General features: G+C 39.3%; 1 protein-coding gene across 10 annotated transcripts; it reads left to right on the forward strand.

Annotated features, from left to right (window-relative positions):
- Positions 1–321: 321 nt before the first annotated feature.
- CD47 (CD47 molecule) lies at positions 322–51,584 on the forward strand. Of its 10 annotated transcripts, XR_015240327.1 has the most exons (13): positions 331–434; positions 542–644; positions 16,944–17,291; positions 24,838–24,927; positions 37,572–37,679; positions 39,072–39,164; positions 40,198–40,290; positions 41,111–41,203; positions 44,250–44,296; positions 47,369–47,400; positions 48,789–48,813; positions 49,425–49,457; positions 51,341–51,441. XR_015240327.1 is itself a non-coding variant. In XM_086675518.1 (12 exons), exons 1-12 carry the CDS (start codon positions 432–434, stop codon positions 51,343–51,345), a joined length of 1,026 nt encoding a protein of 341 aa, XP_086531644.1. In that variant the 5' UTR covers positions 330–431; the 3' UTR covers positions 51,346–51,584. The 10 variants fall into 10 exon arrangements, 6 of the variants coding, with proteins under 6 accessions (XP_086531649.1, XP_086531643.1, XP_086531644.1 ...); XM_086675518.1 differs by lacking the exon at positions 44,250–44,296 and having other exon boundaries at positions 330–434; positions 51,341–51,584; XR_015240329.1 differs by lacking the exon at positions 49,425–49,457 and having other exon boundaries at positions 51,341–51,584.
- The last annotated feature ends 20,505 nt before the right edge of the window (positions 51,585–72,089 follow it).

Here is a 72,089-nt window from a genome sequence, read left to right on the forward strand (position 1 = left end):
TTTCTTCACATACACAATGGATATGAACAACGCTTCCCTTACTGAGCTGTTACAAAGATAAAGGGAATAAATATGAAAAGAACCTAACTGTGGTACACACAATAATGCCTCCCAAAGATTGCCAAACTCTAATTCCTGGGAATTTGTGAATATGTTGCCTTACATAGCAAAAGAGAGTTTGTGGATGTGATTAAGGTTACAGACCTTAAAATAGGGAGATTATCCTGGATTACTGAGGGGTCCAATCTAATCACTTGAGCACTTATAAAAGTAGAAGAGGAAGGCAGAAAAGTCAGTCATAGAAATGTGGCAGAGGAAGGGGAGGCAGAAGAAACGTGATAACATAAGAAGGATTTAATGTACCACTGCTAGCTCTGAGATGTTCAGAGACCACATGCAACTACACACAATGACCCCAAAGAGGCCTCTAGATGGTAAGCAGCCCCCCTAACCCCAGATGGCAGCCGGCAAGAAAATGGGGACCTCAGACACTGAACTCTGCCAACCACCCAAATAAACCTGGAAATGGATTCTCCCCTAGAGCCTCCAGAAGGGAAAGCAGCCCAGGCAACGCCTTGATTTTAGCCGTGAGACCGGAAGCCAAGAAACCAGCGGAGTCCAGTGGACTTCTGACCTACAGAACTGTAAGATAATAAATGAGTGTCGTTTTAAGCCCCTAAATTTGTGGTAGTTTGTTCTGCCAGCAATAGAAAATAAATGCATTAGCACAGTGAGGTCTTGGTGCATAGTATGTACCCACTACATGTATGTTATCTGCCATCAAAGGGAAGAGTTAGGCAAGATACAGAGGGGCCTTCCCAGGACCCCAAACATTACATGCTCTCAAAGAAATAAGCCTGCTGTGATTTTACAACCTAACCCAGAAGCTGGCTTTCTCTCGTGCTTTCCAGCTGTCATGTGTGGGCCCCCTACATGGGTAGCCTCCAGCAGCAGCAGCAGCAGCAGCAGCAGCAGCAGCAGCAAGAACAGGAGGAGGAGGAGGAGGAGGAGGAGGAAATGCTGTTTCCCCTGACTTAAGTAAAACACACCTGTGCACATCTGACATCCAGAAGGAAAGTTACACCAGAGCCAACTGTCAGCACTCTGGTAGCATACTTCTCACCTGGAACCATTAAGTCCTGCCATCCTCGTATATGGAGGCAGTTTCTGTTCCTAATATTTGCTCCTAATTGAAGCACAAGCAAGGATGAAGAGCATTTCCTGCTGCTAAAGCCTTCCTTCTGTCCCCCTAAGCCAAATCCATCTCTCCAACCACATGTCAATATCTCCCAGCTGCCTAACCATCCAAACCTAGTCCTTAACCAGAGAGCACAGACTCTCCTTGCTACATCGCTTTATTTGATGACTGGAGCTCCTATGCTTTAATAACTAGGTCAAGTTGAAATAACATCCTAGGACACTGGGCCCTGAGCCAGGTGTCAGAGATGTGGGCCACTCGGCATTCAATCACTAACAAAGTGTTCAGAAAAGCAAGAGGATTAAGGGCTACCCACTGGGCACAGACATGTGCCTCTAGCTTGAATCAAATGTAGACATTTTGCCAAGTCCCAGTACTTCTTCAAGGCTCCAGACCAGCAACTGGTGATCCTTTTGATAATAATTTTCATTTCTATTCTAGGAGAACCATCTCACTATAAGGAGACTATAATATTAAGAGCTAGTATTGTGTGCTTACTGTACACCAGGCACTGTTTAATAGAAGTGTAAAGTGTTCACTTATTACACTGTTAAGGCAATTTGAAGATTTAATTTCTATTATCTTTATCATATAGCTTTACAAATGAAGAAACTAGGGCTCAGAAAGTTTAAGTAACTTGTCTAAGGTTACCTGGTAGTACATGGCTGGAGCTGTAACTCAAAGCTAGACTAAAGTTTTCTATATACTACATACCACACTGATTTCTTTAGGTCTCAACCAGGCACTGTGCCAGGCCCTGGAGATGCAAATATACCCAGGAAAAAATTCATTTTCTCCTAGCTGACATGATAGAAGAGGAGACAGATATGTAGAAAGATGTATTGATATATTTTATTAGCAGCATGAACAAAGTATGATGGAAGAGGTAATTAAATCCTTTAAGTGGTGGAGAATTATAGGAAAGAGGAAAAGTAGCATTTGGGAAAGGCTTCTTGGAAGAGATAGAAAAAGGACAAGGGAGGGCGCCTGGGTGGCGCAGTCGGTTAAGCGTCCGACTTCAGCCAGGTCACGATCTCACGGTCCGTGAGTTCGAGCCCCGCGTCAGGCTCTGGGCTGATGGCTCGGAGCCTGGAGCCTGTTTCCGATTCTGTGTCTCCCTCTCTCTCTGCCCCTCCCCCGTTCATGCTCTGTCTCTGTCTGTCCCATAAATAAATAAAAACGTTGAAAAAAAAATTTAAAAAAAAAAAAAGAAAAAGGACAAGGGAGATAGACATAAATGAGAGACAGAGAGGAATTATCACATATAAGTGTGGACAAAATGCTCATTATCTCTCTCTACCCTTGTTTCTTCATTGCTAAAATGGAGATCATAATATCTGTTCCAAAGCTGTTATGAAGACTAATTTAGGTTGATAAATCTAATGTGTATTACCTCTGTTTAAAACATTCTAATGTGTATTACTCCCTTGCCTTCCACCCTCCCCTCCACGACCCCCCCCCCCAAAAAAAAAATCCCTTATGTAAAGATAAGATGAGCTCAAAATCCAAATAAAAAGGTTTGGGAGCACTAAAAGGGAAACATAAATGTAAAGCGGTTAGATACTGGAGAGAAGAGCCCAAGGTTATCTAAGAGAGATTTGAATTCTATCTCTGGAAAAGGCCTCCTCTTGCTTCACCATCAAAACACATTCCCAAGAGTAGAAATAGTCACCCAGGTGGCCGCTCATTCACCTGACATGAGCCTACTGCATTTTCTGCACACAGCTACACTAAGCTCATAGCCTCGGCAGCTCCTAGTATGAAACAGAGTATCCCTCAATCTCTACCTCTGAAGATTGGGGACAGTCCTTCCCAGTCACTCTTCAGCTTTAGGGGGGTCGGTTGGTCTCAGGGACAGCTGACAGCCTTATTTAGCCAACCAGCTGCTCTGTGATACACAATGTCCCGAATGCTCAAAGTCTGGTGGATGATTCTTTTGTATCCATATAAGCAGCAGTTGGAGGAGAATCCATCAGTCCCTTTGGTAGCCTCAGGGTGTCAAGGCTGCCATTCAAATCATTACCACCATAATTATTAACCATTATTTTAGTGAGATATCTGCTAGGCAACTGTTTTTCTTTTTTTTTCTAATCATTAAAAAACAAATTTCACTGGAAGAATGCTTGCCTCAAGTCACATCAACACATTTATTAAACCCCTTCTGTTTTCACAGTTCGATAGGAAGTCTTGGAGGAAATACTTAAAATATTCTCTGAAAGAATCGATAATGCTGTGCACAAGAGGTCCAGACCAAAAAAATAATAATAATTATTATAGAAAAAAGTTACACACGTATACAATATACTGCTACAGTGTCGGGGGGCGGGGGTGGCAATTGTTATTTCCTGGATTTTATTACGACAGGGATGGGGTGCAATGGAAGAGACATCACGGGTAGAGGATTTGGAGAAGCAGGATACTGTGGTGAGAAACTGCTTTCCTTTCCAGCGGATAAGAGAAAAACAACCAAGGGGAGCAGACATATATGCACCCCATTAAGGTAGCCACCGGAGCCGGACTCTTTAAGGAGTTAGTTCACCATTTAGGGTTAAGTGTTACCTGTAGTTGTAAAAGGACTTTCGCTTCAGGACGAAGGATGATGATTCAATGACACAGTCAAAGGCCTTGTCCACATTTTGAACCCATTTTTCAAGCACGCTAACCCCGAACGGTGTAGCGGGCTGCAGGAGTTGGGGTCACTCACCAGGCTCAATTGAGGATCCTGGGAAGGGACGTCTTGAGTGTGTCAGCCAACGTTTACAACCGTGCCTGACTGAACCTGGGGGCTTGGCGTCAACCACACCTAAAGATGTTTACCACCACGAAGGAAGGTGCTGGAGGAACCCTGTTCAGAGGAGAAACACACTAAAGAACAAGGCGAGAAAGCGCGAGGGGAGCCCACAACCCCACCGGAAATAAAAGCTTGTGGGGCAGGTGGACCGAAGCGGCGCCCAAGAGAGCGAGCGGGACCTCGCCGCAGACAGGCCCGCCCCCTCGCCCAACACTCAGAGAGGCGCCCCGGGCTCCCAGACTGTCGGGAAGCGTAGCGACGCCCCTACGCGAGTGCGCTCGCGTTGAGAGGTGGGGGGGCCGAGGCGGCAATTAGGGGGCGCAGGCACAGGTTCGGGCGAGGACGCGGCAGGAGGGGCTCTTGTGGGCGGAGACGCCCAGGTCGGGGGAGCGCAGCGCCAGGCGGCGCTCCTGAAGCGTGACGGTGGGCGTGAGAGCGGAAGAGGACCGTTGCAGGGAGGGCACGGGGCCCTGGGTGGTGTGAGAGGCACGAGAGAACCGCGGAGAGGGCGGGGGCGAGGAGGTCCCGGGTAAACGTAGGAACACACGCTCAGCCTCCTGTGGCGGCTGGCGAATACACCGTGGGGGTGGGGAGTGGAGGGTGGCGGGACGAGACCCGCAAGTCCGGCGCGTGCCATTGCGGGGGAGCGGGATCCAGACCTCGTCGGAGCAGACCGGAGCGCGGACTCGAGCCCGCAAAGCCGAAGGGCTTCGCGTCAACAGCCCCGGCGGCGGGGCGAGGGCGAGTGCGCGTGCGCGTATCGCGCGGCGGGAGAGCGGGAGGGTGGGAGGGGAGCGAGCGGGAGCGGGGGGGGGGGGGTGGCAGGAGCGCGCGTGCGCACGGCCAGGCAGCCTGGGCGGCGGGTCCTGCCAGTGACGGACGGCGGCCGGTCCTGCTTGTGACGGCGGTGGCGGCAGATCCTGCCTGTGACTGCTTCGGTGGCTGCTCCAGACACCTGCGGCGGCGCCGGCGGCGACCCCACGGCGGCCGCGATGTGGCCCCTGGTGGTGCTGCTGCTGCTGGGCTCGGCTTGCTGCGGTGAGTGGACCCTTTTTCCTGGGTCGGCGACTCGTGTCTCGGCGCCCCCGCGGCGCCCCCGCGGGTGTGTGGGCTGCGCCCCGGCTGGCTCGGCGTCGCCCTGGAAAGGGTGGTCCGAGCGCGGGACGCTCGGGCCCTGCACGCTCCCGGTGCGAGCGTAGGAGGGCCCTCGGGTAATCCTGCGCCCCCTTCCTTCCTTTCCCTCCTCTTCCTTTTCCCCCCTCGGTGGGAGAAGAGTTCTTCTCCTCCCCCCCCCCCCCCCCCGTACTCCACCTCCAGATGCACACCGAAGAAGGTTCTCAGCCGTGCACCTCGCGCAGAAATTAACTGTGGAGAGAAAGGGCGCGATCGGAGGCGAGGGGTGGCAACTGTTGGGAGCCCCCCTCTTTTGCACCCCGCTTCCTCCTCTGTGTTTAAACGCATTTGGGGATGAAGGAGGGAGAGTGGGAGGGCCCGGGCCTCTTGCGTTAGAAGTGCGCATTTTGGCGAAGTCTGCAAGATGGGATTTCTCCTGTTTGCCCTCCCACTTGAACATAGGAGTTAAGGAAACATAAAGGACACAATTAAATTGCATTTCCAACCCAGCATTTAATAGGAAGAATATTTTGAGTGCTTTTTTTTTTTTTTTTTTTTTAACTCTAGAAATAAGCTACCTGGAAACTCTCGCTACCCACCCCCACGCCCTATTGCCCGTTCCAAGTTTTTCTACTTTATTTGGGCGAACCGTCTTAATAGTAATACAGATTTCGCTTGAAATATGAAGACCGTAACCTCTCTAGAGTCCAAACATATTTGCAGCAGAGTGGGATTTGGTGTCTTTCAACGCCAAAGGCGTTTGGTCCCCCCAGGCTTTTGGAATCCATTATGCTTTTTTTTTTTTTTTTTAAACGTGTGCTTCCTCTGTAAAAAGTGAAGAATAGGAATTTTTGTGGTTCTCAGGTGCCTGTCATACTTCACATCTGTACAGTCTTCTGTGAACTTTTTGTAAGATTCAGAACTGAATTTGAGTAAAAGTAGGAAGCAATTGTTAAATTGAATTCTAGAATGCTGAATTAATTAGATTTTAAATCGATTATTAGCCTCCTTGTGTCATTTATAAAGGTTTGTGACTTCAAGCCACTTCCATTATGCCTTTAAATCCTTGGTTACCACTTTCCTCAATCTCTGAAACATCCTGGGTTGTTGGAGCTGTTAATGATATCTTTATTATCTAAAGAGTTATTAGATAAGGTAGTATTTTCTTGTTATCATTAGTGGCTTATTGCCATTACTATTACTATACCTAAAATAATACTGCTTTCAGAAACCTGTTGTAGGATGAGAAAGCCTTCATGTTGAACCAAATTACAAATTTGTAATAAAATATCAATAACTCAGACCATTGGCATCAAAGCTAGTCTGAAGAATAAGAAGTGTAAGTCATATAGTATTTTAAAAACAGAGGTCCTGTTTTCAAGCAGATCGGAAAGAACTGTTATAATGGTACTTTTGGAGATAGGATTTTTGTTAGGCCATATTTAATAATAGTTAAGATCACATGTAATTGGTACTCATTTACATACAATATAAATATGCTCAAGTCCCCACAGTCACAGAATTCACAATTTATAGTATTTTATTGTAGTTAGTTAATAACCCGGAAAAAAGATAGAGGCATTATACTTTTGAGTTTTGTTGACTATAAAACAAGAAGTGATCGTGTTTGTCATAAGATATAATAGATTTTGTGTGTGTTTAATATGTGGTTTTAAAAAGGACATGTATGAAGATATGTTAACAGTCTCAGAACACGAATAATTACCAACCAGGGTATTTAAGAGACTGAGTTTAGAATCCAAAATGAGTAAGAAAGTCACGTATTTATAGGTTTATTTGTACTGAAGTTTGATTTTGCTTTCAGTTTCATTTATAGATGACTGTTAATCGAAGGCATTTTTTTTGAAGACACTACAGTTTCAGTTGACCTTTGTGGTAAAAGAAGTTATCTAAAATGCTCCTTTCATCTGCTTTCAGGCAAACTGCCACCCCCCTGTTGGTTTACAAGATGCAGAATGAATTACTAGGCTCCTTTCCTCCCCCCTCCCCTATAAGCCCAATTATACTTTTTTTTTTTTTTTTTTAAAGCACATCAGCAGTTTCAGTAGTTTTCAGCAACTGGCAAATAAAACTTTACTCAAATAATGGCAGGGACATTGACTGTCTTTTCAGCGGTTGAATGATTTTTCTTTGTTCAAAGTGAGTTTTTAAAATCAACGGTACACTGATTAAAAAACATTTTTATTATCTACGTCTGGTAGTAACGTGTCTTGCTTAAATGAAAATGTTTTCTTTTCTCTTAAAGAATGTATTACTTTTAAACACAAGTTGCCATTTTAAGGAAGTAAATGCCTATTTAAAAGTACTTATTTATGGGGCCTCCCCAGCAGTCTAGAGGCAGTGTGTTAAAGCATTACACTAAATGCCTACCATTAGGACACTTGCTCATGCTGTCATCTGTATTTTGGCAGATGTTTTATCTTTGCCACTGAGCTGTTAATGGAGATTTGAAAGACCAGGTTCTAAAGAAGAAAAATAGGTGTTTTTCCCAAGTTTGATAAATATTCTAAGTCCACAGTAATCACTCATATTATTAAAACCAAGTTTGTATTCCTGAATGTTAGTTCATCTATAGCTATATAGGCATTGTTTTTAATACTTTAATGTTCTTTTTGTGATATAATTTTCCTATAACCATTTCAGCCATATTATAGGTTTTTGCTGTTACCTTTTTATATAAGATAAAAATCTCTATATTTTTATATCTTGTGTCTCACTCAGACTAATATAGTGCACTCTTGGGTTGTCATAAAGCTACTTTTACTTTGTGTCCTGGTGCAGATAGTAGTTCCATGACAAAAGAGCAAAAATAATAGTGTAGGATTGATTTTGTTAAACTCATGTAGTACTAAAGTACATAGAGCACCCAAGAAATTTGATCCTGATATACCTAGACTAAGGACTTTTCCTTGTAGTTACATAGAGTTGAAATGGGAATTATGAGTTCTAAACTCTGAATATTACATTTGCTATCTGTGGAACAGTTATATAAGACTCAGAATCTGGTCAACCCCAGAGTTTGAGATTAAGAGAATAAAAGCGCATATTTGAATACATGTCACACTTACAGTTAAAAGGTAAGGTAAGGCATTTGGCAACTGCAAGGTCTGTCAAAACTCCTTTTTCCATTTTGAGCAAATATGAGCCCATGCTATGCTCTAAGCACTTTGTAAGGCCCTCTTGTGTATAACAGATAAATTTCAGATCTTTTGCTTCTCAGTAACTTAAAATGTAGTATATAAAGGATAGGAAATTTTGTTTGCTTTTATTTCCTGGTGACATTTAATATATTTTAAGTGCTTGAGAAGCCCATAATTCTGGATGTTACTAACTTGAAACTTTCTCTCCCTTGCAATTCTAGGTTGACCACTTCTGTCCTTATAAGACCACTTTAAATCTAGTGGGGGATTACTGAACACCTTGTGGACACCCCTACTTTCCTCCAGGCCTTTTTTGGTCTCTGTTGGGGAGAGAGCTGTCTAGATCCTCCTTTTTGACCCTAATTCTAACCCGATTCAGTTTGAGACTCCAGGTCTTCATACGAAGGGCTTGATCTAATGGCAAAAACTGGTAGGATTCACTTTGAGCTGTTGTCTTTACTCATGAGCTTTGCTTCATTTACCTTAGTGACTATTAGGCTTCTTACCCCATTCCTGAACATCCATTTCAAGCAGATAATTAACTTCCTACTCTACTGCAAAAAATAGTGATGTGTGGTGTGGACTCGCTCAGCTTCCCTCCCACCATTACTAAACTTATCTGCAATATCTTAAGCGGCCTTCATCTCATTCTCCTCCCTCCCCCAGTTTCAGAAGTATACCCATTCACCTTTCCAAGGAAAGGTTCACCTGTCTACAGCTCTTTCACTTCCACCATCTTGGAGACTTGCCCAGACAGCTTAATTCTTTCATCTTAGATCTCTACCTTTCCATTGGCTTCTTCCACACATGCTCAAGTTTTACCCCTTTTGGTCTTAGATCTTTCATCTTAGATCTCTCCTTCTCCATTGGCTTCTTACACACATGCTTAAGTTTTACCCCCTATTACAAACAAAGAAGAAAAACCAAAAAACCTTGCCCTCGTCCCCTTCTCCAGACTTTTTCTGTTGCTTTCTCTGTCTGCTTTCTTACACTGCCAAATCTATTGAAAAAAATAACTGCTTCTTCCTTCTTCCCACCCATGCATTTCCCAGTGCATGATGTTTGCTCCCACTAGTCTGCTGATATTGGTGTAGATAAAGAAGCTAATAATGTAGTTTTTAATCTAGAGGCTGTCTTTACTCATACCATTTAAGAACTGTTTTGTTCATATAAAGACCCTTCTTTGGTGGTCTGCAGTGGTATTCTTTGCTGCTCTCACTTCTTTTTCTCACTTCCTTGATTTGTTCCTCTTTAATGATTTTTCCATAAATCTTGGTGTCCTCCAACATTTTTTTCTCTTCTTCCTGCTGTTTGCTTTAAAAGTACTCTCTGGGCAATCTTGATTATGCTCACAATTTTCACTTACCAGCTGTTATCTTGGTGATTCCCAGGTATTAATAGTTCTGACCTTTCTTCTTAAATCCAGATCCATATGACCTGGGAACTATTGGACATCCTCATTTCATTTTACTGCAGGTACTTTAATACCTAGCCTATTAAATATTGAAAGAATATTCCCCTGTAAATGTCCAAAACTCTTTTCTCAATAAAATCCACAATCTAATGAGTTACACATACTCTTAGTAAATAACTTTAATTCTTTCCTCTTTCCCCTTGTTTCCCACATCCGACATATGTTGATTATATTAGATTTTTACTGTAATGTTTGGCTTTCTCTCCAGGTGTCAATTACCTGGACTCTTGCAGTGGTGATCTCTTAGTGGGCCTTCCTTTCCTATCTCCCTTCCTGCCCTCAGTTTACCCTTCATACTACTGTACTGTTTGTTTTTTTTTTTTAATTTTTTTTTTCAACGTTTTATTTATTTTTGGGACAGAGAGAGACAGAGCATGAACGGGGGAGGGGCAGAGAGAGAGGGAGACACAGAATCGGAAACAGGCTCCAGGCTCTGAGCCATCAGCCCAGAGCCTGACGCGGGGCTCGAACTCACGGACCGCGAGATCGTGACCTGGCTGAAGTCAGACGCTTAACTGACTGCGCCACCCAGGCGCCCCTGTTCTGTTTTTTTAATGCAGGTAAACCTGAGTGTTTTGCTGTTGCTTATATTATCCAGTCCCAGCTCCTCAGAGTGACATGCAGGGAAGCCTTTACAGTATTTCTTTACCATCCCTTGTTCCTAGTGTTCACTTGAATAATCTTCTGCCTCCTGTTACCCACTTTCCTTATTCCTCTGTGTATGTTACATACTCTGCCTGGAAAGCCCTTCCTTTTCTATACCATTCCTACTCCTCCTTCAAGACCTAGCTTAAATACCATCCTCTAGGGGGCGCCTGGGTGGCGCAGTCGGTTAAGCGTCCGACTTCAGCCAGGTCACGATCTCGCCGTCTGTGAGTTCGAGCCCCGCATCAGGCTCTGGGCTGATGGCTCGGAGCCTGGAGCCTGTTTCCGATTCTGTGTCTCCCTCTCTCTCTGCCCCTCCCCCGTTCATGCTCTGTCTCTCTCTGTCCCAAAAATAAATAAAAACGTTGAAAAAAAAATTTAAATACCATCCTCTAGGAAGATCATTACATTCATGTAATTCTTAAGAAACTCTTCCATGCAGTTTGCAACTGACTTGTTCCAGATTGTCCGCTAAACTATGTTGCTTCTCAATTCCATAATGAGGTCTATTGAAGTGAGAAGCAGTGGAAGATTCACTGGACATATGAAAGAAGAGTGAATCCTTTTTGCTACAGTGTTTAGATTTTGATTTCTTGGAATTCATACTTTACATTTTTTTACATTCATAGGGAATGTATTGCTTTGTATTTGTTGGACCCTGGATCCATATATAGGATACCAAATGAAGACACTGTCATTGTTTCTCTAACTTCTGAGACTAATGGAGATTTCGGTTAAGGAAAACAGTAATTGCAGGATTCAGTAGTTGAGTGCAGTGACAAAACTTGAACAGGGGGCAGTATGAGCAATAAGGAGGGGATGAATACGACTGAGTAGTGGTCGGGAAGGAGGGGAGGACAGGACTGAACATCTCCATTGTGTTTTAGTAGGAAGAACCAAAAGTAGCAGACTATAGCTGCCATTTATTGAACATTTCCTATGTATGCAAAAGCACTGCACTAAGAACCTAATATTTATTATCTCATTAAGTCTTAAAATCTCTATGATGTATACACTGTCACTACACATTTTCTGGATGAGGAGACTGAGGTACAGAGTTTAAAAAACGTGCCAAAGGTTATACAAGTATAAAGTGCTAAGTCTTGAGCCAAGGTCTGACCTCAGAGTGTGTACTCTTACCTGTACACGTTTGCCAGCATGTGCAGAGGTATGGAGATGAGAGGGCATTTGCAGATTCATGGAATTGTAAGAGGTCATTATGATTGGAGCTTAGTTTGGAAATGAGAGAGTACAGGAGGTGGGGCTGGACAGGATCTTGAAGGATCTAGTTTGCATTCGATGATAATGCACTTAGAATTTAGCTTGAAGGGGGCGGGGGGTGTTGTTAAAGTGTATTAGGCAAAAGAGTGCACATTTGCATTTAGAACAGTTATTTTGGGAACTGTGGAAAATACATTGAGGCTAAGATGGGAAAACACTGAGGCTGGAGGTAAGGAGCTAGTCAAGAGGTTACGGCAGTATCTCAAAAGAAAGATGATAAATGTCTAATTCGTACAACAGACATTGGATTGAGGAACCATTAAATAATAGGTTGAGCCTATCAAGAATTTTTCATGGCTAAAGAGAGGGAGAAATCTAGCATGATTCTTACTAGGTCCAGGTCTTGTTGATGAATAGGTAATAGAAAATACTTTGGATGGTGAGTATTTGGGAGGGGGATAGGAAGAGGGTAAATAGGCTTTTGGACATGTTGTCCAAATTTTAAATTAAGTATAGTGCATTCAAGTGGAGGTGCACAGCAGAGTGTTGGCTTTCCAGGTCTGCAGTTGAGAAAGTTGGGGCTTGGTTAAACAAAAAGTGTGTAGATGTTAAAACTGTGGATTAAGGAGAATGCTGGACCTGGGGCATTGGGAGGAAGGTGGGCAGTGCTGGTTATGAAGTTCTGAGGAACACTGATACTTATTGTGAGTCAAGGAATAGATTTCAGTAAAGAAAGATGAAGTGTGGTGGACAAAGCAGTAGGAGGAAATTCAGAATCAGGAGCTATCACAGAGGCCAAGGGACAAGAGCAAGAAAGGAGCTGCCTACTGGCTGAGGAACTATAGAGTAGTCAAGATACAGAGAAAACCGTGCACATTCAGTTTTTCACTTGGGATTATTAGGGCTTGGCAAGAACTATTATAGTGAAGAAGAGGTAGAGGCCAGGTGGCAGAGATTTAAGAAGTGAATGGGAGGTGAAGAAATGCATTTAGATTATTTTAGGATGCAAGGGAAGAGATGAATGATTTTTTAAACATTGGCTAATATTTAAGCGTTTTTTAAAGTATTACAAAAAACCCTATGTGAATGGCATAAAGGATGTAGGAGGCTGATAATCAGTTAGGGGAAGTCCTTAGGGAGATGAGTGGGTGTGGAGCCAGAAATGAAAACTAACAGGTGAAGGGATGCAATTCTGAAGAGGAGGAAGGTGAGGGGGTTGTGGATAGTTGGGGTTGTAGGTAAATTTATAAGTGGGAAGTATTGGAAGCTTCTGGCTTCTCATGTGAAGGACTCAGATTAAGAAATAGGGCTCCTGAAGCACCTGGGTGGCTCAATCAGTTGAACATCAGACTTCAGCTCAGGTCATGATCTCGAGGATTGTTATGTTGAGCCCCACCCATGTCAGACTGTGCTGACAGCCAGAGCCTGGAGCCTGCTTCAGATTCTCTGTCTCCCTCTCTCTCTGCCCCTCCCCCCCTCAAAAATAAACAAACATTAAAATTTTTTAAATTAAAAAAAGTAATAGGGTTCCTTTGGAGAGTATATGATAAGCTCCTGCAAAAGAAGAGTGATTTAAGAGTTGTTGCAAAGGACAGAGGCTTTACGTAGCATATATAGAAAGATAAAAGATTGAAGACTTGAGATGGGTGGCATCTATGACAGTCTTCTGTTGTGTTTCCTTGGTAGCAATGCAAATTTTCTTAGACATCTGTAAGACTGGTTACACTCCTGCCCATCTATAGCACTTTCTTCATACCAAAGGATAGCACTTAGGACCTTGTGTTACAAAAAGTATGTATCATTCTTCCAAGTGAGAATCGAAAGCTTCTAAAAGATAATTCTTGCTTTTTTTTTTCTTTTCTTTTCTCCCCCCCCCCCCCCCCATCATTGTATCCTCTCATCCTATCAAAATCTTTCAGGTCAGGTAATTCTCAATAAATGTTTATTGAATTTGTACATTTCTGAGCTAAACTTGTGTGCTGTGACCACCATGTATTGAGCCCTGTCAGCAACACATAATAGCTGTTTTCAGGACTGTGGTATGAGATGGTTTCAGTTGGTGGTCTGTACTTACAGAGGTTGTGAAGTCCAGTATTTTTGGCATTTTATATAAAATAATTTTACCATTTCATTTGTTATCTGTAGGTCTTGTATCACTGATGGTTATACTTACCTATTCCTATCTGATTTAGACTGCTATAGGCATATCAGAATTTACTTATTCATGTTAATTGCCTATGTGCTTTTATTTGCTCTATTTTAAATCTTTTCTTCACTTTGATGTTTCATCAGAAAGCAATACACAAAAGAGAGAAAACCCAAATCAGATAATTTTACTAGGTGATAGGTTTTTTTGTTTTAATAAATGTTTGTAGGGATGGAGCTAGTAGTTAACAGCTAGTAGAGTGGTATATTTGGACTACTTTTATTTATTAATTAGTACAAGGGTTATTAAAGTTATGGCTTATCCAGGTCAATTTTGCTTTGGATTTTATTGACAGCATTTATTCTACTTAAATTGCTTCAGCTATAAAATTCTTTTGTTACAACAAATAATGGAGTGCAATTAGTGCTTTCTGTATTCTTTAGAAAATTCATTCTCTAAATGTAAGTTATGAAATTATGGAGTATTTGCCAGCCATTTCTTTCTTAGAGCCTTCTAAAAAAGTTTGTTAGGAGAACTGAGCTCTTCACTTTTATCTCTTTTATTAAACGGTAATTTTTAGAAATATTCTTTTTTATCTTGACTCAAATACAAAATGACCAAGTGTCAAAGATTTTATTTCACATGTTACTTAATAAGTAAGCCAGCAAGATGGTAAAGCCACCTTGATTTTAAAAGAAAATTGAGAGAACGGACACATTTATAGGCAATCAGGAATGCTGAAATGAATTTTCAAACAGATGCAAGACTGGTCAGTATCCTCAGGGCAATAAAATGTGCTTTTTTGAAATCCTCTCTTCTTCCAGCAGGGAGAAGTGAATTACAGAACAAAGTTTATTTGTGTCTCTATGTACATGAATCATTTGCATTACTCAGTTTTACCAAAATTGTAAAATAGCCCAGACAGACAAACACAGTGAAAGGCACAAGCCCTCTACAGAATCAGATATTCCCAAGGAATTTGTCACACAATTCCTAGCACTCTATTGAAAGGACACTGAGGAATCTTTTTGTCCATTTCAAAACCTTTCATTATATTTTATGATACGTTCCGTTCTAATTCCAACGTCATACTTACTTCTCTCCTTTTTGTACATTGTAGTTCCCCCTCACCTCCAGTGCTTCCTTCTCAGGGGGAATAATTCACAACCCCAAGGCTAGGGACAATTACTGGAAGTACAGGTTTTGCCTGGCACTTGTGAATGTTTGGATGGCAAGCAATGCCGAGAAGTGGGAAGGGGTGAGCGGTGGACATCCCAAAGTTGGTTCAAACTGCACATTCCCAGAAATATAACAGTTTGTACCTGCCAGGTCCAGATTGTCACATTAAAAGGCTATGTTGCCTCACTTGTACAGTACTGCCCCTCATATTTAGAGTGTGGTATTGTTAGAGAGCACTTGCCCAGAAGTTTTCTCCTTTGGTGCTCCCCACAATTGTGTGAAGTAGCCAGTGTTTGTTTTTGATCCTCTTACTCACAGAGAGTAAACCAGGGCATAGAAAAGTTAAGTTAATTGCTTGCTTTTTACTCAGGCTTTCTGAACATTGTTCACTTCATATTCCACTATGCATCCTGGCATTTAAGTGGGCAGTTACTAAATAATAATTATGTTCCTAGAACAATAACATTCTATACCCCTGATTTTTATTCCCATTTTATGAATGTAGAAAGAAGAAATCTTAAGGATGAGCTATTCAAGATGATGTTTTATTTATATTTGTTAGTGCTTTGTTTTTTTGAGGAAAGAGCCGGCTAACTACTTAGGTAAAAGAGTTGATAAATGGCTGAGCAATGTGGAAGACCGCTATAATTTCCCCATATTCTTGCACATTTTAGATTTCATTTATAAGGCAACAATAGTTTATCATACGGAGAAGAGCTGGATAAAATATGGTGGTCCCCCTTACCTGCGGGGGGATATGTTCCAAGATGCCCAGTGGAAGCCTGAAGCCACAGATAGTACCAATCCTATATATACTATTTTTTCTATACATATCTATATATTTAATTTATAAATTAGGCATAGTAAGATATTAACAGCAGTAACTAATAATAAAATAGAACAATTACAACAGTATACTATAGTAAAAGTTATATGAATGTGGTCTCTCAAAATACCTTCTCTTGATAAAATGCCTACATGATGAGATGAAGGATGTAGGCGCTGTGACATAGTGTTAGGCTACTATAGCATCTTAAAATATAGAAATTTATAATGAAATGAATGTATAATATGTAGAATTATAGAATGTGTCAGAAGGAGGATTCTCTGCTTCCAGACTGGTTCACTGCAGGTAACTGAAACCACAGAAAATATGACCATGGATATGAGAGGATTACTCCGGACCCTACTTATTAGCAGTATCTGCTCTTGGTTTTAACTTGTTTTTTAGCTTCTTTTGAATGGTTTATGGTTTCTGGGAGGAAAGAATACCTGTAATACATATTTGGGAATTGCTGTTCCATAGTTTTAATGAAATACAGGGGTGGGAAAATGCCTTTCAATTGTATATACTCGTTTCTAATACGTACAAAATGAGTATTGCTGTCTGTATTTTGCAGTGGGGAGAAAGCCATAGAAAGTGCTTTTTCTTCTTAGCATTCTAAGACTTTCCATCCTCATGGAGAGATGTGATGTGATTCATCTGGTTTACCTTTTTATATTATAGTAGACTCCATCATCTTTTTGGAAATGCAACATAAGGATAGAGATAAACTTCCTATCAGTTTAGCAAGTTCTATTTGGAGGAAGTATATGAAGTTGAGATTGGATATAATGTTTGGTTTGATTTTCTGTTCAAAATTTCCACATGGTGAGGACAGTATTTTTCTACATATATCAGTAGGCAGTAACGATTACTTCAAAGCTTCCAAAGCCAGATACTACACCTGCATGTTCCAGCAGGGTTGCTGAATTTATTCCCAAGATGCATGGTAATGTGTACTTTGTATTACTGAGGTTGAATAAGGAAAAGTTACAGTGTTCTCTGCCAGCTGTGCACATTAATATTGAAATAATTTGGGTTTTTTTTTTTTCACCTTGCCTGTCTTCTGTATAGTTGCACTGTTTTCTTAAATGAACAAGAGAAGCATTGCTCTTTATCTTAAGGATTTGTAACATCTTAAAGTATAGAATTCTATAATGAAATGAAACAATTTTTTCTTTTTCTTTTTCAGGTTCAGCTCAGCTAATATTTAACATAACCAGATCTGTAGAATACACTGCTTGCAATGAAACTGTTATCATCCCATGCTATGTTAATAATGTGGAGGCCACAAACATAAATGAAATGTATGTAAAGTGGAAATTTAGAGGAAAAGACATTTTCACCTTTGATGGCGCTGTAGAAAAGACCACTCGCGACAATAAATTTAAGAGTACAAAAATCATACCACAAAAATTACTAAATGGCATTGCCTCTTTGGAGATGAACAAGGAAGAGGCTGTTGTAGGAAACTACACTTGTGAAGTAACAGAATTAAGCAGAGAAGGCGAAACCATCATAGAACTAAAATACCGTATTGGTAAGATTTCTATAAAAGCTTCTCATTTATTTGTCCTGTAGCATCCTGATCCTATTAGAAAGGGGGCAGAATGGGGCTAGGCAAAGCACAGGCTATTAATAATGTTGATGTAATGTTTATCAGCTTTAAGATCATGAGTTTTATCTTACTTGCTTTTCTACTTTTCAGAGTAAAACTCCTTTGCTGTTGGTTAATTTGTATATTGTGTGGTTCTCACACTTTTGGTCCCAGGACTATTCCTTTGGGGTGAACAGTCCTAAGGTCATCTATGCTGCATTTCTGTTTGCTGCCATCAAAAGTACTCTCTTTCATGTGATTAATTTTCCAGCCTCTTTCCAATTATTTGGCCTTTTCTTTAACCTTACACTTTGACCAAGGGTTGACGAGTGCCAGCCGTGTCCCCTCTGCAGAGACTAGATTAGGAGACTCAGGAGATTAAAAAATCAGGTTATCATGGATGAGTCCGTAAGTCTTCCTATGCTTAGCTTTGCTTTGGTGTTTTCTTCATTGGCCAAGATTTGGAAGAACTAGAGATCCAATTCAGTGTATTTGAATTCAGCCTTGATTATAGCACCATGGTTCTGCCCTTTCTTCACAAACTTGGCTTGGTGAGTTGTATAAAGCAGTAGTTAGTTGAAGTAAACAACCTGCTTTCTTTTCTTTATTGTGCCATCTGATTTCTTCAACCACATTCAAGTGCATCATGACCTTCTGTTTGAAGTATCTGTTTAGAATCACTAGACATATTACTGATTTTAGGATTAGACCATACTTTGAGAACCTCTGCTTTGATGGGACCAGAACAGTTCAGTTGGATCACCTGTCTTCCCCTAGTGTTGAGACATTATAAAATGTCTGTCACCAGACTGAGAATGACCTGTTTAATTTGGTGGAATCTTTTGACAGTGTTTAGGATTAGGAATCAGGAAATCTAAATTCGATCACCTATTTTGCAACTTAACTATTTGCCCATATGATCTTGAGAACTGTCTTCTCTGAGTCCAAGTTACCTCCCTTATCTCTGGGATGGGGATGAAAGTAGATCCCTGCTTTTATGTATTCTGCAGTGTAATGAGCATCAAATGAGATCTCATATGTAAGTTCTTTGTAAATCAAAGTGCTTTGCAAATGTTGGTTGTGTTCCTGGAATGTTTATTTTATGAAGTAAGATTTATCAAGTTGTTAAAGCTGGCCTGGGATATTGTAAGAGGGATTTTTGTGTAGTGAGGAATGGGTAGGAGATAGTTTAGAGCGGGCTGGCAGAGTTTGGAAGGCGATGCTGCTAGGAAATCTCTTATGTTGTAACTTGTATTAATTTGACATTAACTGGGACTAAGAAGCTTTTAAAAAAAAAATGTATACCTTTCAGCAGGGTCTGACCATTCAAACACTGGGATTACCTAGAATTAGGTAACCTGACACCTACTTGAAATTTTTCTGAAGGAATGTATACTTCTGTGGGAATGAAAAAACAAGATGGAGCGGGCGGGGAGCAGCAGTTTTGGAGTATAGTGTCAGTCCCTGAGAGACAGACTGTTAAACTCAAGATACGAGATTTGAAAGGCCAGAAGATGGAGTGAAGATGGATGGGAAAGAAATACCAGTATCTGAGATGAAGACCAAGTTTATATTTTCATGTGCAATTATTTTATTTTTCTTTGTTTTCAAAGTACCCTATAAAAAAATGAGTTGTACTTACCTTTTGGGCCATTAGAATGAGAAGGTATTATTTTCTTGCAGAGAATGTTGAATACTATACAAGAAGTTTCAGACATTTGGCTTTGCACCCATTTTTATTTTTTGAAATAAAGATTCATAGGAAATTGTAAAGATTGAACAGAAAGATGCTGTCTACTGTGCCCAGTTTCCCCCAGTGATTACGTCTTCTGTAACTGTAGTAAAGTATCAAAACCAGCAGGTTCACAATGGTACAGTGTGTGCATATTTCTTTGTCATTTTATCACATGTGTATTTTTAAGTAACTACCACCACAGTCAAGATTCAGAACCATTGTTCCATTAACACAAAGATCTTCCTCATGCAATCCCTTTATAGTCACCCCCAACTGTTCCCAACCTGGCACACATTAATGTATTCTCTATGGCTATGATTTTGTCATTTCAACAGTGTCGTATAAGTAGAATCATACAGTATTTTGAGATTGGCTTTTTCTACTCAGCACAATGCTGTTGAGAACTATCCAATTTGCTGTGCGTATCAATAGTTTGTTTCCCCCACACTTCCTCTCTCTGAGCTAAGTAGTATTCCACGGTATGGGTGTATCACAGCTTGTTTAACCATTCACCTGTTGTAGGACATTTTGGTGGTTTCCAGCTTTTGGCTATTACAAATGAATCTGCTGTGAAAAATCATGTACAGGTTTCTGTGTGGACATAGTCTTCATTTCTCTGGATAAATGCCCAGAAGTATGATTACTGGTTGTATGTAAGTATATGCTTAGTTTTTAAAGAAACTGCCAAACTGTTTCTCAGAGTGGTTATTTCATCTTACGTTCTCATCAGCAACATACAAGCCATCTAGTTTCCCCACATCCTCGCCAGCATCTGGTGTTGTCTCTGTTTTACACCCATTTTTGACTGGAAGAAGAAATAAACCTCCTCTGCTCAAAAATGTTAATTTGGGGCAAGACTCTTACTGTGCAGTACAGAGTTACTATAGTAGTGCTGCTTGCCCATCATGTGGACTTTGGAGATTTAGCAGGAGAAACCATTATCACTATGTTGTGCTGTTTTTTGCCAATGTAGGCATAAATGAGGAACAGAAATTACTTAATAGAGAAATCTACTTAATGGAATGTGGAGTAATGGTGACCATTTGTGTTCCTTTTCTGAGCACTATGACTGAATGTGTAGAATATTATATATGAATTAGAGTTTTATATACCTCTGGTGTCTCTGTGTAGTATTATACTTTTGGAAGGAGCACAGGACTTGAATTTAGAAAGATTTTTCTATACTTCACCATTTCTAGTTTAAGAAAACTAGATTGAGAAGCTCAACCAATCTGGCCCTCAATTTTTTACCTGTAAAATGGGGATACTGTCTCCATGACAGAATTGTTTGGGATGTATATAAGTTAATATTTCTCTTTCTTAAAAAGATTTATTGAGTACCTACTATTCCCAGGCACTGTGCTAGGCACTAGGGATTCAATAATGAGTAAGATGTGATCCCTACTTTCAAGGAAATGATAGCAGTATAAATAAGAACAGTAAAATAAGCTAACATTTATTTGAGCGCATACCAGATACTTTATGTATGTTGTGTCCTGTGATCTTCTCAAGAATTCTAGGAGATAGACATAGGTCTTACCATTTGTTAGGTGAGGCAACAGGCAAGATTGTGGCAGAATTCAGTTCCTTGTGATTGTAGGACTTCTTTCTTTGTACTTCTGTTTCTTTGCTAGATGTCTGCTAGGGGCTTTTCTCAGCTCCTAGAGGTCACCTCATTCCTTGCCACACAGCCTCTTCCATATAATAAAGCCAGCAAAGGAGAACCTTCCTCTTGTACAAAGAATCTCTCTCACATTTTGATTTTCTTTTCCAGGAAGAGCTCAGACCTTTTTCAGAGCTCACTTGATAAGACCAGCCCCCTCTTCTCCCAAAGGCAATTTCCCTTTTGTAAAGCCAACTGGTTGGGCACCTTAATCACATCATCAGTATCCCTTTTGATACATAACATAACAGAATCATGGAAATGAAATCCATCATATTCACTTCCCCATCCCTTCTTCAAGGGGAGAGAATTATAAAAGGCTGATTGTAGGGAGCAGGGATTTGGGGAGCCACCATAGAATTATGGGTTTAATTAAGTAACTGGGGACTAGCCTAGCCTAGTCAACACATCAAAAAAGTCATCACAGGCCTGAAACATCACATAAAAATGTGGCTTGAATTTTAGTGTTATAAATTTTATTTTAACCTTCTTTTGTGGAAACTGGTGTTTGTGAAGGTTTACCATGTATATATTTGAAGGAAAGGCACATTTAATTTATTTAAGTGATCTCTTCACTTTTTCCAGTTACCCCTTTTGTATACAGTGATAAGAGGAGTGAAGTACTGGGTTTTTAGAATATTTAGGCTGGGAAGAAAAATTTAAACACTCATTCATAGACCATATCCTCTTAATATCATTTCTTTGTTTTTCCACTAATAAGTTCATCTTCTTGAGACCACACTACCTGAACAAGAATTGGGGAAGAGTAATGGGCAGAGTTGTCAGCCACAGCTTGAATGGAATAGCATTGCCTTTGGACTATCTTTCTTATTCCTAAGGTGGAAAAATATCCAATAGGGACTATTTTAAGCTTAGTTTATTTTCTTAGTACCATAAACATTGAAAATTGAGAAGGACCTTAGAGAAGTATCTTATTCTTTTCGCCCCTTGAGAAACAATAGTTAAAGTCATCTGATAATAGTACCAAGACAGATCAATCAATAGCTTAATGGGTATATAAGTGGTTTTATATAAAACATTGGCTTTTTCCCCCCAGCATCTCATTTGGTTCTTGAATGTCCACTTTGGTGACCCTCGGACTCTCCACCTTAACAAATTAGAGAGAGGTAACACATTCGTGCCAGTGAGAAGAGGTAAATTATGCCAGAGGTCTGAAGCAGTGATTTTAAACTGAGAGAATGATGGACCACCATGTACATGTGTGCGTATGTGCACACATGCACACATACACACACTCTTGCTGTGGAGAACATATTACAGTCTTGGGGTGAGAGCTGAGAGGAAAGAGTGTGTGAAGTTTGAATAAACCTTCTAGTAAGTTTCAGTTAAGCATCTCTTAGGCAATAATATTTTTTATTCTATAATCCTACTTTCTGTATGTCACTGAAACGTTTCTCATACTTCTCATTAATTCGGCATAGAGGCTTGGAGTTCTCCAGTAGTCATTTAGTCTCTTTCACCATCTCACTCATGAAGTACTTCTATCACATGCCAGGTAATTGGTCATTCAGACATTTTACCTCAACATGTGACATGATGAAACTCTCTTCCTTCCCAAAGGTCTTGGTTTATTAGTAGGCAGTTCTAGTTGTAACTTAAGTCAAGCTAGAACTTGACATTCTGTAATTTCTCTCATGAAGAAGGCTGTGGTGTTTCTCTCCCAAGCTTGTTTTTCTCTAAGGTAGAAATCCCCAGTTCTTCTAGCCATTGCTTATGTTTCAGGATCCCCATTCTAATCACCTTGCTTTGGAACAAGCAAATTGTTATGTGTTTAAATGTGAGGAGTGAAAATGAACTCAAGATTGTATTTGTGGATCACATGTTGCTTTCCTGCTACTACACAATTGCTGCAGCAACTTTATGATCAGTCCTGCTTCTTAATCCATTGTCTACATAGCTAGCAAAGATTTTAAATGAATCAGGTCATTTTTCTCCCCTGGATGAAGCTTTCGAATCACTTATCATTGTTCTCGTGATAAAATCCAAACTCTTATTACAAGCTATTAAGACCCAATATGACCTTACCCCAGGAGACTCTTCCCATCCCCTCTTGTATCATTAAATTCTAGCCACAGTGGCCACCATTTTGTTGCTTGAATTTGCTGTTCCTTTGGTGTCTCTTCTTCCCTGTCTATGTGGCGCAGATCCAGTTCCTCACCCAGAGACCTCTCCTTACTACCCACAAAAGTCTGATCTTCATTTCCTTCCCCTGCTCACGCTCATGGTCCTACTTGCCAAATTCACAGTGGGTCTTAAGTTTCAATAAATGTTTGTGAAATAAGTGAAAAATGAGTGGTCAGACCATGGTTAAACACCTCTCTCATTAATAGGTTTCTGTCAATATGTTCTGAGATTATTTTGTTGCGTAGGCAGGGAGGTCAGTGAAAGAACATTTCATTGTTAGCTCATCTTGAACATACACTGTTCATGTTGATCAGATACTGGTTGTATTTTGAATGTAGAGGGCACAGGATTTGCTGTTGGACCAGGTATGGGGTGTCAGAGAAACCAAGGAGTCAAGGATGACAATAAGATTTTTGGCCTGATGAAATGGGGAAACCCTAGGGGGGAGGTTTGGTGGGGAAGTAGGGGGAGGACTCTCAGAAATCTGTTTGGGACATGAAAACTTAAGATACTTAGGATTCTTAGTTCACTGTGCCTCAGTTCCCTCAGCATTAAGGAGGGGCTAACGGTTCCTCATATAATAATTGTGAGAATTAAAGAGTTAATGTAGACAACTCAAAATAATAGAGAACATAGATTAAGAATAGTCATTAGATCATAGAGCTTTTAAATCCTTTGGGCATTAGATACAAAAACCTAGGCATAATTTACAAAGATTTTTCCTGGTAGGAATTTTGGCCAAATTGAAATAGGTTTTCTTTGGTGTAGGAAGATACACAGTAATATAGTTGGAAATTACGGTATTGATTTAGAGTATCTGAAAAATCCATCTCTTGGTAGAAACCCCAAATTTAAGATACGGTCTTCCATTCACTCACCAAACTATCTCATGATTAAACCTTTAGCAGTAAACCGTTGAATCTCTAGTATATACAGGGCAAAATGCTCGATTCTGAAAGGTCATATCTCTAAGACAGAATTTGTAACGTTATTTTGTGTGGATCATTGCGAACGTTTATCAGGTTTTAACGTAAGAGTAGCACAAGAAATGCATGGCTATCGTGGTGGTACGAAAGCACACAAGATTCTTCACACTCCAATATGGAAAGACCGAGCCAGGGAGGATTTGAATGAATAGGGTTGGTTTCAGAGGAACACCAGTGCTTGCTTTGGGCAGTATTGAGGAATGTTCTTCAGCAAGTCCCCATTGTAGAGGCAAACTTTGAAATGTTTTTAGTGCATTTGCTTAGCTTTATTGTTAGAGAAGAAATACCATGATAAAATCAGTGTATTAGTGTTAAGATATGATTCAATTTAATTTTTAAAAAGTTCTCAAGTTATTTGATATCTTAATGTCACGATTTTTTTCATATAGACTGTGTGACTATTATTTTCACTGTCTAGGTAACATGTGACCCACTTAACAGAAGCTTCCTGAATACCTAATGTTACAATCATTGTAGTGAAGGTTGACTGAGTACTTGGTACATGTCAAGCTTTGTTTTAAGCCCATTTCACGTTATTAGCTTTGTTAATAGTCATAACAGTCCTTCAGGGTATAGGTATTCTGTTGTACTGGGGTTAACAATTGAGGTCACTGAAGAACAGAGAGGTGTTAAGACTTTGTCCAGGGTCACAAAGCTTGTAACATAGAGTTAGCTTTCAAGCCAGCCAGAGCCCTGTTCTCAGCTGTGCCATACTGTCTTCCTCCACAAATGATAGGTTAGGGAAAACGTGGAAAACACACTTAAATTAGCTTCTTTTTTCATAAATAAAATTTGTTGTATAAGTAAATTATTTGTGTAATTTGTAATTATTTTAAGGCCACAGCTTTAATAAATTATTTTTATTTTCTATCTTTACAGTAAAATATATTGTTGACTATTCAATGGCAGGACTTAACATGATTATAGTAAATATTAATTGCGACTTTGTTTTCTTCCCAGTTTCATGGTTTTCTCCAAATGAAAATATCCTCATTGTCATTTTCCCAATTTTGGCTGTACTACTTTCTTGGGGACAGTTTGGTATTGTGAGTAAGTATTTCTATTTTTTGTTTATGTTTTAATGATGAAAAGATTATTTCTGGGAGGTAATATCAGTGAAATATTTTACCTGACTTGTATTAAAAAGTGTGATAATGTGATAAATAAGAATATACAGTCTTAATATTCTTCTTGATTCATAAGTGGCTTTTTTTTTTGAATTTCTTAAGAATGACTGGTGGGAATCCTAGCAATAACAATACCTTAAACTTATGTAGAGCATTTACACATATTATTTTGGCAAAGAGATGGTCACAGCCCACCTTAGTGTTAGGGTAGAATATTATACTTTTTATTTTCCCAGTTTGCACTTGTCCGTGTCCATGTGTTCATCAAAAGCCCCATTTGAACTGTGTGTTGTCATTCTTACTATGATTCTGTAAGGAAGTGGCCACAGGAAAATTGTGGTTTTGGATCGTGTTTTATTGTAATAATCACGTGACCAAACTTGTCAGGGAAAATCTTGATGCTATATCAGAATCAGCATTAACAATGTAGAATGGTCACTACTAGGTGAAAAGGTAGTATGTATTCTGGTTGATGCTTATACTCAACCATATTTCCCTACTGGTTTGGTAAAAGAAATTTACTAAATTAGTGAAGTTCTGAGGTGACAGTGTAAACTTCTAAACTTTTAACATGTGAGATGTATTCCTCATCTCCCTTTCACACAGTGAGAGGTCAGTCATTGAAGGCCAGCAAGCATTTATACAAGGCAAGGTGTGAATGATGCTGATTTCATTTATTTCATTCTATAACTTTTAAAAAAGTAAAAAAAATAATAAAATGTGGTAGTGGATTGGCTTATTGTATATTTCATGAATTTCACTTTTACTCAGAAATCTAAAGTGATCTGAAAATGGAAGAGAGATGACTGATTATATATTCTAAGGGCTCTTCTCAATGTATCACACTCTGGAAATGCTTTGTGATTTCAAAGCTGTTCTCAACTTTTGTCTAAAAGGCAAAGAAAGGGAAGAAAAGGGCTAACAGTGACAACTGTCAAGACATTTCAAAACTTTTATTTTCAAAAAAGATTCTAGACTTCTTATGGAAATTTTCTTAGGATTTCGGTAAGTCTTTTATATCACGAAAAAGACTGATACAGCATCAAGACCTATTCAGTCTGTATTGATGTTAGGGAAAGCCTTTACCCTTATTGGCAGCCCAGGCCTTAAGCCTATGTCATATGTTTGAAGTAGAGAATAGCCTTTTTTTTTTTTTTTAAGATAATGAAATTATTTCACAACAGTGTGATTTGTTGCATTTGGTTTGATTGAAGTTTGCTGATCATAGCATTCTCATTAATGACATTACTTTTCATTGACTGAACCAGGAGTTAGCCTGTTTACTATCAGCCCTATTTTTACAAAATAAGCTTTACAATTTTTTTCTGACTTAAAAAATAATAAATACCACTTTAAGAACCCTTATACAAAATTGGAAATTATAGAGAAAAAATAAAAATCTGAAGTCTCAGAACCTAGAAATAAACTATTGGTATATTATAGTGAATTTTCTTCTTCCCTTTCTGTTTTTTTCTATGTATTTTTGTTAACCTTTCTTTAAGAAGGAAAACCATATATGGACTGATGTAACTTACATACTTACATCCTAATTTCCCCCCTTGTTTTCAGAAAAATTTTTATAGCTGCCTATGCTCTACTTTTATGGATGCAGTATAATTTACTTAGCTCTCATCTTGATGGATATTAAGGATGTTTCCAAGTTTTTTGATACTATGAAAGTAATTCTGCTAAAGATAGGTAAGACTGGAAATGGCAGAGGTATTTTAAGGCTCTTGATACATACTGCCAAAGTGTTTTCTAGAAAGTTTGTTATCAATTACTTACAGATGAGAATATCTGTTTCTTTAATAAGTTTATTTATTTTGAGAGAATGAGCAGGGGAGGGGCAGAGAGAGAGAGGGAAAGAGAGAGAATCCTAAGCACTATTACTGCGGAGCCTGACGCAGGGCTTGAACTCACATACTGTGAGATCATGACCTGAGCCAAAACCAAGAGTCAGACGCTTAACCGACTAAGCCACCCAGGTGCCCCAAGAATATGTTTTTTACCTCCGAATCCTGACATAATTATAATTCTAAAATCTTTGCTAGTAATTTGATGACCAAAAAAGCATCTTGTTTTAATTTTCATTTTTGTGTTAGGTTGAATGCTCTTTTTTTATATTTATTCCACTGATCATATTTTAAAGAACATGCTAATTAAGCTAAGAAAATATTTTGATGGCAATTTTTTATTTAGGCTCTTCTTAGAACAAGTATATGTGGGGTGTGTGTGTATGTGTGGAGGAGGACCTATATATTTGATTCGCTCAGTCTGGACTCACATTTAAAGGTGTTTATGATAAGAACACCTATTTATTTGTGGAACTCTTGCTCTGTATGATAGATGCTGCGGAGCACATCTGCAGTCACATTTTCATCTCACAAGAACTCTGTGGGGGTAGGTACCATTGTTATTCCCATTTTGTAGAAAAATACGGAAGTGCAGGTAGGTTAGGCAGTTGGCCACAATCCCCCAGCTGTTCTCTGGTAGTACTGGGATTTGAACCAGTGCTATTTACCACTGCAGTATACTGCCTCCATGTCTTGAACTTACTTTGAGAACTTTTTTTTTCCATGAAGAGTGAACCTATATGTGGGTACACATACTGAATAGATGAAACTATTACTGACAGAGCAGAATGTAGACCTACTTTGTTTTAATTTATTCAACAAATGTCTATTGACAGGGTGCCTACTGATTGCTAGGCATGGGCTATAGGCTCGAGATGTGGAAGTGAAATGCATATTGCCCCTGGCTTTGTAGCACCCACATTTCAGTTGAGGAGACATGTAAGTGTGCATGTTCTGTGCCTTCTGTCACATTTTTGGGATAGTTATGGATCTAAGTCTACCTTTTACTTTGGTATGCTTTCTAAGAGACCTCCTATTTGTGGCCTAGAGATTCCACCAAACAGGAGAGCCCCTCTGTTTTTCACTTGCCACTTGGTTATATGTTTTTTACAGTGTGGTATCATGTAGCCCCTGAAGTATTAATAGTAACTCAGACCCATGACTTTCACTTTCTAGATTGCTAGTTCTCCTTAACTGTTTCAGATTACCATTTATAGTCTGTATTTGACCACTGGAGGTTTTTCTCAGTGGTTTTCTGGTTCTGCATGTCAGTCTTTTGGTAGCCCAAGATTAAACTTGGACTTCCCATAGGCTAAACATGTAGTAAAGAACAGGTTGTACCTTCATTTTTAGGAGAAAGAGTTACTTTCTACCAGAAATGTATCTTGAACTGTATCTCAAGATGCGATTGATCCTACTGAGGAAGAAGCCTGAGAAGACTTTTAAACTGCTGAAGCCAAGCCAGGACTTGGTGAGCCCTAGACCATGTTTTGAAGACAAAGGTTTCTCACAGGGAAATGTTCCTGAATACCTTTGCCTTGATCTTTAACTCATAAACTTTTAAGCAGAATCTTAATGCTTAGCAAGCTCAGAGGTTACTAGAATCAAACACTGAGTCTCAACCAAAGTCACAAATCCCTAGTAGTATTATATTTGAGGCACTTTGTGTTTTTTTCTAAAACTATACCAACTCACAGTTTCCTGCTTGACAGTTTCCCTTAATGACAATTAAGGTACTGGCTTGATTTCCAGGTTTCTTCTTTCTTAGTCTTTGACAACATACCAGGTAATTTCTATCATTTAGGTGTTTCATAAGTGGTTTCAAGTGTTACCCACCAAAATCTCTGGTTCCTATAGGGTTAAGATTCAATTCCATATCAGGAACTTACTAACATTCTGAAATTCTTTGAGTTGGGCATATACATTCTTACTTTTCCTTCCTTTGAACTTTTTACAAGGAGTCTTTCCACAAAACTGTGAGACAATAAACGTGACCAGGTAAGCTGAAACTTTGCAAAGCAATCTAAAATAAATGCAAAAAACTACTATTGCTCCACGACCTTTAACATTTTTGTCAAAACATTAAAACTTTTACTGTCAGTAATAACACTAGTAGGAAAGGAAAAAAAGTAATACTTAGTAGACGGTAAATTGAAACATCAAAAACGTTGAGAATTAAAGTGTTTCATCAAGAGTAGTTGGAACAGTGCTTGCCTCCTTATTTTTTTTTTTTTTTACCATTTATTTATTTATTTATTTATTTTTAATTTACATCCAAGTTAGTTAGCATATAGTGCAACAATGATTTCGGGAGTAGATTCCTTAATGCCCCTTACACATTTAGCCCATCCCCCCTCCCACAGCCCCTCCAGTAACCCTCAGTTTGTTCTCCATATTTATGAGTCTCTTCTGTTTTGTCCCCCTCCCTGTTTTTATAGTATTTTTGCTTCCCTTCCCTTATGTTCATCTGTTTTGTATCTTAAAGCCCTCATATGAGTGAAGTCATATGATATTTGTCTGTCTCTGACTGTTTTCGCTTAGCATAGTACCCTCTAGTTTCATCCACATAGTTGCAAATGGCAGGATTTCATTCTTTTTGATTGCCGAGTAATACTCCATGGGGTGTGTGTGTGTGTGTGTGTGTGTGTGTGTGTGTGTGTGTATATATATATATATATATATATACCACATCTTCTTTATCCATTCGTCCATCCGTGGACATTTGGACTTACCGCCTTCTTATTATAGAACTTTGAATACAGAGCAGGCATCTTTTTTATGCCTCAGTGAATTGTCATACTCCTTTTTAAGTTGGGATCAGCTTCCAACATTTTGTCCTTTGCATTTACAGGGTTACACAATATCTCCCACAATTTCTTTCATGTGAAGTTTTTTGCCAGAGTCACCGCTCTTGGGACATCTGTGTTCCTTTTGTCACAACCTACTCACTCTCCCCATTTATGCCAATAAGTTCACTTTTACTGAGTTTCTCTGACTGTATATCTAGAGTCCCTTGAATGGCAGTATTGTTGATATTCCCTCATCCAGTTGTTTCTTCTATGATGCCATTTACATTTTATTCGAATTTCACTTCCAACATTACCACTTTATATTTCTTTACTCTTTCATCTTTGTTGCCTGTTTCCTGCTTTGATAATCCATCATAAAGTATCACACTGATTTATTACTGGAACACAACAAAGTTACACAACACCTGCTTTGCTGTCTGTGCATGAACTGAATAACAGGTGTTCAGTGAGCAGTCACCAACAGTCTTTGAAAGAAGTGACATGATTGGTCACTGATCATGATACACATCTGATATTAACAGGGTGATTTGTGTACTGAAGAGATAACAGTGAAGTTTGCACTCATGCAAGTACTCAGTTAATTTATTGTGGTATTGCGATAACTGAAATTTCTACTGTAATTTGGGGGCATTTGTGTTATTTAAACCATGGCAACTGAAATTCATGCATATTGAAACTGAGCCAAACAAGGACCACTGTAATTTATTTCATATTCATGCATTCTGGGCATCTTTCGTGTCCTTTTCTAACTTTCTAGTCCTTGCTCAAAATTACTCCACAAAGATTTTGGTTACTGCTCAGAGGTATTTGGTTATATGTTCCTGTAGAAGTCATTGTTGCGAAATTCAAGAAAAAAAATTACCACAACAGCTTTGAGATCCTATTAAGACCTTGAATCCAATTTTTAGGACTATTTTATTGACATTGAAATTAGTTAGACCGTGAGCACACCTAAAAAAAATAACGTAATGGAACAGGGGATTTCTTTGTAGATCAGAAAAATCATTCTGAAGAAGTGAGGATATATACTAATTTGCTCCAGGAAATTTCTATCCAGGAAGGTAAAATAGTGGCACAATAAATACTATTACAAAGAATCATTCTGTGCCCTGGTTGATGGATACTATTAATAGGACTTTGTTATTAAGTTTCCTTTGAATTTCATTCACTAATCTTGGACTTAGAGTGCCTTCCCTTGGTCCTTTCCACATAATTATCACACTGTGTTATTAAATGTTTTTATGCCCTGGTTTTATTGTAGGAAGAACTGAACAAAACTGTAGCTTGGCAGTGTACTCTTGTAGAAATGTAATTGTTATTCCTTCGACTTTTTACAAATTCAAGCATCCCAGCTTCCTGCATATACTCTGAAGTTATGGCACCATCCATAAGATCAGGGAACATTTGGAACCAAGGAAAGGCAGTTACTGTGTTGGACATCCTCTTCTTTAATCTTCTGTATTCAAAGTGCTTTCTGTACAGTGCCTGGGCTTTTTCATTTCTGCGTCCTATAGACCAGGAATGTGATTTTTAGTCAGGATTCATTTTTACCAAAACGTTTCATCAAAGCCAGTTGGATAGTGCATGCAGTTTATTATAAAATCCTTTACTTGCCTTTTGGCAAGTAATCAGTTTATAATGGGTATTCATATTCTGTTTTCTCCAGCACCAGATTCACATAGCCTTTGTTATTTTTTTTATGAGTATGTTAAATATTTGTAAAGTAGTAATTTAATTAAATAATTAAAAATTTAGAAATTGTAATTTCACTTTCAAAGTGATTGGATGTGTTTTATCCTGCATCAAAGACAATATTGATTTGCAGCTGAACAGATACCAAAAAGATCTTACAATTACTCTCCTAAAGTTGTCAGAAAATAATGAAGTCAGACATGTCTTCCTTTATGATTTCTTCTTAATCTGGTATGCATTACATCTCGCTGATTAGCCTTCTTATCTGACCACTAACTCACTGACCACTCAGTAGAGGAAACATCTAAATGTCATGCCTTTGAGCAGATATCGCATTCATAGATTTGGGGGTTTGTTGGTTGGATAGACTGAGGTCTTTGTAGATCTGTATGGGCATATTGAATCCTGTCTTTGGAATATCATGAAAACTAGGGTGACAGCTTTTATTTGATCTCCAAGTGATCTGGTAATTTCACTATATTTTATCAACCACAGCCTGCATTTTTTTCTTGTATGTCCTTTCTGTTAGTCACAAGGAGACAAGAAAACCTAAATGGACTATGTATTCATGACATTAGCTGTTGTTTCAGGTGGTTAGAGGGACATGTCATTTTTTATTCACATTTGAATTTGAAGATTAAATACATAAAGGGGCTTTCTTAGGCTAGAGGAGACCCACACCTTTTACTGAACTGGGAAAGAAGGCCAGGGAATAACATTCCATCAGTCGCTTCTCCCTTACCCCTAACACACACATACAGGTGCACACGCATGTGTACACACACACACACACACACACACACACACACACACACACACACTAGAATGTAAGGGCTTTGAGGCAGAAGTATTTGGGTTTTTTGTTCAATGCCAGCACTTAGAATAGTGATTATCACATGGTAAGTGCACCATTATTGTTGCACAATCTTCTACTTGTACCTTGATTTCATTGATAGGATTTCAGCTAAGAAAAGGGCTTGCTACAATGTCAGTACATAGTAAATATTTCTAAAACAAACAAATTAATCAGCCTCGCTCATTTCTGAGAAGTAGCTGGCTATATTTAATTATTTTATAGAATATGTAAAAGGGGAAAATTTTAGAATTCCTAATTTATTATCAAAAATATAATAGTTCTCCCCCATATATTTGGTACTCCTTTGTCAGGCAGCATTAGGGTTATAAGTTTTTGTTAAAAATATAAATACTGACAACACCAAATGCTTATGAGGATGTAGAGCAGTAGGAACCCTCATACATTGCTAATGGGAATGCAAAATGGTACAGCCACCTTGGAGGACAGTTTGGCAGTTTCTTTAAAATCTGAACATGTTCTTCCCATATAATCTGGCAGTTGTGCTCCTTGATATTTATCCAAGTGGAGTTGGAAACTTACGTCCACACAGAAACTGGCACACAGATATTTATGGCAGCTTTACTGTTCTACAACAGGTGAGTGGATAAACTGGTACATCCATACATGGATATTATTCAACAATAAAAAGAAATGAGCTCTCAAGTTGCCATAAAAAGACATGGGGATACTTAAATACATATTATTAAGTGAAGTCAATCTGAAAAGGCTGCATACTTTATGATACCAATTATAAGACACTCTGAAAGAGCCACAATTGTGGATATAATAAAAAGATGAGTGATTGCCAGGGAAGGGGCTAGGGGTGGAGGAGAAATGCATAGGCCAGAGCACAGGATTTTTAGGGCAGTGAAGTTACTCTGTACTATATAATGATGGATAGGTGTCATTATACATTTCTATAAACTCAAGAACATACAACAAGAGTGAACCCCTACGGTAAACTAGGGACTTTGGATGATTAGGATGTGTCAACATAGGTTTATCCTTTGTAGAAAATATACCATTTTGATGAGTAATGTTGATAATGGGGAAGGTCACTCGTGTTTAGGGGTAGGGTATATATGGGAATTCTCTGTACCTTCCTTTCATTTTGTTGTAAACCTAAAACTATACTAAAAAAATAAAGTCTTAAAACATAAGGAGTGTTATTGTCTTATTTTATTTTTTGTATTGATTTCAGTACTTTTAGCTGAGAGGATCTTTTAACACGTGCTGATTTTTAAAATTACATGGATTTTAAAAATCTATGCTAAACAACCAGGAAGTTTGATAAGAGCCTGCAGTTAAGGTCAGAAGAATGAAACTGGACCACTTCCTCACACCATACACAAAAATAAATTCAAAATGGATGAAAGGCCTAAGTGTGAGCCAGGAAACCATCAAAATCCTAAAGGAGAAAACAGGCAACAACATCTTTGACCTTGGCCGTAGCATCTTCTTACTAGACACATCTTTGGAGGCAAGGGAAACAAAAGCAAACATGAACTATTGAGACTTAAAAAGCTTCTGCACAGCAAAGGAAACAATCAACAAAACTCAAAGGCACTCTGTGGAATGGGAGAAGACATTTGCAAACAGCATAGCTGATAAAGGGTTAGTATCCAAAATTTACAAAGAACTTATCCAACTGAACACCCAAAAAACAAATTATCCAATTAAGAAATGGGCAGAAGACCTCAAAAGACATTTTTCCAAAGAAGACATCCAGATGGCTAACAGACACATGAAAAGATGCTCAATATTGCTCATCACCAGGGATATACAAATCAAAACCACAATGAAATAGCACCTGACACTTGTCAGAATGGCTAAAATTAGCACAGGAAACAACAGATGTTGGCAAGGATGCAGAGAAAGCGGAACCCTCTTACACTGTTGGGAATGCAAACTGGTGCAGCCACTCTGGAAAACAGTATGGAGTTTCCTCAGAAAGTTAAAGATAGAACTACCCTACAGCCCAGCTATTGCCCTTACCAAAGGATACAAAAATACAGATTCAAAGGGACACTTGCACCCCAGTGTTTATAGAAACACTATCAACAATCGCCAAACTATGGAAAGAGCCCAAATGTCCATTGACCAATGAATGGATAAAGAAGATGTGGGATACACACAGACACACACACACACACACACACACACACACTGGAATATTACTCAGCCATCAAAAGGAATGAAATCTTGCCATTTACAAGAATGTGGATGGAGCTAGAGTGTATTACACTAAGTGAAAATCATCAGAGAAAGACAAATACCATATGATTTTACTTGTATGTGGGATTTAAAAAACAAAACAGCACGTGGGAAGGGAAAAAAAGAGGGAAACAAGCCATAAGAGACTCTTTACTGTAGAGAACAAACTGAGGATTGGTGGAGGGAGGTGGGCAGGGGGATGGGCTATAAATGGGCAAGGGGGCATTAAGGAGGGTACTTGTTGTGAGCATTAGGTGTTGTAAGTGAAGAATAACTAAATTCTGCTTTTGACACCAATATTACACTATTGGCTAACGAATTGAAATAAAAATTTGAAACAAAATTGTCAGAATATTAAAAGAAAATAAAGTCTGTTAGATTTGAATTACAAAAAAGGCACATTGTATCATTTTTATCTTAATGCTAAGTGGGAAATTACTTGAATTTATTTTCTTTGATACATTTAAAGTTTTTATAGGTTTGATAAATAAGAGTAATTATACTTAATAAAGGGCCAGAAAAAAATCACCAATAAAAGATCCTTGAGATTATTGGGTTCTCTGACATCTATATCAGATTCCTGACTTTTTAGCTACACTGAAAACTTTGACAGCTGACTTAGCAACAAGGTGCTTTCTCCATACTTGCTGTAGGACCTGCATAGGCACCATCGTGAGCAAGAAAATGAGTCAAAAGAATTTGTTTTTATAGGTTCACTAAAGGTATATAGAGATGAACTCCTTCATTGCCTGTGGTTACATAAGTAGACTCCACTGATATTTTTGATAGAAATGGCTACTTAATTTAAGGAAGAAGATAGTATCCTTGAAAATAAGTAGTAGTTGAACTAATTAACAGGAACAACAGCTATCTGGAACATGTAGTGCATTTATATGCAAAGGTTTGAAAAGTGGTGGTTTATTTTTGTGACTATTGTTGGCATTATTTTTCTCCTAAAGCTCTTCTGAGTCTGAAAAGGTGGAATTTTATATGAGGTTCACACTCTTATTTTTGTTAAGAATGATATGTCTGCCTCTTTGCATGAATTTGTACTGTACTCCGAGGTGAATTCTTGCTACGTGATCTTAGTAACTCTTTTATGTGTTGAATTAAACCAGAGTCTCATAAATGATTGATTGTGAGGTACGTTTGAAACACAACTTCTATTTTATAACCCTTTTGCAGAACTTTCAGGCTCTATTTAGATAACAGTATGCATGGGATTAAATCAGAAATCTGACATATGTCTAGAGAAAGTTTTCTTTTTTTAAACCATATTTGTGCCTTTTGTGACCTATACATGGAATTTCATCCTAAACAGTGTTTGAGCCTAGAAAATAGGGAAGATGTGAACACTGGTGCCCTGTAATAAGTCAGGAACATGATTGAATCATAGTCACGTAAGTTTCAAGGCTGGATGAGTCAAATGAAATCTTGGGTAACTTGCCATATTGATTCTCTTTTATGATGAACGTGGATTTGATTACTCAGCTTCAGGACTGGTTATTGCTTAGCCTTCCATATCCCCCTGAAGAGAATAAAGTTGAGGTTACAATCTAAAGTATGATTACAACCTAAAATAGGTAGGGAGTTAAAAAATCTTCAGGTGCCTGCATTGTATCTTAACATCTTAACCATAGATTGTAATGGAATCCTAGGTTATAATACCTTATACATAGATTTTGTTATGGTCATTTAAGGGTTTATTTGTTGTTTTTAAAATTATATTTAATTATAAATAAAGATATTTATAATTAATAATGTATAAATATATATATTTATAGTTTGTCATTTTAGTTGAAGCAGATTAAATGCTAAATATAACATTTAAAAAATCTTCACCTCAGTTCAGTCACCCATTGATTAATGGCATGGAAAATATTGTGTGTATGAAACACAGCAGAATTTCTGTCATACACTCTGCTACTCAGCCTCCTTTTAGGTTACTTTAACAACTTTCTTGGTGAAAAATTAATATTAGCCAAAACAGAACCCAAAAGGTGAATGTATAGCAAAAGAAATACAGTTAACTCTTGAACAACATGGGTTTGAACTCTGTGGGTCCACTTATATGTGGATTTTTTATGGCCCAATGCTATATATATATATATATATATATATATATATATATATATATTCCCATCCTTATGATTTTCTTAATATTTCCTTTTCTGTAGCTTACTTTCTTATAATTCAGGACATGATACACCTAACATACAAAATATGTATTAATCGCCTGTTTATGTTATTAGTGAGGCTTCTAGTCAACAATAGGCTATTAGTGGTGAAGTTTTGGGGGAGTCAAAAGTTTTATACTTGGATTTTGGACTGCAGATGGTGAGGGAGGTCAGTGCTCCCCAACACCTGTGTTGTTTCAGGGGGCAACTCTAATATTTTTAGGCTTATCCATTATATTCTTTCAAGGACGGTATTAGATACTTGACAATAGAGCTAGCACCAAAAACAGGAACACATATGATGAGTGCTATTGAGTATTTGTAGTTTATTTTTATACAATTATTTTAATTGAACAATGTAAACATGTTTTACCCTCAGGATACCAAAAGGGTCTGATGTGTCTAATGTTTGTTCTACTTTTTCAAAACAATCTAGAATTCCAAATGCTTTCCTAATTTTATATTTTACTAAGTAGCCAGTTATTTCTCATCAGTGTATGTATATCAATTGTAAACCTGAGGCAGTTTTGTTCCTCAGGGGACATTTAACAATGTCTGGAGACATTTCTGATTGACACAACTGGGGGGCCATTCATGGCATAGAGTGTGTAGAAGCCAGGGATACTAAGCATTGTATAATACACGGAACAGAGTTATCTGGCCCAAAATGTTAATAATGCCTTAATTTAGAAAGCCTGATGTATATACCTTCATTCTTTAAATATAGGGGAATAAAGCATCACCTTTAAATTTAGTACCCATATTTATACTGCCATGACAATAATTTAGATAATGACTTATGAAAAAGATTTGAGGTAGCTTCACATGATAGGAGGGAGTTGTTCCTCAAAGATTATTCAGTTACAGTAAGTTACAGTTTATCTCTGCATTTCATATGTTACAGAAATGGCTTTACTTTTTGTGATTGGGTTCATGTAATTCTTCGTGTTTTTTTTTTTTTTAAGCACTTAAATATAAATCCAGTCTCATGAAGGAGAAAACCATTCTTTTATTTGTTGGTGGACTAGTGCTCACTATAGCTGTCATTGTTGGAGCCATTCTTTTTGTCCCAGGTAAGATACACAGTTATATGAGTGAGGCAGGATTGATGGAAATGAGGACCCGGGGGCAGTGGGGTGGGGGGGGCTCATAGGGCTGTTGTAACACATTACCACAAAGTGGGTGTCTTAAAAGTGTAGAAATTTTCTCACAGTTCTGGAGGCCATAAAGCTGAACTAAAGATGTCCTCAACACCATAATCCCTCCTGAGGCTCTTGGGGAGAAACCATTCTTTGCCTCTTCTAGCTTCTGATGTGTGCTGGCACTCTGTAGCTCCTTGGCTTATGGCACCATAATTTCCATTGCTGCCGCAGTAGTGTCTTTGTCAAATCTCTCTCTGCCTGTCTTACAGAGACACTTGTCATTACATTTAGGGCCCACCTGGATAATCCAGGATAAACTCCTCCTTTCAGGATCCTTAACTGAATCATCTTTTGCTATATAATGTAATATTCTTTTGCCATAGAAGTTAATATTCACAGGCTCCAGGGATTTGGAGGTGGATGTATCTTTAGGGCCATCATTCACCCCACTGCAGAGGCAGACTTCATTTGCCAAGACCTGGAAGTGGGGATGGGTGTAGGAAACAATTCTATCTGAAACCACTTGTTTTTGGAAGATGGGAGTGGAAGGGGGAAGAAAGGGAGTGCAGCACATGGAAAGATGGCAGATATGAGCTGGGACCCACAGTGCAGACTGGAGAGATCTGTCATTGCTTTGGAGCTAGATACAGTACAGTGTACTGTTTAGGAACATAAATTTGGCAGCTCTGTTTGCCTCTGGAGTTAGGACACCGGGAGGACGAGAAGAGTTGAGAAGATAACTTGAAAGAACAACTGTATTGACTTTGGGACAGATTGAACACAGCAAGTAAAGGGAATAGTAAGAGGGACTCCCAAGTTTCTCACTGGAATTCTGTGGGTAGTTGAGGCAAAGCCAAGTCAAGGTTTCCACATGTTGAGACTTAGATGTTGACATTTAGTAGATGTTTTAAGTTTGGTCTTAATAAAAAAATAGTTGTGGGGTGCCTGGGTGGCTTAGTCGGTTGAGCGTCTGATTTCAGCTCAGGTCATGATCTCACGTTTTGTGAGTTCAAGCCCCACGTTGGGCTCTGTGCTGACAGCTCAGAGCCTGGAGCCTGCTTTGGATTCTGTGTCTCTCTCTCTCTCTGCCCCTCCCCTGCTCACGCTCTGTCTCTCTCTATCTCAAAAATAAATAAAACATTAAAAAATAAAATTAAAAAATAGTTGTTTTGTGTGAAGTTTTGGGAGAAATATATTTTTGAACCTTTTGCAGTTTGTAAGAGTAGTATTGAGATTAATACACTTAGTAACTTTGAGTACTTTAACTTCCTGTAAAGTAGGAAGTACACAGGATAATATTTTTAATGTTATTTTTATTAACAGGTGAATATTCAACAAAGAATTCTTGTGGACTTGGTTTAATTGTGGTTCCTACAGTGATTTTAATATTACTTCAGTACTGTGTGTTTATGATAGGTAAGTATATGTTATAGCATGATTTTGTCTACCTTTTTCTTTTTGAAAACATTTTTGGTTAAAATATTTCTTGTATGATTTTCTTTTTTTCTTTTTTTCACAACTTAATAAAAGTCGGCTTATGTTCTTAGTAACACTTCCCCTGTGTGGATTAATTTTAAGGTTAGCTTAGGTTTTCAGGGCATTCTATTATTTAATAAAAAGTAATTTTCATATATATTTGATGCTAGCCAGTGGATTTTTAAAATTATGTTATATAATTTCTTAATGATTATCTTCATATTTTTATTTCAGTTTTTTCAAGTTATAAGTAGACATTAAACATGCCCTTTCTCTTCTTTTGCCAAGCCTGTCTTAAAAAATAGTTCTACAAATTAGGGTTATCAATTATAAATAGAAATATATCTTTTTTAGTTATTGGCAAATCTCAACATTGTAGATTTAAAAGATGATGCAAGTATCCAAATTGTAATTGGTATAATCTTCACTGCATTTTTGGAGTCAATCACTAACATATTTTTGTTATTATTACAGTCTGTTTTTTCCTATTTGCACATTTAACTCGGTCTTTGAGCTTATCTCTGGCTTGGTGTACATTGGAAAGTTATTAATTTGTTATAAAATCACGGATCTAGGCACACGAGACAGAGGTTATGATGTTTACAGCAGCATGTTTTGCATAATGGTTCTCTTTGCTAGAGTAATTTTATGTGCATGTGGTGAAGTCACGCATAATAGCCATTCATACTGTAAAATGCACAAATGTGGTAAAAGCAGCATTGTTCTAAGGTTTGGGGTAAAAAGCACCAGTCCAGCTCAGCTCACTGTGAAAATAAAAGACTGCTGAACGTGTGACTCTGGAACAGACTACTTGTGTGAAAAGGCAAAGTTTAAATTGTTGGGAAAGAATCAAGCATCTCATAAGGAAATCCAGAGTCAGTCTATGGTCACTGGATATTATTTTTGATTGCACAAAATACAAGTCGGTATGATGGCTTCTTAAATGCTCTCAACCCACTTTTTCTTTCTTCAGGTGTTTGGATGTCTTCTTTCACCATCGCCATATTGATCCTTCAGGTACTGGGCTATGTGCTCTCTGTGGTTGGACTAAGCCTCTGTGTCTCAGGTAAGGGTTACGTTCTTTTCTCATCCCAGTTTTTCTTACTACAGATTTCTCTTGGACAGAGCTCTTCTTCCTCCTCTCCTTCTTCTTCTTTATCCATTCATCCATTCCCCTATTGAAGGACATCCTGCTGCTTTCAGTTTTTGATGATTAAGAATAAAGCTACTATAAACATCCATGTGCGTGTTTTTGTGTGGACATAAGTTTTCAACTCGATTTAAGTAAATACCAAGGAGTGTGATTGCTGGGTTGTTATGTTAAGAACATATTTAGCTTGTAACGAATTGCCAACCTATCTTACAAAGTGGCTGTGCCATTTTGCATTCCCACCAGCAATGAATGAGAGTTCCTGTTGCTCCACATCCTTGCCAGCATTTGGTGTTGTGGGCTTTGTGAGCTTTCTTTTTTTAACTTTCATTTTTTCCCCACTGAGAATAGTGCTTTCCATATTGCCATGAGAATATTGGCTGTATATGGCTTGTGGGCTGATTATTCTAGCAGCCAAACTGCTGTGCCTATATTTGTGGGAGAATTTTTTAAATAACCAGCCTCTAATTGGTTGGAACTTAAGGCTTTACACACTATTTTCTATTAGTCTTGATGTGATAAGGCACATGTTATGCAAACAAAATCTTTTGTCTTTTAATAATTTGGAGGCATTTCACTGAGTTAATAATGATGAATATATGTAGGTAGTTTTTGTTTCTTAATAATTAGAAAAAGAATTACTCTCCTTAAAACTTGATTTATTGTTGTTTGTTTTTTTAAAAAGATAACTTATTTCATGTAGATTTTTAATGTAAAATCTCACTTGTTTTTACAGAGTGCACCCCAGTGAATGGCCCTCTTCTGATTTCAGGTTTGGGTATTATAGCTCTAGCAGAATTACTTGGATTAGTTTATATGAAACTTGTTGGTAAGTCAATCTTATTTTTTGTTAGCCTGTGCCGAGAATTTCAGTTATATAATTGAAATATAACGAATGTAATGCTTTGATTGGCTCTTATGGTTTGACTAAAGAAATTTATCAGTTTTCCCAAAAACGAGAATATATCATGAATGCAGCTGTATTTCTTAAATAATAAAATTGGAATGATTTGGGGGTAATGAAAGAGGGTAGAAGTAATATGAATTAATGAAAATTTTAGATTATAAACTATTTTTTTAAAAATGGCTTTATGTTTTAGAATGTATAAACTATACTAGCTAAAAGGAGAGAATGTTGAGGATTTGTTTTATATTTTTTTATTTTTTATTCTTATTTTTATTTTTTTTTAATGTTTACCCACTTTTTTAGAGACAAGAGACAGAGTGTGAGCAGGACAGGGGCAGAGGGAGGGGGAGACACAGAATCTGAAACAGGCTCCAGGCTCTAAGCTGTCAGCACAGAGCCTGAAGTGGGGCAAAGATTCATTTTAATAGAAAAAGATTTTTAATTGTCCCATTGTTTCTATGAGAGACCTAGTTGTTACTTGCTCTTCTTGCAGATTGTTTATAGACCTTGGCTCCCCTAAGTAGACAGTTTGAAATTCAAAATCTGTCACTTTTGTTAAAAGAACAGTGTCTTTTGACTTTACTTGACTTTAAAATATTTTTACTTAAGAGACTCTTAAATATAGGGAACAAACTGAAGGTTGCTGGAGGGAAGGGGAATAGGGGAGATGAGCTAAATGGGTGATGGGTACCAAGAAGGGCCCTGTTGGGATGAGCACTGGGTGTTATATGTAAGTGATGAATCATTAAATTCTATGCCTGAAACCATTAACACACTATATGTCAACTAACTTGGATTTCAATAAAATTAAAAATACAATACAATAAAACAAAATAAAACCTCCCAAAACAACAACAACAGCAACGAAACGAATATAATAAAAACATGGAGCTTTAAAATTTAGGCTTTTGCTGCCTTTTAATTAATTAATTAATTAATTTAATTTTTAAAATCCAGTATAATTAACATACAGTGTTATGTTAGTTTCAGGTACACAATATTAATGACCCAATAGTTCTATACATTATTCAGTGCTCATGATGAGAGTGTGCTTTTTACTTCCCTTTGCCTATTTCCCCCATCCTCCACCCACCTCCCCTCTGGTAACCACCAGTTCTGTATAATTAAGAATCTTATTTTTGTTGTCTCTTTTTTCCTTTGTTTTTGTTTCTTAAATTCCACATATCAGTGAAATCATATGGTGTTTGTCTTTCTCTCACTGACTTATTTCACTTAGCATTATACACTCTGGATCCTTCCATGTTGTTTTTACTACCTTTAAAATAAATGGTTAGTAAGTTGGAATTAGCTAATTTTTTTGAATTTCATATTTAATCTGCCAATTTTCAAATAACAGATGTCTATATAAATTCTTATTTTTTATACATAGAGGCAGATGCTTTTAGGTAGTATGTTGTCTGATTTAAGCTAAAAATGTTCCCTACAATTGGTTTACATTAGTATCCCTTTAAAAAAGTTGTTTTTTGGGGCGCCTGGGTGGCGCAGTCGGTTAAGCGTCCGACTTCAGCCAGGTCACGATCTCGCGGTCCGTGAGTTCGAGCCCCGCGTCAGGCTCTGGGCTGATGGCTCAGAACCTGGAGCCTGTTTCCGATTCTGTGTCTCCCTCTCTCTCTGCCCCTCCCCCGTTCATGCTCTGTCTCTCTCTGTCCCAAAAATAAATAAAACGTTGAAAAAAAAAAATTAAAAAAAAAAAAAAGTTGTTTTTTTTATTTAAGCAGTAAACCAGACTCTTAAAAATTTGTCAAAATAATCAAAAGTTGCCAAATAATAGAGTAAAAAAAAAAATCAGTGTTCTGCTTTAGGTGAACTTTACTGTGTTTCAAAAATTATATGAACCTTGAATTGTTAGTCAAATAATTTTCCATATGGCTTACATAATATTGTCAAAGAAACTTTACCTTTGTTTCTTAACCTCAGCTTTTGCTGACTGATCATTGAGTTCAGTTTTGTTACATATTCTTTTGTCCCTATCTAGTTAATGCTTGTTAGATAAACAAATATACTTAACTAAAATCTCCCTATCTTTGGTTTATGTGTTCTCATAAATCAGAGTTGTTTCCTCAATGAAATTTTCTTAGTTCCTGACTCACAGGTCCATAAAATACAATGAAGACCTCTCAGCCCAATGGTAGTAGCTATCATGAGCATCACATTATGAATGTTGATACATATTCTATTTTTGTTGAATATTCCAGTCCCCATTTGTGTGGTTCTTGAAGTTTATACTGCTAGTTACATTGCTCTGTGTGAATGTTTGAGAATACAATGTTCTCCTCAATATTCCTACAACATGATGTAGTATTAGGTGTCTTTGATGGCTCTTTGTTCTGTTTATTCCTCATTGTCTGGATCATCCTCCCTTTTTTTAAATGTTTGCTTATTAGTTTTGAGAGAGAGCATGCACGCGCGTGGGGGAGGGACAAAGAGAGAGTGGGACACAGAATCTGAAGCAGGCTTCAGGCTCTGAGCTGTCAGCACAGAGCTGGACATGGGGCTTGAACTCAAGGACTGTGAGATCATGACCTCATCTGAAGTCAGACACTTAACCGACTGAGCCACCAGGCACCCCGGATCATCCTCCCTTTTATTGCCTTGCTCCCCATGCCTTCCATGTCTAACAAAGAATGATGTTCAGTAGAATTGCCAACAGGTCTGGAATGCCGACTCAGGTGAAAATAGGCATTGTCTAGCTACCACCTCCTGGGTCCTGTCTCTCCCTTCTCCATAGCTTATCTCCCAAAGAAGCTTGGGAAACCAGTGTAGTAACACACATACTGTTCTCATGTGAAAAATCGAAGTGAAAGTAAAATCCTAAAAGAGTTCCCCCAATTTTTTCTTTATCATAGTTTAGCATATAGATATTTATATGTTAAGAATTTAGTCCAATTTTATTGACATTTTGAGAATATTCTAAATTAACTTTCCAAATCAACTTGTCTAATGCCAGAATTCAGAGGCACACCTTCGGTCAGTTGAAGGGCAAGAAGAGAAAAGGTACAGGAAAGTTGCTCTTTAGATAATGTGGTAGAATAGGAAAATTAGTGTGTTTTTCTTATATAATCTGAGTGTGTAAATATCAGTATATGTAACATTAAGGTTGCAAATTTTAGCATTTTTATCAGGAGGCAAGTAATTGTGTTTCCAAAATAAATTTTACTCATTGTGCTCTGTTTTGGAAAAGCTTAGTGAATGTGTCTTGACTTAAATGCAATAAAATTCTCAGATTTTGTTGTTGTTAAAATCCAAGCTATCTTTTTTAAGAGTAAGTTAATGGCCCTATGAGAATTTTAACTTTGTTATTTTTATTATTTCCAAGTTTAAATTTGTAGCCTTAATTGTTACTTTAGAAGTAAGATTTTAACTTTCACTTTTTATGGTCTTTTTAAACTGTTGGATTTTTTTTTTTATTACTGGAAGTATTTAAGTTTTACAAAATGAAATTGGGGTTGGAAATAATGTGAATCACATAGAAAATTAAATACTGCTAACTAAACTCACTAGAATTAGGCTTGTTGATTATATGGGGCATTTATATCCATTATTTATAAGAGCCCATACTTGTTCATTTTGTTTTCCTTTTTTTTTAAGCCATTACCAGTTCAGTATAAAGACATATAATTATGTTTTGTTATAAATCAACCTACTAGTAATCAAAAACCAGATTTATCACAACATATCACTTGTTTTAGAATGACATGGAGTGAATATATATGTGATATTTTATAGTTCACTGTTAGGATGTTAGGAAGAGGTAGGTCTGCTATCAGTAGGAAAAATATTTCTGAAAATTCAAAACGTAGAAATATATTTGTGTCATGTCATCAGATGTTTCAGGGAGAGAAGAACAAATCAGGAAGAAACCTTGCAAGGGGGCTCATATGGAATCCTTAAAGCTTGTGGCTTAAAAATAAATAAATATATGTATTTAAACTACATATATATGTGACTACATACACACACACACACACATATACACATATGTATGTATGTGTGTAGTGCCTTAGGCATGGTAAGAACAGATAAACCACAGCCATTTTGTCACCTCGGTCATATGTGTGTGGGAGAGAATTAACTCAAGTGAAAACTCAAATTAGCTTTTGCACTTCTGGGTTTTATACTACTACTAGGGAGAGCACAGCTGACTGGTATCCCAGCTCTTATTTTCCAGAATGGTCTAGCCAAAATGTGATGTTCCCTGGACCTGAGAATTGGAACTCAGAAACTATTCTTTACACATTATTAGGATAGAAAAGGAGTTACTTGGAAGTTCTTAATGTTAATCCTGATAAATAAATTTATGATTTCAAAAATACAGCTCTAAAATCTTACCTCTGATCCTTCACGCTACCAGTCAGAAATTTGCACAGCTGTTCAGTTTTCTTTTCTTGGATAGAACATAGAGTCATGGTTTAGTTGAAGTGATTTGTATATATGTGTAACTACTGTGATGATCCCTAATGAAGTTCTATAATTCTGCTTGGCTTCTTTTGAGAGGCTGCTAAATGTGATTCACCCATATTCCCAACCCATTTCACTCCATACTACTTTAGAAAGTGGTTTCCTTGTTTGGCTGCAAGGACCACACCGCTGCCCCCGTGCCTCCTGTAAGGGAGATTTACTTTAAAGCCACACGTGACACTAGCAGAGATGGGGATCTCTTGAGAACTGAGATATAACCAGACCTCACAGGGGCTGAGACAGTAAGCCATTTAGGAATTAGAAAGTTCTGATACATCTCTACAAACTGAATCATCGTGTTGCCCTCTGAGTAACAAGAGTTAGTCTTTGCCCATCTGCAGATTATACTGTGAGTTCCTTTCTGGTTCTTTCCCTAAGAGCTCATCCTCTCCTTTATGGCCTCATCTTATATTTTGTTCTTGTCTTCTCCTTGGTAGTTTCTCTTATGTTTGTCTCTAATCTTTGAGCTTCTCTCCCAGCTTGCTTTCTGTCTCCTTGTCACCTTCCTTTCCATCACCAACTTTCTGGTCTACTTTCTCTTTCTCCTCTTCAGGTCCCAGTGGGAGAGAAAAACTTTTCAGGCTAGTTAGTCACCATGGTCTCTGTTTGAGAGAGCCTGTTGGCTTCTGGCTGGTTTCTACATTGGCTGTCCTTGCGTGGGGTCTCACTCCCATTGCCCATCAGCTTTGGAAGCTTGGTAGGGGTGAATGTGGAGGAGGAATGGTAGTAAGTAAAGAGCACAGAACACTAGAGCGGTTCTGGGGCCCTGCATCGGTAGCTCACAAGCAAATTCAGCCTTCCATCCAATCCACAGGATAATGTAATTGACTATCCCTCAATAGCATTACCCTCCCACCAGCCTGTTCACGGGATGTTGCTGGTTCATGCTTTCATACATATAGGACTCTGATTTAGGACTGGCTTCCGCTGCGCTGGGTCCTTCTCACTTGGCTTTTGTAACGAAGTTCTCTCTTTCTCCCTATGCAACTGAAGTAAATGTTTTTCCCCTCTCTCTTTCTCCATGCCCTGTATTCCTTCATTAACCAGTCCACTCAGAAACAGTGCAAAGGGTAACTTGGAAAACTGAGAAAGAGTACATGGAGAAGAGGTTGATTGTGGCTAAAACTAACTGCTGGGAGAATTCATTGAACTCCGAGGGATCTGAATATTTTTTTTCAGTTTGTTAGCTATTTGGAGCATTGAAAACTGGAAAGATGGAAGCAGAAGAGAAGACTGGGTCACAAGGAATGAGAACAGTGAGCTAATAAGGGCAGGCAGTGGAGTAGAGGTGAAGATTGGTCATTGCCACCTTCTGTCCACATTCTGGCTGGGTTGAGTGGGGAGGGGTATAGAGTCCACAGTGGGGATGAATAGATGATAGACAGCATTTTTCACCAAGAAGTTTAACAAATGGCTGATTTAGGAGAAGTATAGCCTGTACAAATGAGAGAATGTATTGGTTTATTATTTGATGTAGGTGGGTCATTTGATCATTATATTCTATCAATGCATAAAATCATTTGAAATTAACCGTTAATAGTCATTGAGATTAAACATTATATTGCCTTAACGTATTAAATTTATTTTCTGAATTTTTAATTATATCAGCTTCCAATCAGAAGACTATACAACCTCCTAGGGTAAGTTAAACTTTCTTAAATGAATTTGGAATGATCAGTTGATGGTTTTGACTGAGAAATGATAATTGAGATAGATACTAAAGCCTTTTGCTCTCTGTTCATTGTATACCATCAGATTAAGAGAACACTGAAGTAATTTCATGACTTTTGCATGAGTAGATCCAACTTACTTTAAAATATATTTGGTCATTTTAGTTGCAGTAGGACAGAATCAGTGATTCCTTAACATTGTGCTAATAATTTCTCAAGTGACTTCTCACTTTCTCAGAACTGGAAAGTTTATGTGTAAGAATAATGGTTATTATCTCTGCTGAAGGAAGCTGATTCCAGTATATTGCCTCACCTATTGGCTCCATTTGATGTAGGTATACAAAATGTTACTTCAGGCTTTTAAAATGAGAGCGAGAGATTTGTATGAAATTGATTTCATTAAAAATAATAATCTATGCAATAAATGTACATATTGCTGAAATATATCTGTTCTGAATTATGATTCGTTTCCCTTCTTCCCTCATTTTAGAAGCATTTTTCTTCCTCCAAACTGTACTATAGTTTTTACTCTATCTTGGATACCTTAAAAACTATCTAAGAAAATTCCAAGAAAAGGAACAAATTAGGAAATAAACCAGATAAATGAGCAGGTGAAAAAAACCCGTGTAGAGAATTATCATGTGACAGGCCCAAGAACTATTTTATGGAAAGAAGACCTGGAGAGGACTATACTGTACTCACCTTCCTAGAAGGAATAATAGTAGCTCTGTCTGAAATGCCAAAATTGAGACTCTTGTCTGTGGCAGGAAGTGGAGATTACATATACTCCTGAGTCTGACAAGCTTCCACAGACATGTCTGATAGGCAAGGAGGGCCTGAGGGTGCATCTTTCCACGGGTGTTTATTCTGAAAAGATTGGGGCTGTAGCTACATTGGTCACCAACAGCCAGCAGTGTTTAAAGTGCCTCTGTTAGAGATAATCCAACCATTGGACCCTTACATCTTAACACATTTTCTTTCCTTGTTACTGAGTTCAACTTGCATGATTTGAAAATGATTGTGTTTTTGTCTCCCCCCTTGTTTAACTGTATTATCTATTATTGTGTTGCTATTTATGTTTGCACTTTTTTTGAGAAGTTTAAATTTCTTGAACTGAAAGAGGCAGAGTGGGTGGGAAATTCTGCATAGAAAAATATTAAAAGACTAATAGTTATTATTAAACTATCAGGTAAACTTGGCAATCTTTGTTTCCTTAACTTTTATTGCCTTACTTTGTTTTTAGCCTATAGGATTCACTCTTTACTATAGAGTTTAAATGTTAGCATATATAAATTTTAGTATAAAAGGACATGAAATAAATTCTATTTTTACGTAAATATATTTTAAATATTTTCCAGAAAGCTGTAGAGGAACCCCTTAATGGTATGTGGTTATTACAAACTTGTATATTCTTCTTGATCCATTACCAGATGATAATTTGAACTGGCCCCAAAGCAGTTAGAATGCTCCATCTGTGCCTGGGGAAAAAAATCCCATTTTTTTCTTGCCTGACCTCTCTTTTCTTGATTATAATAATTAATATAATAATTAAAATAATAATTAAGAGTATTACTATTGTAATGTTCTTACCTCTAAGAAAAACGCACTCCTCAGTATCTCTCCAGTCCTTGCTTGCACTGGCCAAGCAATACTTAGGCAAGAAGACCATTGCCTTATATTAGCCGATAGAAAAGAATCTCAATTAATTTCAGTTTCTGATTTACAAATTCAGATACAGACTGTCATCATGTCGTGAGACCCAAGCATCTCACTTTCTTTCTCCCTAAACCTAGATCTATGTTCCCAACTGACTTTGTTTCCTTTGAGAGTCTGGATATGAGCCACAGACATGCTTTTGTAATAAAGTAATAGACTTAAAATTAATTTGTCTTCATAGCTGTGGAATAGTTAGCATGATATTACTGCATATTTATTTAGAAATGATTTCTAATTGTTGAACCTTACTAACTGCTTGGCTTGTTACTAATTCTTAGCATTTAAAGAATCAAAAGGAATGATGAATGATGGTAAGTGTAAAATGCACCTGCAATTATAGATTGATTAAAATAGGAACATTGAAAAGAAATAAAAGGGCTTCTTTAAAGTATGCTTTTTTTGTATATAAAAGGGACACTGTCAAATCATAAAGGTCTACATTTTTTGATTTATAAAACTTAAAGCTACTCTTAAAAGTTGCAAAACCAGTGATATAAAAGCTGTAGGGTGTCACTAATCAGTCTTTCCAGTCTTACTGCTTGTAGCAAAGAGAAATTACTGCTTTTTTAAAAACATTTTTCAGCTACAATGTCTGGTGCCTGTAACTTTTAAAAATGATTTTTAGAAGACACATAGATAATCTGGCACAAAACTTTATCATCTTGACAGGGTTTCTTTTGTGCTTGTGTTGGTGATTTGTTGCATTTAATTCATGGGGACTTAATATCTCTGCTTTTCCAACTAGGGACTCAGTTGTAACCATTTGAAAAAGGATTTAAAAAGAAATGTTTAGTCACTCAGCTTTTGCTTCTTGTTTTGGAACTCTGGGCTAATCACTTCTATTTTGTATTATTTCAAAGACATTTGCTAGTTTTTAAAGATAAGTAAGTCGGACATATTGAGTGCTATGAGTATTCATTTTGATTTTGCTTGAAGATGCTGTGATACTTCAATTCTGTTAATATTTTAATAACTATGTTTTTATCTTATCAAACATTTCTTCATACCTTTGATATTTAGTCATTCCTTGATCATGTAAATAGTGTGCTATTTTACTGCTTTAACCTCCTCACCTCTGTGGCAAAGTGCAGCATTTAACACAAGAGGCTATATTCCCATGAGTGCAATTAATTTTTGCATAAGATTAAAAACACACCAATTGTGTACTGGTGGACAAAGTTTAAAACAATGGTTAGGCTGTGTTCAACAAGGAATCACAGAACGATTCCACTTTTGTAGGTTTGTGTTGTAGCCACAGCCTTTACTACAAAAACGTCTGTTTTATTTACCAACCACCACCTTCCTAATAAAAAAAAATTTTGCAGTTGGTAGGAATAAACTAAGTGACATTCAAAAAAAAAACTGGTACCTGGAATTGTGGCATAGTTCGTCCATGTTTACATTCTCTTGTTTTGTTTTGTTTTTATTTCTTTGCTCTTTTTCTTCTGCCATGTGATTCTTCTGTAGTTGTATAAAGAAATGAAACTCCTTTTCTCTGTTTTCAGAAAACTAGTATAAGAACCCCAAGTGCATTTTCCTTTATTAATTTCATGTGACTTTTTTTGGAACCACCATGTCCGTAGATACAGCAGTTTTTGTGTGTTCATAGCATACAAAGTCTATGATGATCTTTGAAATTCCCTTAATTTTGCTAATATTTAGCTGTTCAGAATTTGTTCTTGTTTTTTTTCTTTTTTTTTAACCTTTTTTTAAATCTTTCTGGTGGGCTCCAGGCCCTCACAGTGTGTCTGCCTCGTCAGTTTCAGACTGTCTTTCTAAGGACCACAATCCCGTTTTCTCTTTCACTTGCACCTACTCGCATGTTTATTTCACTCACATCAAATGAATGATGTAGGCTAAAGTGAATGTGATAGAATATTATTCTGTGGTCAATATCTTTTGCATTGAAAAACCAACATCTCTTGGCTTCTCAGCCAACCCAGCCAACTGAGATTATCAGACTTTGTTGATTTTTATTTTCATGTGGCATTGGCCTTTTACTTACTACAACTAAAAAGACTAATGATTTACCCGGTTTACATCTGTGACCTTTGTAAATCTAAGATTAAACACTTTTTCTTTATTTTTAGATGCTGTATATCTGAAATTTTTAATTTTTAAAAATTCATCAACTTGTTAATGCATAGAAAATGGACAGGAATAATGATTATATGTTCATTTTTCAATTTTCCAGAGTAACTGAAGTGAAGTGATGGACTCTGATTTGGAAAGTAGTAAGATATGAAAGGAATACAATTGTGTTTAAGCACCATGGCCTTGATTCACTGTTCAGGAGAAGAAAACAAGAAAAATTACTGGTTCTCATCTGTGGGAGAAAGTAAATCTTTGACCCTTAAATGATTGTTACAGTTAAGTTTTTATTCAAAGCATTTGTAATTTAGTTAATAAAAGAATTATTATCTGTGTTGTGTGCCCAATTGAGATCCAGTTTTTTGTTGTTATTTTTATTCAGTAAAGGGCAAGGGTAGAGTGGCTAATTTCCAAGAATGATGCCTTTCAGATCTTAGGGCCTGTTGACTGTAGTTTACCAGTTTGAATTGGTTCGAGGTTGAGAATCACGTGACGCTAACCTGTTGGTTTCCCAGAGAGATCTGTGAAGAACAGTGGCTTCCACAGAACCTTAGCACACTCGGGTTCACAGCCACTTTGGCAGTATGGCTGGTGTTAGCCGAGTAAGGTTTCTGGAACGTCTGGGTCAAAGGAATAGCAAATTTAAGTACAGATAGGAGTTTGGTTGGGAACATCTTGAATGCCGCCTACATCTCCGGCAGGAGACCATGGTCTTCATTCTTGGGGGTTGCCATTCACACATTCTTCCTTCAGCATACCGTGTGATGAATCCTTTTCAGAGTTAGGGTAATTTTATTGATGAATGTGTTTATCTCTTATTCACACAACCCTTTAAACCCTGTCTTGTCCTCCTGTTATTTGCTTCTGCTGTACAAGATGTAGCACCTTTTCTCCTCTTTGAACATGGTCCCGTGACACGTGACATGGTAGCATCATTGCAGAAAGGAGCCAGACTTATTTTCAGAGAACTATGTTCACACTTTTCAGCAAAAGTAGCGATGGTTGTAACATATGTATTTCCTTCCTCGGATTTGAAGGCACAATCTACAATGTTTCTTCACTTCTTTTCTGATCTGGGGCATGAAAAACCAAGATTGAGATTTGAACTGTGAGTCTCCTGCATGGCAATATAACGTGTCACCGTCAGGCCAACAAGCCAGCCCTCGGAAGAGTGGTTTTGTTACTGTTGTGTCTGTGTTGCATGATAAACACTCATCATCTCCCTCCTGTAGTCCTGCCTCCGTAAGCCCCTTACCCTAAGATTGGAAAGTAAAACAAAACCCCCACGTTTCCTACCCCCATTAGAAGAAAACTAACATTCTGACCGTTGTGATCACCTGGAGTACTCTTAGATTATTAGCACTCGGTTCCCTCTGTGTGTGTGTGTGTGTGTGTGTGTGCGCGCGCACATGTATAAGGTAGGCACGTGCATCTTCTGTGTGGACAACAGTGGGTACCCACAGGAGAGCAAATGTTAATTTCATGCTCTTAGTAAAAACATTTAAAAAGATCTTTATTGGATGGAATTATATTTGATGCGAATATTTGATCATTTAAAACTTCAAAAACTTCTAGGTAATTTGCCAAGCTTTTTGACTGCTCACAATACCTTCTAAAAATACTAGTAATTCTTCCTGTCTGTCTAATAAGACATTCATATCTGTAGTTACATTACTAATAGTTATTTCTTAGTCCACTAACTGTTCCCATGTGCCTCTTTTATGCCAAATTAATTTTCATATTTCATGTTGGGACCAAATGGTTTTGCCCATGGCAAACCTCAATTTTATGACCTGCTGATGCTTCTCAGAAAACTGAACAAACGATGAGGACAGCTCTTCTTGAAAAAAATTTTTTTTGTTTTTCTTTCCTAAGTGTGTTGCTGTCCAAAATATTATCATATGTAGAGGGAGCTGTGTTCCTTTATATAAATCTGATGGCTCTTGCTGCTCTTTTTCCCTCTGAAAATATTTATATTTTACTATATTGTTTGTTACTTTAGAAATCAGTTTTGATGAAGGGAGGAGAAAAGCAGATGAACTTGAAAACGATCCAGATACCTATTCTCTATTAAGAAAAAGAAAGGCATGAAAACCTTTATAGTAAACTTTTTTATAAACTAAGGTCGTACCTTTTAATATGCAATAAACTCTCATTTCTTTGGGGTTCAGTCTTGGGACCCACCCATCCTTTGTGTTCTCTTTAATGCTGCCTGTCTTTTGAGGCACTCACTGCCCTAGACAACGCACAGAGGAAGCAGGGAGATGCCAGGTGACATCAACTCTCGGTCTTACTAGTTGTCAGCTTCTCTGGAAAAGGGACCACATCAGCGGGAGCCCTCTTGCTTGGCCATCATTGGGCCAGGTCATTCTCTTTAAATCAGACGTATAGTGGGCTCCCGATTTTTTTTGTTCTACCAAATTAGAATTAACATTAGTTTTGAGCATCACGTATCTGTTCCTCCCCCACACAACGTGCTTTTAACTCAGTGATCCCAATTTTTGCCACCGACTCTTCCACTCGATTTTATTTATTGTACATTCTCTGACACCCCTTGTCGTTTTTGCAACAACCTTTCCAATGTTTTTGGCCAAATCTGATTTTTTCGTCTCCTTCAAAACATTCTCCTCAAGCCCTGCCTCCCCTACTGGCTCTCCTCTGTAGTCCACCCCCCTCTTTCATCTAACACCTTGCTTAATACTTCACGTGTGTCTGCTGAGGTCTAGTGGGTTTTTTTGTCTTGCTTCTCACTTGATGTTGAAATTCTGTTATGGCAAGAGCTTTTTTTTTTTCCTTTCTCTTCCTGCAGTGTTTTGCATACATTAGATGTTCAGTACATAGGTTCGATGATTGAGAGTTGGCTGTGTGTAGATGCCCTACTATTTTCAGTAGAGTGATTTAGATAGTTTTCTTTTCCAACAAATTTCACATGCTCCGAAAACCTTAAAAGGTGATGATTTTTCACCTGGAAACTCCAGGTCCATTTTGTTTAAATTTCTGAGAATGTCAAGATGAAAATAATGGGGCTATCCCAAATTTGAGAGTATTGGTTATTCTGGGATGCTACAGTCAATTTAGTAAATGACCAAATTGTGATTTGAATGAATAAAGCTCAAAAAGTGATGTGTTCAACTCCTCCATCTCATTAAGCTCTGTATCACCTTCTAGAAGTTTTTTTGTCCTAAAGGGGGTATTCAAAAACAGACCTGTGGGATGTGTATGGAAATGCATACTCCTTTATTTACCTGCCATTGGAAACTGGAGAAATGATTGTTGGGCAACCCTTTATGTTTTTATTATGTTTTATTTGATGGAGAGTTTGTTTAGAAACGTTAGTTTTACATGTGTCATATTTTCAAAATCACTAACTGCCATCACCCAGTGGGGTCCTTTGTTAAGTCATTTTCTGTGGCTAGTAGGGATAATAATCCAGATAACTTTTAAGAGATAAGCAGTGAGCAGGAAGTCTTCCTGCCTTTGGCTTTTGACAGCTCTTACTTATCATTTAAGACCAGCTTTCCCATAAATTTAGCCTTTTGAAAAAAAAGAGAGCATTTGTAATAAGCTTCTCTGTAAGGCGACATCAATGGAATCTTAAAAGTGTTGTTATCAGGGTTGATGAGAGAAAGAAACATTTCTGTTTTTATTAAATGGAGCATTATTTACAAAAAGCCATTGTTGAGATTTAGATCCCACATCATATAAATATCCATTAACCATTTCTAAATAAAAAAAACTCCAGTGTTGCTATGTGCAAGATCCTCTCTTGGGGCTTTTTTCCATAGCAATTAAAGGTGTGCTATTTGTCAGTAGCCATTTTTTGCAGTGATTTAAAGACCAAAGTTGTTTTACAGCTGTGTTACCGTTAAAGGTTTTTTTTATATGTATTAAATCAATTTATCACCGTTTGAAGCTTTGAATATCTGCAATCTTTGCCAAGATACTTTTTTATTTAAAAACATAACTTTGTAAATATTACCCTGTAATATTATATATACTTAATAAAACATTTTAAGCTATTTTGTTGGGCTATTTCTATTGTTGTTAAAGCAGGCCACAAGCACCTTTCTAAGAAATTTATTGTATTTTCAAGTTGTCCGTATTCGAGGTAACAATGCAAAGGATCAGTTAAGATACTAATTTAGAAGTTCTTTTTTAAAGAAAATAACCAAGAAGTAATCTTTTAACATATTTTTAATGTTTATTTTTGAGAGAGAGAATGCAAGCGGGGAAGGGGAAGAGAGAGAGGGGGAGACGGAATCCAAAGCAGGCTCCTGGCTCTGAGCTGTCAGCACAGAACCAGATGTGGGGCTCGAACCCACAAACCATGAGATCATGACCTGTGCCAAAGTCGGACGCTTAACTGACTGAGCCACTCAGGCACTCCACCAATAAGTAATCTTTTAATTGGAGCAAAGGTTTAACTAAAAGTTTTAAGCAAGTCCCTTGTGTTGAATTTTTCCCATGGTCTAGTGTGAACATCCCATGAGAAAGTAAGAACCCTGGGTTATGGTCCCATCTATACTGCTAACTAACAGAGAACTTGACAACCCCACCCCACGTTTCTGTGTCCTTCCTCACCAGCAGAATGAGAGAAACCTCTTCCAAGATACATGTAAGTTAAAACGGTTCTCCATTTCAATTGTTTGTCAGGACTGTTTTGATTACAAGTGAAAGAAAACTTGTATCTAAGAAAAATGGGGTTTATTGGCTAATGTTACTGAAAATTCAGATGCATTTCTGGATAGTGGGCCTCAGAACGGTGTCTTAAGGACCCAGCGTCTCGCCAGCTCTCCAGCTAGCTCTTGCCTACCTTCACAGGTTGCACGTGTATGGCGAAACAGCAATTGCAGTCCCGGACACCTTCTGCCAAGGTCTGGGAACATAGAGGGAAGAAAAAAAGAGTGCATCTCTCTCAGAAGTCCCATGCACCCCAGCTTGCACCTTGGCAGTTCTGACAAGGTCTGGGCCTCCTTCTCTCGCTCATCTAGACCAGGCGTCTCTGACACTCCCCCTGGGCTGGCCTGACCCCCATGTTGAGCCTGGAATGGAGACTGGGAGTGCCATCTGGGATGGGGGTGGGGACAGAGGGGAAGGAAACTTGAAGTCAAGTCAGGGGATTGTTACCAGGTGATGAGATGTCCCTAGCTTTTCCAGCACAGCATTCCTAGTCAGCGCCACATGCCTTACAGGTATGTGCTCTATGATTCTGCATTGTATGTGTGATTGTAGACTATTTGAATGGAAAATAATATTTGGCAGCAAGGTACCATCTCATTTCTTACCTTATAGGCAATTTAATTTTTTATGCATTTATGAGGACTTTTTCACTCTCAGCAGGAGTAACTAATGGAGTTCACAAAGCATTTAAATGGCCTACCTCCTGCACTGAAGGCTGCTCTGGATAGCACGGAACTGCACTCAACCTGATTAGGACTCCCACGGAGGTGCAGCCTTCCAGATGCAACTCGATTTCATTTTTGCACGGCGCCTTTCCAGCTGAAGGCTTCAAGTTTGACAGCTTTAGAAAATACTGGATTATGGTAACACCATCTATGTAGGACATGATTTCCCCAGAAGCTCAGAGATTCGAGCACACTCGACAGCCTTGGTGTTAGTAAGTATGAGGCCGTGCCGGAACTCTGCACCCAGTGTTTATTTTGCATGTAGAAGCTTCGTGCTCGAATCAGAGAAATAAAGTATTTAACCCTGAGTTCTGGATAATTGGACTGATGGTTTCATGTTGAAGATAGCAGTACAGACTGCACAGAAGTGATGGTGGACCTAGAAATTAGAACTCTAGCGAACACCCATCCCTTTAGTCAGCTGTTTGACTGGAATGCAGGAGCGCTTCAGCGCTGAGAATAGCCCACCACCCGCGGAGGGCCAGGTATCTTTTCCCAAGGGCGACAATGAGAAATGCTTCCTAAGCAGTATGCTTGGGGAAGAGTCCAATTTGGAGAGAAATGATTTAGAAGTCTAAAAACCGCAATTCCATGTCAGTCTCGATGCCAGGTAGCCTGCGAGTTGTGCACGTTTGCAAAATTGCAGTTCCCTTATAGATGCTGTCACACTGGCGGCATGGCACGAGGCTCGGGACCCTCCTCTTCACATAATCTTATTTGATCACAGCCCTGCCTTCCAGAAAAGACAACTGTCGTTTCACTTCCTAATTTTCTTTGAATTGCCTGCGAAATTCCTCAAGGTTAAACTGACATGATATATAAGCTGATAGACAGTCTAAACACATGGATTGTTGGCAAAATATAAGTGTTGTTTGCTTAAGATATGGAGTATATCTTCCGTGGGAGCACTCTACTTACTTACTTTTTAAGTATAGAGTAATTTAGCAATTTCAGTATACATAACAGATTGTGTGGGGAGATAGCTCTCGTGCTGAGGGCAACTGGAAAGTACTGGAATCTTTGTTCTTGCTTCATTGCCTGCCAGTTGTAGGACTAGTTTCCCCACCACCTTGGGTGAGAGCTGGGTGGTGGCAGGCCTCTCACCCCACCCCCCAGGAATGCTTCTCACTCTTTTGGGAATTTCCATCCCCAACTCAACCAGACATTTTTAGAATGTGATGTTCATAAACCCCATTTTAGCAAGCTAGAGGATGCCTATATTTGGTTAATTGAAAAAAACGTTTTTATTGCACTGTTATCAAGTGTTCAATTCTCACAATTGAATTGGTTGGGTATATATGTCTTGGATCTTTTTTTAATTTGATTATCCTGGATTCAATAGAGCCCACATCTCCTCCTATCTTTAGCTACATACCTAGCTATCAACAGGGATTATTCTGGTAACAACTGTTACTAAATCGGAACAGAAAATATTACCGTGGGACCTATGGAGGGATATATTTGAACACATCAACAAGTATCAGTTGTTTTCACTTTCAGAGGAAGTTGTCAGAAAATTAATGGAATTTTTCTTTATGCTTTAAGCTCATTGCTTTAGCCTGATATGAGGCATTCATTCATTGCCTAAATTGTGAACAAAATTATACAACAATTTTTTTAAAGTCTTTTTTTAAGTTTATTTATTTTTGAGAGAGAGAAAGAGCACAAGTGGAGGAGAGGGGCAGAGAGAGAGGGAAACAGAATCTGAAGCAAGCTCCAGGCTCTAAGCTGTCAGCACAGAGCCTGAAACGGGGCTCGAACTCACAAACCGTGAGATCATGACCTCAGCTGAACTCAGACACTTAACTGACTGAGCCACCCAGCTGCCCCTAAGTTAAGCTTTTTTAAAAGCATCCCAGTTAGTAAAATTAAATGCTCTTGTATTATTTTTATGTTTCTGGCAAAGTATTAAATACAGTCTCCTGGGAAACATCCGGCTGAAGGGCTTGACTGGAAGAATTACCAAACCTCATCCTTGTGCCTTCTGGCTGGGATCCTTCTTCTTTGCTGTATGAACTGAGTAGACTCAGTAGAGAAACCAACAAGCTCCCTCCTCAAAAGCATCCGGGATCCTCTGAAGGAGCCATCATATAGCGATGAGTAGGTCTCAGAACAGATTTTTCCTGAGTGACTGGATCCCCTGGGAGGCCACTCAGTTGCTTTAACATGTGTTAATGAGACTGGTGATCCCCTCCGGAGCCAGCTACTCATTTATAGGACTCCATCTAGTTCCTCAAAGTACTTAATATACCTGTTTGGGTTAGGTACCTACGTAGAGAAAAGCTGCTTTCATGATCACGAGCACTTGGGTGCTGCCACAAATCGGCACGGGTGTCCGGTGGTGGGTAAACAGCTCCATGCAAAAATATGCCTCTAGATCCCTTGCTCAAAGTAACTGGGCACAGAGGCCAAGAGATTCATTCATTCATGTAAAGAACAGTTCCTTATTTTTCCCCTGAGAGGCAAAACCACCACAATAAGTCCTACTATATGTAGAAAACAAATTTATTTTTAAAAAAAGAAAAAAAAACAAATTCCTGAGTCAACAGATTCCAAGTGCCTGGATGCTGTCCAAATGAACCTGGCAGTAACACAGGCATGGATGAAAACAGTGTCTTAGGAGTCTGCCTTCTCTGGTCCTCCTGAGTATTTTTATTCTTTGTATTGGGAGATAAAAATAGGGGTTGACATCTCAAGGTGAGAGGAGAGAGAGAGAGAGAGAGAGCAGCATGTGTTCTTCAAAAGACCCAACAAGATAATAGATTTTTTAAAAAGCTGTTGCTGAGTGTAACGTACTTAGTTTCAAAGGGCTTTTTTTTTTTTTTAATAAAATCTTTGCAAGCAATAGTAAAGAAATCTGGAACCCCCCAGGGTGACCAAAGTTAGAATCCTATCAGGGATTTAAATCTAATTACTAGCCTGAAAGTAAAGAAGAGAGAGAACGGGCCAAGTGTCAGCCTGGAAAACAATAATAGCCATGACAGTGTTCAGCAGCCCAGTCATTAGTGCCTTGAAGGATAGTTCAGCACATTTATTCTTACTCTTGAAAGAGAGCCACAGAGGTTTCTGGTTTCCTGTTCGTAGTTTCTTCTGTGGAGTAGCGAGGTTTCCTCTGCTTCCACACACCGTGCCATCCAAGCACCTGGTAGAACAGGCACTTAGAGGAGAGGCAATGTGCAGAGTCAGAGCACCCTGCACTTCACCAGCTGTGTGGCCCCGTGCAAGGGAACTCACTTGTCAGTGCCTATGTGTCTTCATCTGCAAGATAAAAATGAAATGTGAAGATTGAAATAGATCACGTATGGGAAGTACTCAGCACAGCACCCGACCCACCGGGAGTCCCCAGGAACTGTAAACTATTTCTTTTTCCTCTTCTTATTAAACACTGGCCAAGGAGGAATTCCCCATCCTGGAATGCAAAGATGGAAGAGGAGGATCCTGTCCCTATAGCACAGGGAGGGTCTTTGGAGCCCTACTCCTGCCACTTTTACTCAGCTCATCCATTTATGCATTCGTGTCAGTGGCTGATTCTCAAGACTTCTCGAAATGTGTTAAGAGCAGGCCCTCCAATCACTCTAGATAGAAGACTTAGATTAAGAACTTAGAGCTGCCTTTAGGCTAATAAACCAGCAGAAACTAAATCCAAGTATATAGGAGAGAATATGAATGTTGAAAATATTGAGTCCTGGTAAATATTATTTGACAAATGCAAGGATTGCAGTCAGGGGATTTTGATAAGGCTTAGGTTATACTGTAATCAGCCCATTCTCTAAAATGATGAGAGTCTTCGCTCCATCCTGGGTGGCTGTAGAAAGCAAAAAAGGCAGCTGGAGACATGCTGTGAATTGGAAGTAGCTTCTATTTGCTTCTTCTCCGCCTACTCATATGGCCATGGATGATGCCCAGTTCAAGGGGGAATCAGACGCCAAGTGAGGCTGCACGGCCTGTCCTTTGAGCAGAGTGTGGAAACTTGCTTGAGACAGTGCTTGGTTAAAGGCCCCAGATACATCTGAAGACCTGGTTTTCTATTAAGCCTTGAATGCTTACAGTATTATACACTCTCCATAGAGAGCGAATCTGAGCTGTCCTATGTCAATGTTTTAGTTCCTGACTCCTAACTTGGCAAGAGATGTGTGGTGAATCAATATGTCACAGTCTGTTAAAAGATGCTTCGCTGTTTATGTTTGTTGGGTGTTTAGAAATGCAATAACTATACTGGCGTCTTTTCTTAGTCTGTCATCTGTTTCCGAGGGAACAGAAAGTGATGCAGAGGGCCGATCACAGCACCATAATTACACCAAGAAGTGGGCGCTAGTATCCTCCATTAGGAACATTGCTATTCCATGCTACCGGATGAAGAGCATTTTATAGACACCTCCCTCTCGTTTCTTCCTCCAAACCAATCTCTCTCTTTGTTCCACCCAAAATAAAAGTACAACGTGAATTGTGCCACTATCAATGAATTTTCGGTGGGAAGGATGTTCTGAGCAGTGAAAAATATAAATAAATTGGTTCTATGCTGAAATTAACTGTGGAACCAGGAAGATAAACACAGCACAACTAATTGTATCCAAGCAAGATTAATAAGAATGGTGTTCTATGGAAAGGGAAAAAAATCCACAGCATTAATGGAAATTAAGCAATATCTCAGTGAAACTAGTAAATTAAAAAAAATATATATATATGTTTAATTAAAAGCAAGACACTCTATTATGTCTTCTTTCTTACTGAGCTGCTTAAATTAAGAAAGTCTAATGTTAAGTGAGAAAAATCAACTCAGGACACCTTGTCATCTGCATTTAATTGAGACTTCTGTGTCTCATACCAACTTTTAAGACAGGTCATGGCAATGGTGAATTTAGGAGTCTCATGTGAACTTCCCACGATGTGCAATTTACAGGTTTCTGTATCTCCAGTTTGGACATAGAAATATCCCAGGAATATTGTGACTGTAAAGTCACTTCCCCTATTTTTTCTCTGTGATTTTGATGAAAAGATACCATATCGGACGAATTAATATAAGCAAAGCTTATATCTACAGCTATAGCTAAAATTAGAAGTATGTTGCTTTCTGATAATAAAAGCTTTACAGAAATGTTTTGCATTTACTTGAGGTTTTGCTTCTTTTCAACTCTATCTCCTGCAATGTTCTAGGAATCACAGTATCCATTAAAGGTCATATTTTGAGTGGAAGGCAGATTTTGGGAATTGTGCCCACATGTTTTCTCTAAATACCCTACCACGATCAATGTTAAGTTGTTTTCTCTACACCTACTAAGAGGCCAAGGTGACATTTGAGTTAATCTTCCTTGCTGAAATCAGTGATGGCCACTCCTAGGTGATGGGGCAGTGAAGGGCCTCTCCTTCAAGATGCCTGAAGATTCCAGCAGTGCAGGAGCAAACAGAGGCAGGAGATCACTGTATGTTGGGCTTGTGTCTCCTCACTGGCCAGAAATGTTGCCAGGATGGGTGGACAGACAAGTGAGGTACCTGTCAAACACCTCAAAGTCCTTGGAAGAAAGAAGTTGTGACATATAAAGTCATTTCTTATTTCAAGATTAATTATGCAAACTTCTTGGGGCATCTGGGTTGCTCAGTCCGTTGGGTGTCCAACTTCAGCTTAGGTCATGATCTCCCGGTTTGTGAGTTCGAGCCCCACATTGGGCTCTGTGCTGACAGCTGAGAGCCTGGACCCTGCTTCAGATTCTGTGTCTCCCTCTCTCTCTGCCCCTCCCCTCCTCACACACTCTCTCTCCTTCAAAAATAAATAAGCATTAAAATTTTGTTTAATTATGCAAACTTCTTTCTTTCCTTCTTCATCCCATGAGGTCTTTGTTCATCGTTCATGAAAGTCTCATCACCCTCTTGCACTTCCACCCGGGGAATTACATATCAGCAACTACTTACTGAGCACCTGCTTCACGTAAGCACCATGTCAGAGCCTGAGGATGCAGCCAGAATGAGACAGACAGACCTTCTAAGCTGGGGTGGATAATTTAATAAGCTTTTTACTGTCTCTGAGCCTTGATTCCCCCAAAGGGTACGTAGGAAAGGAATAAAAGTAAAAAATAAGAATCCCACCTTCGAGACATGCTTTGAATACTCCATGAAATAAGGTATACAAAGGTATTCAGGGAACTATAACCAGGGTTGAATTAATGTTACTCACCCCTGTCAATCATAAGCAGTAAAAGAAATAAAATCTAAATGAATACATTTTCCAATTTCTTAATAATTTATACCTTTTTCAAAAAGATTGTTGGTGGGTATAGTTGAAGCTCTTGATATTTTTTTAAAGTTTATTTATTTTGAGAGAGAGAGAGGTTGGGGGGGGCGTGGCAGAGAGAGAGAGAGGGAGAGAGAGAATACCAAACAGGCTCCATGCTGTCAGGGCAAAGCCTGATGCGGGGCTCGAACTCATATTAGATGATGACCTGAGCTGAAGTCAGATGCTTAACCGACAAAGCCACCCCCAGTGCCACTAAAGCTCTTCATTTTTAAAAGTGAGTGATTTAAGATCAAATAGCAGATCACAGGTTAGGAATCATAGGATTAACAGTTTTTTTGGCCACACTTCCCTCCAAGAAACCTTCCATCAGAAGACGCAAACCCTCCACCAGACTGAAAAGTGTGCAGGTGTAAAGCCCTCTGAGAGGAGGGTGGAGGGAGAGCCTTAGCTTGCCTCCCTGACCCGCCCATGGGAGCAGCTCTGGGAAAACCTGTGCAGACCCAGGGAAATGCCTCTTCCAGGCCTGCCTTCCTGCTGGCTTTGCCTGGCATCATGGTGCAGTAAGTTCCAGGGCATGGGTGACCCCAGATCCTGGTAACAAAATAATCAACACACCTTTCTTCTGGATGGATCTTGGGTGAATTCTGCCCACATGCAGAGACCCCTGTTCTTCTTCTGGCCTTCCCAAGTTTTCCCAGCCTCAGTTCTGAAGGTTGGCCATTTAGTCTGTTCCAATGTCCAGGTAACCTCTACAGAAGGCCTAAAGGGGCTAAGTGTCCATGGTGGGGGTGGCAATGGCATGGTTGTTGGACAATGAGGCAGGAAGCCTAGGAGCTCACTTCTTAGCTGTCACTGAGGAGCTGGGGGCTCCAGCAAGGTGGCTGGGCTTCCTGCATCTCAGCTTCTATATGCTTAAAATGAGGGGCTGGGCCTAGAGGCCACCAGGGCTCCCCCCAACGCTGCTGGCCTGTCGTCTCTGCTGTGAAGTTGATCAGGACAATCGGAAGTGTTTCTTCTTTAATATCTACCCAAGGAGAGGTCAGGAGGTGGCCTACAAAAGGAGCTGGTGCCCCAGTGACTACCTTAGGGTGACATAAAGACACCAGGAAAGAAATTCTGCTGACAAAAGGAGATTGCCCCTCTGTCCAGCCTGCACCAGCCCCCTGGAATGTCCTGAGGATACAAGGCCCAACTCAAGGTCAAAGACATGGCCCTCCCAGCTGCAAACCCTCCCAGGAATGCCGAATTTGGAGTAATTTGTCAAGAACACTTCAACATTCAGCAGACTATGTAGAAGGTGGGATGCAAATGGACCACAGGCAGGTGGGTTTTATTCGGTGTGTACAAAGTTGTAAACAACATTTGTTCCATTAAAAGAAATGAAAAAGAAATCCCAGCAAACAACAGGAGATTCCAGATTTTAAAAAGTCTGGATTTCCAGCTTCTGTTAAATAAAAAAAGGAGAAGATCTGGCCACCCTGAGCCCACATGCTCACCCCCCCATGGATTAGCCGGGGTTACCAGCTTCTGCTCTTCTGGGGGGTTGGGGGGGGCACGCATTCCCCAGGTCTTTATAGCTCTTTCCACAGCTGTTACTTGGGCCTGTATTTTAGTATTTTGCTTGTGGTAGAGAAATAATTTCTCTGAGCTCATGAATCCACAAAAAGTGAGAAAATAAAACATACCCAGAGGACCATTTGCTTTATCAGCAAGTCGAGAACACATCTTTGTAGAAGTGCAGCACGTGGCTAGTGTTTTCTGTGCAATCCCCGGCATACTCCACTCATTTGCATTACCTGGCCTGGCTCTTAAAGGCATTTTATTCTTGTCCTCTCCCTGGAAAACTGGGAGGATGGAAATCTGCAGACAGCCTGCAACTTCTGTCCAGCCCTTCCTCTTCTGGAGTTATTCAAGGTCACGGCAGGATTGCCTTGGCACCTGATCTTGGCAGGATTCTGGTTGTCCTTAGCCCTTGTTTGCTTCATCACCTGCCACAGACTTAAGTCTCATCTTAAGGCAGGTGGGAATTTGGCAAACTAATTTAGCTTCTTTGCTTGAAGTACTAATAACATGCATTTCCATTATGATCTTCCCTGTCTTTCAGACAGATGAGGAAACTCGGGCTCAGACAGGTAAGTAACTTGCTGAAAGGGTGGAATTCTAGCACCGGCTGGTCTAGAAGGGGTGTGGGGAAAGGAGGTTTTCTTGCTTCTTTCTCCAGGGGAAGCAAGGTGCCCTTCCCCCACAACCTCCTTCTCTCTTCTACCAGCACACACACTTAGCCCTCAGGCTGTAAACTGCCCAGCATCTCTGCCCCCCACCCCCACCCCCACCCCCAAGGTCACCTTCATCCAGCAGATGGGGCAGTGTGGGTAGAGGAGCCAGCTGGTGTCTGCCCGCCGCAGGCCTGCTGCCTGTGGGGGAGCCACTCCAGCCACCCCAAGCAGGCCTGACCATGAAGAGCAGGGGCCTGGAGTCCTCAGCAGAGCACCTGGCCACATGTGGACAAGGACAGGCCAGAAGGTCTCCTAGTTTTCTATGTAGGGCTGTCCAGTGCTACCCAGTTCTCAGGAGGGAGAGCACCAGGAAAGGGGTAAATACTCATCTGAGCTCAGAAATGGAGCTGAGACCACTCTGCCAAGATGCAGAGAAGCAAGATTAGTAACATCATGGGACTTGGAGTGTATATAAACATCCTAAAGAAAGAGCAACCCATTGCATTGGCACTGACAGGGCAAAAATACGACCCTGGATGTGGATTCTGAGGGTCCTTTTTCCAGTCACACTCTCAGTCCCTATTGATATGCACCTACTACGCACTACTGTGTATCACTGTATTCATAGTGATATGCATCTACTCTGCACCAATTATGTACAAAACCTACGAAGTGCTAGGTACCTAGACAGACACAGTTTCCCCAGCATCCCTGGCTAAGGCCACACAATCCACAGAGGAGCATATTTGCTGAGCATGAGTGAGATCTGCAGAAAATCCCGACTAACTTCTGAGGCTTCTGTGTCTGAAGTTCCAAGTCAGTGTTAAAGCAGTCAATTCAGCAGCTATTGACTGAATGTGCCCCCCCCCCCCTTAAATTCATATACCAAAGCCCTACCCAATATGATGGTATTTGGAGGTAGGGCCTTTGGGAGGTGACTAGGGTTAGAATAGGTAATGAGGGTGGGTCCCTCATGATGAGATTAACTCCCTTATAAAAAGGGAAAGGCAAATCAGGAAGAGCACTTTCACCAGATACCGAATCTGCCAGATTTTTGATCCTGGACTTCCTAGCCTCCAGAACTGTGAGAAATAAATATTTGTTGTTTAAGCCACCCAGTCTCTGGTATTTTGTTATAACAGCCCGAGGTGACTGAGACATTATGATAGGAAACAAATAGGATAAAATGGGAAGAAAGGGAAAGGATTAGGACCTGAGGCCCCTGGGTGGAGAAAGAAATATTTTGAAACAATGCTGGGAGTATCTGACCACAGCCAACCCCCTCAAGTGACTCCCCCTCAGGTTTGCTTCAGGAATTTGACAAAAAGACCTGACTATAAATACGTAGACCATAAAACCTATGACCCACAAGGAACTGGTATGGCCCTAGACCACCCCTCATACAATGGAAACAAGCCAATCAAGAATGGACAACGCAGCACCTAGAGTTATCATGCCAATAAAGGTAAAACCTGAGAAGAAACAAGGGGAAAGGAAAGGCGGGGGGAGGGGGGAGGGCAACCACAACTTTATAAAACCAGGACCGTTGCCGATTATTGGTAGGCATTCATTTTTGAATGTCCCCTCTCTGCAAAGAGAGCTTTTCTACTATTCTTACTTTCTAATCTTATATTCGAATAAACATTTGCCTACTGCTCATTTTGTGTCCACCTCTTCATCCTTCAAAGTGGCCAGACAACGAATCCCTGGTATTGTGATAAAGAGCCCTGCAACATTTCTTTGGGGGCTTGTCCAGGATATCGACATCTTCTAGCCATAAGTAAAGAGCAGCTGGCACCCCATCTTTTCTTTCTATCCTAAATAAAGCTCTCAAGCCAAACAATGGGCACCCGTCAGCCAGTTAAGAGCGAATAGCGCAACTGCCGTTCTCAAGTCTCGGGTGACAGTCTCCTTGGATCTCCTCCCAGCTGATCCCCCATCATAGGTGGGAACGTTGGTGTGGTGGAGTCCCAATCTCCTTTCAGGAAAAAACCCCGGATGCACTGAACTCAGGAGGAGAAATAGCAACTTCTAGGGCCTGACCAATTCTACTCTGGATGCCTGAAGGCTATTGGCAGAACCTGATCCCATTTGGGTATCTGGTGGAATTTTCTTTTTCTGTCTTGGCCAGCCTCTCCCTTTGGGAAATGAGTAGAGAAGCTCAAACTGATCCCTCAGATATCCTCCCAGGAGTGATCTGAGTGACCTACTCAGGACCTACCAAGGGGTCCTCCTCACAGGTCCCAACTACAGTGGAAGATGGCCCTCTGCTTGCTTCTATTTCTAACGCTCTGGCCTGGATCACCTCCCAGGTCCCCATTTTTTGGACCTTTCATTTGCAAAGGCCTCTTGCAGAGTGGAGAGCAGGACTTACTTCGACATCTTCTGGGCTCACCCTCCTCCTGATGCCCACAGTGGGGATGGGAGAGAAGACATTTGGCAGCCTCCCAGAAGATGCAGATGATAATTAGAGCCAACCATCTCTGGTTAGTCTGCCTTGGGATGGGGACTTTAAGGAATATTCCCAAACAGCTGCAGAAACTCCTTTTGTTTTAAGGAATTTCCCTGTCCTCTCTGGCCCAACATGGATCACCCATTTCCACTTTTTGGTGGGAAGAAAAAAAAAGAAAAGAAAGAGAGAAAATCTGCATCTTCTCATCTGTTCTGAGATGACAGGCTTTAGGACCAGGAGACCTCTTTCTCTGCCCTCTGGACTTTTATCTGCCTCCAGGCTTCTTGGTGGCACCTTACCTCATCAGCCTTCTCCTTCCTCCTGTTTCAGCACCACCTTGGGTGGGGCCTACAAACTGATTCCTGTACCATCCTCAGTGCCTCAGGCACCACTGGCTCCTCCTCCCACCCTCACTCTGGGAGGGAAGAGCACACCACGTGGACCACCCTGGTGGCCCAGGTTCAGATTTCCCTACTGGTGTCCCAGGTAAAACTGACAATGGAGCACAAATTGACTTTTAAATGGACACAGATGGAACATATTGGTATTTAAACTAATTTAAGTCTGGTTTAATTAAGATAGACATGACTTTAGAGTTATCAGCATTAAATATAAAACTTGTTCTACCTAGATTTGCTGAAGATCAAGGAAACTCGTGTTATTTCTGTTGCAATTTGTCAGCAAAAAGGTGACTTAAAATGATGGTTAATTTTGTCTGTCTCAAAGTTTTCATGGGTAATTGTTGAAACTTTAAAGTTTTGCTTGGATGATAAACTGGATTAAATTCATTGGACATTAGGCCTTTTCCAGATTGGATGGAATGCTAAATTAAAGCATGGCTTACTAAACATAGGTTTGTGCTTTTGACTTATTGCAGAGAAACTAAGGATGTTTGGATCTGTTGGGAAAACATGCTTTGTGTTTGATTAATTCATAAATTTGCCATCTAAAAATTCTGGTGTAACAGTTTACAATTGGTTACAATTGGTTACTACAGTTTTCACTGAAGATTAAGGTTTCTAAGAGTTAAAATTCTGCACAATGTAGTTAAGACTGACAGAAACAAGGAGAGCAATTCTGTATGTAAAAAAGTAGATGTGTAAAAAAGATATAAGGAATGGAAATACATTTTGGTTGAAGGTAAAAGAAAGTAATTTTGTCCTAAATGAGACCAGTTGTTTGGAGAGAAATGGCTTGGGACAAAATCTGAATGCAAAGGAAAGTTGTAGAAGGTTTGTGAAGGGAAATCTTTGGACAGGAACTTTATGTCTGGTCAGGATGGACTAAGGTTAAAATGAAATGGATTTTAAAAGTACACTGGTAGGACGCCTGGGTGGCTCAGTTGGTTGGGCGTCTGACTTCAGCTCAGGTCATGATCTCACTGTTCGTGAGTTCAAGCCCCGTGTTGGGCTCTGTGCTGACAGCTTGGAGACTGCTTCAGGTTCTGTGTCTCTCTCTCTCTCTCTCTCCCTGTCCCACTCATGCTCTGTCTCTCTGTCTCTCTCTGTCTCTCTCTCTCTCAAAAACAAATAAACATTAAAAAAAAAAGTTGTTTGTTTTTTTTTTTTTAAAGTACACTGGTATAAGATTAAAATTGCCCCTACTTTTGATCCAAAAGCTGGGGAATTGGTGGCAATACCCTTGCACCAGCCTCCAAATGCTCCACATTTGTGTTGTTCCTGTTTAGCGGAGGAATGGACACCTGTGCCATGTGAGGGATGGAAGATATAGGAAAGGCTTTTACTAAGATACATGGGCACCATTTTGCTCAACTTAGCCCAGTGTATGCCCAAAATGGATATCCACCTAGCTGGAACATATTTATATAGGCATTGCTAAAAACGGCAGGGGAATAGACCTTGATTTTGGCCCTTTTAACACCCCCCTCAATGGATGTTGATTGATATGTAAATTACTGTTGGACCAAAATAAAATTAGTGCATCCTTCTACAACCAGGGGAATCTTGCTTGGTCACAGTCTTACTCCCAAGGTCCTGCAGATGGGAAACGGAGGCGTAGGAGACATCAGGGAAGACGAGTCAGCTCTTGCAGAGGTAGAATCAAGCCTTGGTTAGAGTGACTACTACCAGCACCTCGTGAGACTGACAGGACTTTTGACTGCCAGTAGCATAGCCAGCCAAAACATGGGGTCAGGACATGAGGTTTCTCCTGTCCAGCTATAGGAAATTGAGATAAGGGACACCTTTCTTCCTTCTACCTATAGATGGGCAATTCCCCCACCAAGTTCAGTACTCCTTTGGAATGCATTGTGAAAAATTGGGATAGGAGGAAACCTGGATGCCAGAGGGAAATATCAATCAAATTTTTTTTTAATGTTTATTTATTTTTGAGAGAGAGACAGAGCAGGAGCAGGGGAGGGGCAGAGAGAGAGGGAGATACAGAATCTGAAGCAGGTTCCAGGCTCTGAGCTGTCAGCACAGAGCTTGACACAGGGCTTGAACTCACAAACCATGAGATCATGACCTGAGCCGAAGTTGGACACTTAACCGACAGAGCCACCCAGGCGCCCCCAGGAAATATCAATTATAACACTATCCTATACTTGGACTTGTTTTGCAAACATGAGGGAAAATGGGGAGAAGGCTCCTATGTTCGGTGTTTTGGGGCCTTAAGAAAAAACAACGAGATGTGTAAGCAATGTAAGGTTCATCGTAATTTAATGCCAACCCTTTCTAAAGTCCAGCAATCAGGAGGGGGAAATTAAGGGCTCCTTGCCTGCGCCCAAAGCAGACTTAGAGAAGGAGGAAAAGAAATCTTCCACCTCCTCCTCCTCGGGTCCTTGATCCATAGATCCAGACTTAAGTACATGCCTTCTCCCTGCTGCCCACCTTAGGCCCTCTCTGTAATGTAACAGTCATGTGTCCTCTACAAGAAGCTAGCGTGCCAGCAGAAGGGATTTAAGGAGGCACCACTATGATATGTTTACAAGATTTAAGAAAGATAAAAGGAGATCTAAGTAAATTTTCTGATCTGGTTAAGTATACAGAGGTCTTTCAGAAGTATATTACGTACGTTTTTTAATTGACCTGAAAATATATAATGTCTTTGTTGAATCAAGACTCAATGAGACAGAGAAATGTGGGGTTCTGGCAGCGGCTAAGAAATGGGGATGAATAACTCGTTATTGTGGGACTTCCAGTTCCCTACTTCTCACGGTTTGTGAGTTCGAACCCCATGTTGGGCTCTGTGCTGACAGCTCAGACCCTGGATCCTGCTTCGAATTCTATGTCTCCCTCTCTCTCTGCTTCTCCCCCGTTCATGCTCTGTCTCTCTCTCCTTCAAAAATAAAAACATTATAATAATAATAATAATAATAAATTATGCTAAATTAGCCACTATTTTACAGACGCAGAATGAAAACCTGGCGGCCTTCCTAGAGAGGTTAAGGGAGGCTCTCCTTAAATATACAGCCATTTCCTTTAACACCCGAGGCCTAGCTGATTCTGAAGGACAGAATCTCAATTGCCCCAGATATTCAGAGAAAGCTGCAAAAATTGGCTGTAGGTCTGGAAGGGATCCTGGAGGAGCTCTTTCAAGCTGTCAATTGGGTATGTTATAACCAAGATCAAGAGGAGAGTAAGGAACAGGAAAGGAAGCTTAAGAAAAAAATCTGAGGCCTGAGCACCTGGGTGGCTCAGTCCGTTGAGTGTCCAACTTCGGCTCAGGTCATGATCTTGCAGTCTGTGAGTTCAAGCCCCGCATCGGGCTCTGTGCTGACAGCTCAGAGCCTGGAGCCTGCTTCGGATTCTGTGTCTCCCTCTCTCTCTGCCCCTCCCCTGCTCATGCTCTGTCTCTCTCTGTCAAAAATAAACATTAAAAAAAAATTAAAAAAAAAAAAGAAAAAAAATCTGAGGCCTTAGTCGCATCTTTACATATTGTTTCAGACCAGGCTTCCTGAGGTTCTGGCACCAAGTGCCATTTATGTGGCCATTTAGGACACTGGAAACCAGAATGTCCTCAGAGGGGACAACCAATGTTGAAACCCCATAAGGCATGCCCCTTGTGTGGAGACCATCACTAGCGATCTAAATACCCTCAGTGTCCTCAATCTGCAAGGGCTGAGATAACCAACGTCTCTGAAAGGGATTGATGGGGCCCAGGGCTCTTTTTGATGGCTCCCCTGAACCAACGGTCTATTGGAAACCCAGAGACTTGGGTAACTAGAAATAGAAGGAAAACTGATTGATTTGCTTCTTGACACTGGAGCCACCTTTTCAGTCCTCCTTTCCACTCCCAGACCACTATCCAAATGCAGTATAATTAAAGCCATCTCTGGAGAACTTATGACTAAATTTTTCTCTTAGCCCCTGGGGTGCATATGGGGAGACTTGGTATTTTCACATTCTTTTTTGATGAATGCCAGAGAGCCACACTCCCTTGCTAGGAAGGGACATTATGACTAAGTTTGGGATGATAGTGCTAGTACGTACAGAACAGATAAACAATTGCCTAAACTTATAGTATAATCTGGATATTGGAGATCAATCTTTTCGTAAGGTAGAACTAAATATGCCTTATGGAGTTGTTCC

Source organism: Puma concolor, chromosome C2, assembly GCF_028749965.1.
Source record: "Puma concolor isolate L17-30 chromosome C2, mPumCon1.1.hap2, whole genome shotgun sequence".
NCBI lineage: Eukaryota > Metazoa > Chordata > Mammalia > Carnivora > Felidae > Puma > Puma concolor.

Excerpts from the sequence above, each read along its gene's own strand:
- CD47 (XM_086675517.1), top strand. Across the intron at positions 37,680-39,071 it reads AGCCATTCTTTTTGTCCCAG|GTGAATATTCAACAAAGAAT; the intron begins GTAAGATACACA and ends TTTTATTAACAG. Across the intron at positions 47,401-47,716 it reads AGACTATACAACCTCCTAGG|GAAGCTGATTCCAGTATATT; the intron begins GTAAGTTAAACT and ends TCTCTGCTGAAG.